Genomic DNA, 53,301 nt, shown 5'->3' with positions numbered 1-53,301 from the left:
AAATTCGTTGTATAGCACAAACAACATTTTCTAAAAGACCAGAAGAGTGAAAAAAGTATATTTTAACAAAACGCATTTGACTAACAAGTGAGATGTTTTGCTTTATCACAAAAGCGTGTATATCAAAGTGAGAGGTTTAGCTATATAAAACCAGGTTTAACTTCTACCAATATTCTAACTAGGGTCAACCGGAACAGATTTCCAAATAGCGATAAGCATAGAATTTCTTTTATACCTGGGAGTTAACAGCATATCTATATAGATCTATAATTATGTTCCACATTATATCGACAAAATGTGTGAGCAAAAACAGACATTATATACTAGATGTCAAATTTTGGGTACAGCAGTCAACATTGTAACATAATCGCAACTTACTTTTCACTTCAGTCAATTTAAAAAACGACAGGCGAATTATGGACCGGAATTATATCGATTCAGTATGGAGCTTGGTTTTAATTTTACAGCACTTGATTGGAAACCACCAAACAAAAAGTCAATCAAGGGCATTTAAATATGTTTAATCTGGACAGATAATCGCCTTAGGCTTTAGTCTGTAAATGACCTGAATGGCAATCAATATGGGGGATGAAGCAACCCTAAACAGTATCTTAAATGGATGCTTTGATGACCTACCAAAGCAGGAACACACTGCAGTCCGTGTGTTCTTCAGTTCTACATTTACTGGTAAAATGTCTTTAACATTGTATATGATTGAATAAATCTGGCAAATTTGTATGATTACCCCATTGAAAAAGTTATCAAGTATTTAAATCTAATTAGTATTTAAACTGTCAATGAATTGATCGAGACTGATCAAATTGTCTCCCTTGAACTTTGAAGAGGAGAGGGAATTTTTAAAACTGCTTAATTTATACTTCTGGTGTTTGAGTAAATTTTTGGTGGTATTGCAGTGGATCTGTTAAACATATAAGTCATCACTAATTCAGATAATTAAGTAAATTATATGTGCTTATAGCAAGGATTTGTGTAGTCTTACTATACAAATCCTTGCTTATAGATATACATGTGTAATATATTTAAGGGATCACTAGAACTAGAACAGGCACTGTACTGCAAACAATAGCATTTAGGTCACAAATTCAATATACACATATCATCCACAGCAGTGAGGGGGAATAATGATAGATATGGGCTGTCTGTTCTTCACACTATATTGCTTAAAATTGGTTTTAAATGTCAGACCTGATTCCAAAAAAGACTGAACATGTAAAATGTACAAATGTAAATTTGTCATTATTTTGGGAAATTGAAGTTTAAAAAAATATATTAATTCTTTTGTGACAAGATAAAAGAAGGAAAGATCATTGAAATTCTCATAAATTATCATTTTGAAGTTGAGATCATGAATATATTTTAAATGAATTCTTTGATGGAAATAATCAAACTGATAATCCTGCAAATATTTTGTTTTTAATTGAAAAATTAGAACATATTCTAAGATTTAAGTTGAGTTATGCAATAAATTGAGTAAAAATGAATGGACTGCTTTAATCCCAACATGAATAGATATAAAAAAGAAGATGTGATATGACCTGCTACAGAAGTCACCTACATGTACTTTAAAACCTTGATATGGTAACTAATCATTCATAATTATGATTTTAGATATGACTGTGGAAAAAAACTATCTGATGAAACATAGTGTACATAAAATAAGGGAGTACTGCTTTAAAAAAGGTCTTGATTTTCAGGTATGTATATTGTTTGATGTTCTCATATTTCAGTTTTTTTGAAGCATTTGGCATTTAATTAATTAATTAATTATTACAACACACCAGTTTGATACATTTTATTATGGTACATGTACATGTATGCACTTACCCAGATGTCCAATGGTAACATTTTGTAAATCATCTCCATGCAGTGAATTCAAGCAAGTGTTCACAGATCTTGGAGTTAATTCCATTATAGAAATAAGCTCTTAAATTCCAAAATTTGACATTCTTGTTCTTTGGTTTTTGAAATTGTATTTTTCAATGGCAATCATATTACCTCTTCTGATTGTTATAATGCTTACATTAGAAATACTGTAAATTCAGAAATTATTGCAAGGATTTTATGAATAATTCGACTGTGTATCACCAGAATAAGAACTCACATTCTGATATTTGATACATGCATTGTGTATATCTAAACACAGTTTATCCTGAAACCACAATAATAAAACAACTCACATTTTTGTCCATTCTTTAAAAATTACAATTATAATAAATACATGCATGACATGCAATAATTTCTGAATTAACAGTTATTTTTGTCGAGCCTGCAACTTAGTTGCAGAAAGCTCGACATAGGGATAGTGATCCGGCGGCGGCTACGGCGGCGGCGTTAGCTCACTTCTTAAAAGCTTTATATTTTAGAAGGTGGAAGACCTGGATGCTTCATACTTTGTATATAGATGCTTCATGTTACGAACTTTCCGTCAGTCACATGTCCAATGTCCTTGACCTCATTTTCATGGTTCAGTGACCACTTGAAAAAAAAGTTCAAATTTTTTGTACTGTTGAATTCTCTCTTATTATAAGTAATAGGATAACTATATTTGATATGTGCGTACCTTGCAAGTTCCTCGTGTCTGTCAGACAGTTTTTACTTGACCTCGACCTCATTTCATGGATCAGTGAACAAGGTTAAGTTTTGGTGGTCAAGTCCATATCTCAGATACTATAAGCAATAGGGCTAGTATATTCGGTGTATGGAAGGACTGTAAGGTGTACATGTCCAACTGGCAGGTGTCATCTGACCTTGACCTCATTTTCATGGTTCAGCGGTTATAGTTAAATTTTTGTGTTTTGGTCTGTTTTTCTCATACCATATGCAATAGGTCTACTATATTTGTTGTATGGAATGATTGTTAAGTGTACATGTCTAGCGGGCAGATGTCATGTGACCTTGACCTCATTTTCATGGTTCAGTGGTCAAAGTTAAGTTTTTGAGTTTTGGTCTTTTTATCTAATGCTATATGCCATAGGTCAACTATATTTGGTGTATGGAAATATTTTATGATCTTTATGTCAGTCGAGCAGGTTTTATTTAACCGTGACCTCATTTTCACGGTTCATTGCACAGTGTTAAGTTTTTGTGTTTTGGTCTATTTTTCTTAAACTATAAGTAATGTGTCAACTATATATGTTGTATAGAAGCATTGTTAGCTGTACCTGTCTGCCTGGCATGGTTCATCTGACCTGGACCTCTTTTTCAAGGTTCATTGGTCTTTGTTTAGTTATCTTGGTTAATGTTAAGTTTATGTGACAGTTGTAATAAAGCTTAGCTTTATACTTAGGACTATCAACATAATATCAATGATTAGTATAGAAGGCGAGACATTTCAGCGTGTGCACTCTTGTTATTATAGGTAGTAGACTATTGTTTGGGAGTGAAGGACGAGGCATCGGTAGATCATAGTACAACAGATCTTATTTTAGAAGAAGTGGAAGTATGTAAGAAAACATCCAGAGGACCATATTTTGTGGTAAGTTAATAGAAATTAATATAAAAAAAACGCCAAAAAAATAAGCACCATACATGTTTTTGACCAAAAGTATTTTCAGCTGTATATGCTCATGGATTTTAAAAATAGGCATTTTTTTCACCTGCTGATCTGCCATAGAAGCCACTTTCTTTAATGAACTGTAAACCAAATTTTATTTGTATTATACAGACAAGTTTATACCTTCTTGAACAGTCTGAAACTGCTACACTGTACTTAGGAATTAATTGAAAACCCTGATAAGATGATGATCATAGGGGCAAACAAAAACATTAAGGCAAAGCAAAGGCATACAACACCACACCAAAAATAAGTAAAAAAGACAACAGTCAAAAAAACACCTAAAACTGAGGATGAACTAATGTGCTCCTAAAGGATGAGATGTTCCAGCTTATGTAGTGGCATCAGTTGTGTTGTTGATGACAAGTAAACATTTGGTTATATGATACATTTTTAATCAGAATCCATGAAGTCACAATGATGGAGAGGAGGAGGGGACTGTGGTCTAAGACAAGTAGAACATATCATCATTTGATGTGATTACTTTAACTTAACTATCATTTTTCTGGGTTCAATAACTTCATTATGAACGATAACCTTCTATCCGGAAAATCCTTATAGGAATGACAACAATGGAAATCATGACATTTAAATACTTAATGAGGAAATATGTTTGTGGGATTTAAACAAATGGAGATTTAAAATGTTTATGATACAGCAACCCAACAAATATTTGGTAAAAAGACAGGAAGAAGTCATCACATGGCTTTGATTAAATCAACTCTCTTTATATTATGGAAAAATTCATATACAGAGTAAAACAGATAACAGTTTTATTTATATTAATAAGAATTATTCTATTTTAGTTCTTTCTTGGTGACAAGTATGGGCTTCGTTCATTACCAAGCAAGATTGAAGCTACAGAATACAAAACCTTATACCGTATAGCAGCAAAGCTTGATTATGATACAATCTTGCTGAGTAAATGGTACAAAAGGGATGATAATGCAGAACCTGCTGTTTTCTGCCTTCAACCAATCATAGATATCTTCCCTAATTATAACAATGAGGATCCTGGGAAATCCTCCCAGTCTCTTAGAGATAAGGTAATCTTCTGTTATAATGTTTCTCAACAAGTTGCTTTAAATTTATCATAAAAAAATATTTGCTATTTTGGCGCATATGTAATATGATATATCTTGCTAACATTTTTTTTTTCCAAAAGTGGCTTAATCTCATTGGCACTCATCATCTTGTATCTAATAACAATTAAAGTTAAAACATTTTTTGTGCCTGTCTCAAGTCGGGAGTGTTTGGGCTTAGTACACATTTCTATTGAGGGGCCAGCTAAGGATCACCTCAGGGTGCAGGATTGTCTTGTGCATTGAAGACCCATTGGAGGGCTTCGTCTGTTTTCTGCTCTTTGGTCGTATTGCAATCTCTTTGACATATTCCCAATTTCAATTCTTAATTTTATTCTTAACCTAAATTTAAGGCGCTTAAAATATTATAATGGAATTTAAAATTGTCGAAATTTATAAAAGATTGGAAAACACTTTGTGAAGATATCATTACAGTAATATACAGTGACAGTACTTTAATTCTTGGATACCAATTTTCGTGGTTTGATCAAGAGTTACATGTTCCTGGGTTTTTTAAATTTGTGGATTTTAGTTTTATATAAAAAAAAAAAGAGTCAAGAATTGAAGCCCTTAGAAACAAAGATTACAAATTGTCGTAATTGAAAAAAATTACAAAGTAAACATTTAAATTGTTGGACCTGTGTAAATCGTGATTAACCCAAGATCAAGTGATCAACAGATTAAAGACCATCAGAGGCCTTAACATGTCACAGAGAAAACAGTAACATTAACATATGCTATAAATGTACTTTGAATTGTAAAATAAATTCTTATCAAAAGCAAGCCCAGCATGAAATTATTATTTCCTTTACAAGAATTATGAGGACATAAAATGAACACTTCATCATAGCAGATCATCACCGGAAATCTGACTTTCTTTAAAAATCAAAACTTGTACAGTTTAGGTTTTTAAAGATTAAATTAATATAAAACCGCCTGCAGTTGTAGTTCATAGTGCATTTGCCCTGAGACTACTATTATAGTAGTCTAAGATTAGCCTATATTCAATGTATTCTATATCATATCAGTAGTCAAACCTATGTTCAATGTATTCTATATCAATGTATTCTATATCATATCCGTAGTCAAACCTAAATGGGGATCTTTCCATTCCATGTCTTGATTTGGATAACAATTGTTATATTTCTTTGGACACTTAATTTTGTGGATAAAGTCGTCCATGAAAACCACAAAAATTGATTCCCCACGAATAAAAGTACTTTCACAGTAATCTATGTCCAAAGAGTAATATAATCTTATGTTCTACATGCTGAAGGGAGATAATCACTTGATCAATTATCACTTATTCTCTTTTAAGGATCGCAAAGAATGGGATAAAGTTAGTGAAAAATTGATGACATGTTTACGAGGCAGTGCTGACAAGGCTTTAGAGGAGAATCGGATTTCAAAAGACCAACATTTAAAGTACTTTTACTCAGGTATATATACTTTATTTATTCAATATGCACATAAGTTATTTTTGAATAGTTTAAAGTTTTAATCTGAAGTTCATTAGTATTACATTTTCATAATTTCCATGTTATTCATTGAATTTTTGTTTCAACCAGAAGATATATGGAATATGGTTTTCACCTGATAGAATTATAATGGTATAAAACATTTCTATATTTCCAAAAAGGGACAGATATAATAGCATTGTTAATAACACAGTTTCGGAGAAATTCTGTTACAAGGAATAAATATATGCTTGAGCTGGCTGATTTATGTTTAATTATTTTTGCTAGTTGTTGTGTTCCTTTGTTATTGACTAATAAATTAGTACCAAAAAACTATCTTGACATACAGGGAATTCCCATGTGCATTTAAGGGGAGTTCATACAGTTTCACATTGTATCTTAATTTTTGTGATTTTGACATTTGTTATAAATGGAAAGGAGGTCATAGAAAAACAATGAAATAGAACATTAGGTTATTGTAGTTTTTTTCTAGAAAAATTAGCTTCAAAAAATGTGAAGTTAAGTGGATTTTTTTTTACCACTAAACCAATATTATAAGATTAACATTTTATTAAGAGAACCATGGTGTAGTGGTTATAGTGCATCAGACTACTAACACAAAGGTTCCTGGTTCGATTCCCGACGGGGATGAAAATTTCAGGGACTGAATTTTTGGCTCTCCCTTGACACCATTTGTGAGTATGGTCTTGAGGAAATGATTATAGTCCGTTGGGTGGGGACGATAAATGGCTAACTCGTATTAAGAAAGAGCCATATCTCTTGCAGGTTAAAGACACCCTTGTAGATTTCGAAAAAGAGCAGGCTAATGCCGCTACAAGGCAGCACTCGCACACGCAAAGTGGAAAGGGATTAATATAAGTTAAAAAACTTGTTTCTCAATCCACATATATGTTTAAATGAAATATTATAAGATTGAAAATAGCCAAATTTGATGAATAATTTATACCATTTTATATTTTTGTTCTGTTTTTAGAATTCAATATAACAACTTAAAAACATATAGTATTTAACAACGGGACATGAATTGTTCATTGTCTCAGTTATATCCCCTGAAAATGTATCAATTTTATTTACTCACCCCCTTTTTTTTTTTTTATCTTGAACGGGTATGGTAGTTAAAAAAACAACATATGAACAGTTCTCATTGTATATAATGACACTTCTTGCTCATTTGACAACAATAACATGTTGATGTTACAAAAGTAACCTTAGTTACAGTCTGTGAAACAATAACAACTAATCCATGACACTTATAAGCACTCAAGGATTTACTTTTCAGTTTATAGATATAAGAAGATGTGGTATTAGTGCCAAAGAGACAACTCCCTATCCGAGTCACAATTTGTAAGTGTAAACCATTAGTCCATTATAGGTCAAAAGATGGTCTTCAACAAGGAGCCTTGACTCACACCAAACAGCAAGCTGTAAAGGGCCCAATAAAATTACTAGTGTAAAACCATTCATACGGGAAAACCAACTAAATGGATGATTTTTTACACTGGGAAGTACATATATAATGATGAAAGATGTATTTACCTTCATTGTTAGAAGTATTTTACTGATAGATGTACATACTGAGGTTTTTTTTTACAGTTAACATTTAAATACAGTCTAGACTATTTCAGCATAAAAAAAAATTGTAAAGTATTTCATAGAACACAGTGCCTTCTTTGTAATTGATACATTAGATGATTATTCAGTGTTTAAGCTTTATGTTGACCTCAAAATGTCCATTCATCAGTAAAATATAGAAATATGATATAAAATTCTAACATTTTTTTCAGATACTATTCTTGCAGAAGCTAATATGTCTTTTTTTCATAACATTCTTTGATATATAATAAACATTTTGTCTTTGCTGTTTTTATTCAGTTTTCGAGGCAGAAGCATTGGCAGGAATTATAAAAAGTGATAATACCAGAAACAGGGTCTTGGTACATTTCAGAACATTTGGAGATTTAAATAAAGATGATGAAATAGCAGGTATGTTAACAGTATAGATGTATTGACATTCTTTAGTTCATAATGCAAGAGGAGTAAAAAGTTTTTATGGTGCTAGTAGTACCATCAAAAGCTTATAACCATTTAACCTTATTTTTATAGCGAACACGCCATGAAAGTAAGATTGCCTTTTTGGTCAAGCTTCAAACATCTATTTTTTACAACTTTAAGTGGCAAATGAGCCTTAATTATTCATCGTCTTTTGTCAAATTTCATTTTGTAGGTACCATTCTGATTACATGAAGTTAAATAATTATCCTTAATGTTATTTTGACAAAAATATATTTTTGCTTCATACATGAAGTGGGGTTCCCCAATCATACCTCCTTGTATTAAAGTACCCTGGTAAAACATATATATGCTTCAAACATCTAGGTTCATATTTAAATGCTTAATCCAAAGTACATTTATTGGAAATTCAACACCATACTTAAAGAAATATGTAAAAAAGATATATATAGATTTCTGTAAATATAGACAATGCAATTTCCCAAAGGAACTCCCTTTGCGGCTTAAACTTTGACACTTTTACTATGAAGTTTTGTGAAAAAAATATATCCAGGAATGGAAAGTTGATATGCATTACTATTTTATTCAAAGGTCACAACAGGGCTGGGTTGCATATTTTCACCATTTAAATGCCCTGAACTTGTTAGAGTTTAAACTTATACTAAAATTATGTACTACCCCTACCTATACTTTTTGCCTATTTCAGAATTCATTTTTCACCCAATTGTATGTTTCATATGGGTAACAGTCCCAATAATGTCTCTTTGAGATGAAACATAGAGAGCATATCTAGGAACATGTACGTTAACAAATTAACATGTTTATGAATATTATATATCTCCCAAAAAGAGGTATGGTTTGAGAAACAGCTGTATTTCCAAAGTGCAACCTATAAATAAGAAATCAATGCTTTTAAACAAAATTATAAAAATTAGTGCAACAATTAACAACAATTGATGAGTTAGTGAGACTTGAGATCACCATTTTATGTCATGTCTCTTTCAGGAAAATTTACGGATCTAGAGAAAAAAGATATGTATCCTGGTCAAATGGAAGTCAGCAACAAAATAGATCTAGAAGCTAAAATAATGAGGGAAAACCTTAAAAAGAAAGTAAAATCAGTTCTTCATCCAAATATGATGAGAAAAGACATTTTGTATTGGACACGCAATGGTATAGACCCAAACAATGAGGATCACAAGACGTACCTCATTAATCTTGATAAGCATTTTGAACGTACCATTATAAACATGATAGATAATACAATGAAACATACTAGTTCAAATGAAGATGATTTGCTAGTGGAGGAAATACTTCATCATTTGTTGTTTGGGCAGAAGGAAATAAAAAAATTCTGTGGACGAGAAGAAATTTTAGAAGAAATAAGGGAAAGAATGAGCTATTGTCATGGTAATGAAGATGATGAAAAGTCGATTCAAAATGAAAATAATAAAAACAACAATTGTCTGGAGGTAAAAAGCAAAGAAGATGAATATTTCGTAGCTGTTAAAGAAGGAATGAAAGAAAGTGCTGCGGAATGTAAGGATAAGGGTGTTATATATACATACGGAGATATAGATATGGATGAAGATTCTGATCCAGAGAAGAACCAGAAATTAGAACTTATAAAGTCATGTGACCTGATGGATTATTGTCGTCCTGTCATATTGTATGGAGAATCTGGCTCTGGCAAGACAGCAATAATGGCAAAAGTAGCTGAGTTATCAAAGTCATGGTTCCCAGGGTGTTCTACTATAATTAGGTTTCTCGGTTCTTCCGTTGGATCTTCCACATTACGTGGTGTCTTGTGTAGCATTATCAGACAAATATGTAAAATCAGTAACATAGCACTGCCATCATTCCTTGACCTCCACGGGGATTTCATGTATGTCACACGATTCTTTGAATCATTGCTCAATAGATTTAAAAGTTCACAGAAATTAGTTATCATACTTGATTCGATTAACCAGTTATCCAGGCATGACCATGCTTATCTCATGAACTGGCTTCCGCTTAAGCTGCCTAAAAACATCCATCTTGTCGTGTCTATGATGCCAAAAGCAAATGAATGTCTTCAAAATATCAAAAACAGATTCCCTTTTCAGCTGCAATTCATTGAAGTTCCAATTCTGCCATTAGATGCTGCTGATTCAGTTATTACGAAAATATGTCAGCAGAAGAATAGACGAGTGACAAAGCCCCAGAAACGTCATATCCTACAATTGTTTGGAAAATGTGGGAAACCTTTGTATTTAAAAATTTTGACAGTCAGAGCTCTCCAGTGGAGATCCTTTACAGATGTCCAAGACTTTAAGGTTGGGCCTACTCTGCAGGCAGCTATAAATCTATTCTTTGATGAACTGGAGAAGAAGCATGGTACAGTTGTTGTTGAAAAATGTTTTGGTAAGATTGTATGTTTATTTTTAAAATTTTACCTTGACTTCATAAATTGATTATTTAAACACTAGAGAGGTATTTTTTTTAGGTTTGCTTATGCTTGTAGCTCATGGCTGATGTCTATGACAGGACTCTATAAAAAACATACTGTGGATTATTTATTTTTCATTGGTGATGAATTCAAAAGTTCACTAAATTACAGATTTTCTAAAGGCTTAGTATGCAAAGATTGGCAAAACCAGGAAATCAAATATCCATGAAAAAAGTTTTCCCAAAAATTGATACCCACGAAAGTAAATGGATCCACAGTATATTTATACTAAAATATAATAAAGTAAGCAAAAATATTAAGAAGGCAATTACAAATCATAAGTTGAAATAAGGCAGACAGCACAAAAAAAAAAAGAAAAGACATAAAAAACAGTCATTGAAACCCAACAAAGAAAAAAATTAAGCACCAAAAATGCAGATTTTATTTGATAGTCAACTGTTTTTGCAATTGATTTTACTGTTTGATGCTGAAAAGAAATAAATTTGGTTAATTTAATTTTTCAGACAATGATGTTTTTTAAGATAAAGGCAAATCATGCTTACTGAAATTCAAAATCAATGTATTTGTTTATATTTTAGGCTTTTTAAGTGCTAGTAAGGAGGGTTTGAGTCATGCTGAGTTAGAAGATATATTATCATTGGATGACGAGACTCTACAGAACATCTATCTATCACACTTACCGCCTGACCCTGACAATATACGGATCCCGTCATCTCTAATGTCTCAACTCATCAAAGATACCAAGGAATATATGCTACCACTGAAATCTGGAGGAAAGAATGTCATCAAATGGTACCATAGACAGTTTGAGGAGGTCAGTCATATTAGACTCTATGCGCTAAAAATCACAAATAGCCATGCAAATTAGTTTTCCTTGGATGAAAACTAGTTCAATCTTAACAGATAGAGCAAAGCTCCAGAAAAGAAACAGTTTTAAAACAGTGCTACATAGATAATATATGAAATCCAATCATAACACTTGCTGTAGGGATTTTCTTGTCATAGCTTTATAAGGGCAAAGCAGCCTGAACACAGGATTTGCCAGTATTATCATCCTGACATACATTATGCAATTTTTCATAAATTAAATTTTTTTTTTTTTCAATCTTTTGTTTATTTTGTCCTTTACTGTTTTAAAACTTGTTGTCATGTGGTGAACTTTTGGAAAACATCCAATCAAATAACCTTTAAATACTAACTACTCCTTTTCACAGTGAAATTGAATTTGAATGTATGTTCCGGACAATATGAGTATTTGGACCATACGCGTATGGTCATGACCATATGCGTATACTCATATGGACCATACGCATATGGTCGGACCATATGAGTATAACACTCGTTTGGTTATTAACGGGCCGGACCATATGAGTATTTGGACCATATAGGTATGGTTTTTTTTTAAATTCATTATACAAGTTTCAATAATACAAAAACTTAATCTTAAAAAACAATGATGGTTACATGATAATGTATTATTTTTATAATTCAAATACTACGTAAAAATTAAATATTGATGCCATAGTTAGTTTACATCGCTAATTACATTCTTGCATGTAGACTTGGGGTGACATTTACTTCCAACCGGTATCATAGCTGTTTTGCATTTGCAAGTCTTGGTTGTACTTGATCCTTTTCATTTACACCTTTTGTTTGCGAGTGAAAAGCTAGCCTTTTTGTAGCTGTGTACAGTGATACTGAGGTCTTGGGCCAATCCGATATGTCGACGGTATTTTTAAGAAGCTCTAGATCTCAAATATCGTATGATGACTGCAATACACCATACTCACAAGATAACTTAAATAAACTATGTTACTTTCCAGTGACTTTTTGTGTAACAGTTCATTACGAAATTTTTGGAATTTATTTTTTTATTATAGTTTTGACAAGTAAGTAAAATTAACTTTGTGAAGATTCTTATTTTTATTTAGCTAATCGTTTTTATTATTATATAATAATAAAATAACCTATATGATCATAGCGTCTTTTTAATGATTGGTGATACCATATGAAGAGTTTAGAAGTATTAAAAGTAAACTGTAACAGAGTGTTAATTACCCCGACCATATGAGTATATACCCATATGGTCATGACCATACACGTATGGTCCAAATACTCATATGGTCCAGAACATATACATGTACTTTCATAACATTTTTTATGTTTAAAGAAGTAAACTTTGTGATCAAGGATTTGCAATGCTTTTATTTTCTAGATCTCAAAGAAAAGATACCTGAAGAACAAAGATGAAGCAAGTCTTCATATGACCCTGGTGGAATACTTTAGTGGAACATGGTTCAACAAACCCAAGCCTCTTGAAATCACACAGAAAAGGAAAGTTTGCTATTCATCATCAAAACGTGGGGTTCCAGACCAACCTCTTTACTTCAGTCCTTCCCAATGTAATGTGAGAAAGCTGATAGAATTACCCGACCATCTGATCAAATGTCACATGTTTAAATGTTTCCACGACGACATAGCCTGTAGTTTTAAGTGGCTGTATGCCAAGTGTAAGTTCGTTTCTGTTTCAAGTATGGTTGAAGATTTGAAAATGGTGCTGGCTGAAATGGACACAGCAGGGGATATTGATAACACTGTGATATATAATGACATCAAAACTGTTCATCAGATGTTATCTGCTGGTAGTGAAGATATCAGGAAAGACAACTCTCATTTGGCAATACAGGTAATAAATGGGAGCATATAGTTGGAACCCCCTCCCCCCCTTTACTCTGGGTTAGAAACACCCCCCCCCCCCTTTTTTACTCTGGGTTAGGAACACCACCCTCCCCCACCCACCCTTTTTAAATGGCTGGATCCACCCCTGCTTTGTAATTAGATATGTGTCCCATTTAAGCACTTTAATAGCTTTGTAACAGAGGCTCATTAAGTCCATTGTTTGTAAAAAAAAAAAAAAAATATTTTGACATGCATGGAATCTTCCAAAATTTAGGCATTTACTTACCCTTTTTTAAAAATCCTGGATGTGCCCCTACTTAGCAAAGTATGTATTATTATGACAGGGTCTCCAACCCAAACTTTATATTAGTAATAACAAAGAATTTTATTTAATTGTAATAGCAATATATTGTCATATAAAACCATATACTACATGTACTAGAAATTGTTGATTAAATAAATTGAGGATAGTATCAGACATGATTGTCTCCCCTCATCAGGTGTTTTCAAAAATCATTTTTACAGAAAAACAATCTTGATATGAAAGAATTGAAAGTGCAGCTGTAAACATCCAAGAATAATTCTCCATTACATATAAATTCAAAACTTAAGATATATATATCCAATATTTTAGAATATATATTTCAGAAGAATTGTTAATAATAAAGAGAATCTCAATTTGAAAACATAAAACTTTAGCTCAAAACTTATAAATCTTTTTGGGTTAATATTTTATGGTTTGAAAAAAAATTATCTGTTTTTAATTTTCTATAGCACTAGAATTCCTTCTTTTTCTTCAGATTCTTGGGCAATTTGGTTCATCATTTTATAGAAGTTCTAGTTTGAGGAAACTTGTAGAAGAAACAAAAGAATGGTCAGATAGCTGTAATATTGCCTTGTTTCTTCCCTTGGATCAATGTCTCAATTCTCCAGATGGTTACATGAACTTTTTAATCAGGGCTCAAGTATGGATGCCAACAGGAGGTAATAATAGCATTTGTAATCATGAAAATTTATTAATTTTAGAAAGAATTTTTTTTAGCTCCAACAATTTTCATTATTGCTTCAGCTAATTGAAAGAAGGTTAAATTTCATTGTAAGGTCCATGTTTGCAGATGTTCATATTAGTAGAATGTCCAGGTTCATTGAGCTGTTCAAATAGCTTAAGTGAGAAATCATGTTCCTTTTGAAAAAAACAGATAGTTTTCTTGATGCTTTGAAGCATTGTTATCATAAATTTCTTTAGACAAGAATTTGTTATTACCATTCAATATCTCCACACATTTGAGTATAATTTGGTCGTTTTCCATCTTTTTTCTTTAAAGCAATCTTATTTGAATATTTTAGTTGATGTTTGGAAACAATATGGTGAAATGGTCTATCTTAATGAAAGCAACGGCATGTTAACTGTCGTAGAGGTTCTCAAAGATGGGTCACATGACTATTTGTCCAGATTTGACACAAATGATGATTGGTCTACAGCATTTTCCAAAAAGTTGGAATATAAAAATACCACATCTATTCATCAACCAAGTAACAGCAGGTAATGATAAAACTAGAAACTTATTGTTTAGTCAGTTCAGGTCATCTCTAGTTGTCTCGCTTGACAGAGTCAAAAAACAAGACATAGGTATGCTGTTTCCGGTGTCAGTTTACATGTATTAGTTTGTGTTAAGGTTTGTTTAAAGGGAACTACTTATGATAAGTCAATGGTGTTTGGTATGCAGTTGTATTAGCATTGGCACATCTCATTTCAATGGAGATTGTTTAGCCATGCACCTTCAGTCATGGTTCATTGACTTTGAATATTTGCAAAACTTACATGTTAAAGTGTTGCATAATTTTAATTTCAACATTTGCATTATTGAAATTACAAAAAAAGAGAGACATATCTCTGCGATAACATAATATTTTAGATGGGATTTGTATTTTACACATTACTAACTTTAGTTTAATTTTGCATTTAAGTCCACTTTTAAGCAAACTAAATACATAGAGGGATTTCTTTAATTTCATATTAACTTAGTTTTCATACTCCTTTATCAGTACTTTCCCATAATTTTACCAATGAACAGAAAGAGACTAAAAGTAACTTAGACAGCAGTCCAACAACACATGGTTGCTAAAAATTACGAATCAAGTGTTCATATGTGTGACATAGTATGATGTTTTCATAACCTGATGTTAAATACCCATCAATCTGGTGATTTGTCTATTTTAAAGTATTTTTTTCTCTAAATATTGGAAGCACTGGTAATGAAATAAAATCAATGTTTTGAAAGTAGTGCTGAACATACAATCATGTAAAAGCTTGCACTCTTGACAATTCAGAAATAATTGTGTGCATTTAATATTGGGATTTTGTCTTTTTAGACTATGATAAAATGCTATTTTCACAAAAATTAAAATAGCATTTTACCGTAGTCTAAAAATGATGTTTAATTCATTTAAATGTATAATATTTCAAAATGCGAGTTCAAATTATTGTGATTATAAGTTAATCCTGTTGCATTTTTCGCAATAATTAAAACATCTTAATAGTTTCTGAATTAGAGTAGCAAAAAATCATCTGTAAATTTAATTTTCTGTTACAGATTCATGATTCTTAGACACTCAGAGAAGGATGGACATTATGACAAGTTAATTAGGTTTGATACACTTGCTGAAGTCAATATATCTGACCAGACCCAATGTATAACTGCATCTGATAAATATGTGGTGTACTCTACTAGTAAGATATATAATACAATAATGCAATAAAAGGGTTGGACATCTTTGTGCTATATTTTGATCAGCTATAAATATTGTAAATACACTTTGATTCTTTTTTTGTTTGTTTAGTTACTTTCCTAATTTGTGTTGCATTAAAAAGGCTGATAAGCATAATGTTTGAAGATGAAAAATAATCATGAATGCTTCACTTTCAAGTTAGTGATTTGAAATCCTCCATTGATTCATGATTATTTATTAGCCAGCATAAACTGTAATGAAATTTGATTATCTCTAAAATAGTGACATTATTTTTATTTTGGGGGGAGGGTTTTGTATTTTATTGTTCTTTTTATAGTCATGAATTTAATTGTGTACTATAGATTTGTTTCTTTTTTTTTCAGTGAACCAGGTCAATGTATGTATAATAGGAGAAAACTTGGTTGCTTTGTCTGTTATTAAATCTCTAGAATTGGATGGAGGTAAAAAAGTTCAACATTTACTGCTGTCCACTGATAGCAAATATCTTGTAGTATTTTTTACACTATGTGTATTTGTTTTATCATCTGAAACCCTTGAAATATTATACACGGATAAAGCAGAATCCAGTGACACGATATATATACAAACTCATCCTACCATTGCACATATTACGGAAAACAACATACTTTTCTACAAAGGTATTGGGGTTGGAAGACACAACAGCATTTGTATGTTTGACCTTGAAAACAGTAAAGAACTTCATGCCATATGTCATTCACAGAAATCTCCTCCAAAATTCATCTCGCATCATCCATCACACAAATATACAGCAATTGTCACAGATAAAAGATGGTTTATTCATGATTGTGAGAATGGAAAATTAGTGTCTGAATGTCCACAAGATCATTGTGGCGATGATGGGGTGGCCTGTATGCAGTTGTTTGGATCAGATAACATATTTGCTGTGACCACTCCTTCAAAGGTGAAAATTAATGATATAACGATATTTTATTGTGGAAATATTGCCAGTCCATTGCAAGAAGTTGTGCCTTTTCTGTCACTGAAGGGTCATAGTAAGGAAATAAACCAGCTGCTTTTAACAAAGGATGAGAATACTTTATACTCAGCATCCCAAGACTGTACCATCAGAGTTTGGAATTTTGAAAAAGTTATCACTGACTTCCATGCCAAATACTTGAAACAGGATGATGTGTTTGATTCAGAAAGAGCCCTTGAAGATTACAACAGTCAAAAACAAGTTTGTTCAACCAATGCTGTGAGGATCAGTTGGTAAGATTTCTTACTCAAACTTAAAGATCATCTGTCTTTAGAAGCAATGTGTAGATGCTTCTTGACATAACAATACAAGACTTATAAAGGCCAGAGGTTTCTGTCTTAGGACAGGTCAGACACATCAGACCAAAAATGTATAAATTAAGTTGCTTCCAGAGAAACAAATATTTGATATAAAAGGTACAACTTATTTACCATCAAACATGAGTGCTATATAAAAAAAGTTTTATCACAAATAAACTGCAAGGTAAATTCATAAAGAGTAATTACAGACAAAACAAAAATAGCCATGTTTGTCAAAAAAAAAATCGAAGTGTTAGGCAAAGCTGCATATTTGCATTATTTAAACAGGGAACTGTATATTTTTTTTCTTTTCAGTGACAGTAAGACAGTATTGTTAGGCAAGTCCAATGGACACTTTACTGTGAAGGATTTAAGTACTGGTGAATGTATACATGAGCAAGATTATCAGAAAAGCATCAAAATGTTGTTAACATCAAAAAGTGGTAAAGAGATTATTCTGATCCCAGAGACAGAGGATGACATAATCATTCTAAATTCTAGAACATGTAAGTACTGGAATCACTATTGTTTAAACATAATGTGTCCAGTTACTTGGTCATGTCAACTGGAGGACAACTTGCTAGAATGGCTGTTTTAGCTAGTTCTGCTTGCCTGGAGGGCTATTGAAGCTGGTTGTCTATAACACCTGTTAAAATATTTCTCTTTGCCCAAAACACCAGCGAAGCTAGTTTTTTTGCCGGGATGACCATTGAAGCTAGTTCAACTTGCCTGATGGCTAATAGAGCCTCACCTTGCATTGAGAGCCATTGGAGCCTTGCATTGTCTGAAGAGCCAGTGTATGCTCAACTTGCTTATAGAAATTGAAATGCATTCTATGGAAAAAATGTTTAATATGGACAGTTTTGTTTGATCATTTTTGTTTTTCGAGAAATTGATTATCAGATATTGTTATTTACCAAATTTATATATATGCAGGATTACAAGTATCCCTTTCATTGTGCATTTTATGATGAATACATAAAAAGTGTGTACCACTGCTTAACCAAATTCTCATTTTGTTCCTAGAAATGATTACCCTCATTTTTTTGTTTACCTCTTATAAGAAAAAACACTTTTGAAAGATTAGAAGTGTTTATGGACACTCCCACCAACTCTCATAGCAGTACAATTGAAACAAACAATTCTAATTAGATATAAATTTGTGTCCTTTTTTAACAACTGGGTCATAGATTCCGAAAAGGCTCTTTTGTCAAAAGTCAGAAAAATCTACTGCAATCTGCATTGGATTAACTTTAAATATCTCAGCATTGTTTTTCCATCGCATACAGAATTTTTTGAACTCCCACAAATTCAATTGATATATTTGAGTAATATGTCCTATTCAAAAGTCAATTTCTGAGAAAAGTTCAAGGTTGTTGTGATAAAGGTACTTGTAATTCTTGCAGTTTTCATTAAGTTGAGCTATATTAAGCCTATTTAGGTTAAAATTGACAAAAACAACTATTGAATTGTTTCAGATGAAGTAAAACAGAGACTGACAGTTGAATTTCCTGTTCATTCTGCTGCTGAGGCCAATGGTATATTGGTGGTTGGAAGACAAGGATTTTTATCATTTGAAACTGAAGGGAAAATATTCAACATTAAAGATGGTATGATGTTTTTTATGTTTCTTTGATATCAATAGACAATTTAGACATGTTTTCATCCTTGTGTGTCATTCAGTTATTCTGTCATTCCACAACAAACAGTTATACACATTTTTTTTTAACACCTTCATATATCGGGCTGTCTTTTGGTATGTGAGTTAACCATGACATGTTACAGATTGAATAAAAGTTTGATTTTGCTCTGCTTAATTTTGGTGAAATTATGGACATTGGACTTTGATAAAGTGTTGAAAGTCACAGTTATTCAAACAACTTATTGATCAAGGAAATTTTTCATTAAACTCATGTTTGTCTTGAGAGCGGGATACTATAATGCATTCCACATGTGTTGTTGAAATGGCTAATTTTTTAGACTGGCCGATTCATGTCGTTTGGACACATTTAGTTTTTAAATATAGAAAGCTGCTTTTGGAATTGGAATATGATATTATTGATGACTAATAATAATTTGACTAGATAGATGTATGAACTTTCATTTCTTATGAAACTTATACACAATACTTATCATACTAAACACAAATCAAGTTCAAATTTGGATGGGATCTCACTCTTACCATTCTGGAGTTATGTCCCTTTATATATGGAAGAATTGCAAGTTATGCATTATCTGTGTTCCACCAGGACACACTCTCTGTTTATTTCAATCATCAATAATTTTGTCCATGGAATTTTATGAAACTTTGAAAAGCAATACTTGTTTGTTGTTGTCATTTTTATTTAGATACTGATTCAGTATTTTGAGTTACTCTTAAGATAAAATTAAATTTTGATTTTATCTCTAATAGGTTCAATGATAAAAGGATACCAACAAAAGTGTTTTAACTCTCTCACTGAAGTGGCCATCAACTCAACTGGTTCAAAGGTAAGAGTTGTAGGAAATAACTCATTATTCAGAAGGTAAAATGATCTTTTTAGTTTTGAATTATGCCAGATAATTCATAAAATGTATTTGAATAGCATCTTAGATTTCATTTCTGTTGGTTAAAAATCATATAATTAATTTTCATGTAATTATGATGAATTTGCTGAAAGTAAAAATCATCTCTTTATGGTGAATCCTGTATAATACTGAATGATCATAAAGTATTGCAATGTAAATATCATGTAAGTTTCATGTACAATGATGTATGGGTATTCATTTCGTTGTCAAATGACTGGTGAAGTTTGATGAATTATTACCAAAAATTATTAACAAAGGCAGGTCAAATAGATCAAATATTATAGGTGTATGTATTGTGACAAATGATTTGAAACCTTAAAATTCCAAACCAAGCTTTATATTTTGATGGCTTCCTGGATATTTTTATCTGAAATTTATTTTTAGTTAAACATCACAGTATATTTTGAATGGAAGGTATATATTACTACGGTGTATGAATTCCAACATAGCACTTCTCCAAACACAATTACTACTTAATAGTGCTATGATTTTTGAAAACCTTTAATGAGTACAAAGTTTTATGCAAATCCAAAGACAAGTGATTTAGGCTAAAAATCTTTTTTTTCCAAGTACTGCTAGTGAAGTTTCTTTTTTTCAGTAGCATATGAGTCAAGTTTAATATTCAGCTTTTTCATCACTTTATGGTTTATTTTTACATAGCATCCCAGATGATCATACTAACTTATAAACACTGCTTTACATTCTTTTAAAAGAGTTTGATCATAAGCAGATTTCATTCATTTCCAGGTTTTAACCATTGGGTGATATGACAGATCATATAGACACAGGACATTCTTTCCCTTTTCTATTTAGTACTGATTGAGATTGTTTTTCCTAAAGATTCACTGTTCCTATGCATGTACCAAAATCAGTTTGTGATTGTGTATACCTTGTCTTTTCTATGTATTTTTGAGTTTTGATTCCTCTTTTATTGTTTCAATATCTTCTACCTGGAACGAAATCAAGAATATCTGTTTTATATTGCAGGTTGTGTCTCACATTGATGCTTTCCCATTTGTCATACCTGTTCAAGGAGATGGTACTCAATACAAGAATCTAGCATTACAACACTCAGATGAATGTATGACCATATGTTCAGGTGTCGATGTCAGCCCTGATGATAAGTATGCCTTCTCAATATCACCGGACGGTGCTGTCCGTGTCATTAAAATGTCGGGAGAATATGCAATGAAGTTAGACACCAAATCATCTGTAACTGCAGCTACTTTCTCTCCAGATAGCAAGTATATTGTGTCATGTGGTTTTAAAACGATCTATGTGTGGAATCTACCACAAGGAACATTAAGCTTTAAATTGAAAAAGCACAATGATTTTGTCAACACAGTCAAATTTGATCATTCTGGACGATACATCTTGACCGCATCAACAGACAAACATCTAATACTATGGGATTTGAGAAGACGAGTTACAGTATCTTCCTTTGTAGCTGATTGTCAGTTAGACGCTGTTGATCTGTCACAAGATGCTAAGAATGTTGTGTTTGTTCCAAAAGATATTGCAGAAGTTGCCATTTTGAGGTCAAACAAATTGTTGTCCAGTATGATTGAAGGAAAGCGTCGTTTACCAATTACACAAAAACTTGTAGATGCTCAGGCAGTGGCTTTATCATTCTCAAGTCAGAAACTGAGGCAAAGGGAGGCTACAAGAATAGGTTGTCAAGTCATGTAATATCGAAAGTGTCCAAAGGTTGAATTAGAAATCGACTATAAATATTTTCATTTTGGTTTCTTTTTTGGATCTTTTTTTATGATATAACTTTTCAGTTGTTTCGCTTCTTAAACATTCTTGGCTTTCAAATTTATGACTTTGAGCTTTCCTGATGAAGGTCAATCCAGAATTAGCACTTGTGACATATGAAATTTATATAGTGTTGTTTTTTTATTATTGATCTGAAGTTAAGTTTTCAAGAATAACTGTAAGAATCATTTTGACTGTCTTGCAGTCTGTTGACTCTGTATGTTAATGGATCTTTAGAGGACAACTCTTTCTAACTTGATTCTAACTTCTTTTAGAGATGGCATGAGGCAAAATAGTTCAGATTAGATATATTAAGGGGGAGATAACCACCTTACAGCTTTACGTAAATTATAGAATTCTTTTCGTTTTATAATGTAATATATGTATGTTTGTTTTTTGTTTACATATTTTAAATCAATACTGTTTTCTGTTATGTTGATTGCGTATGAATAAGTTAAACTTGTAAAATTACTTTTTATGTAAAATTGTTTGTTAGTGTTTAGCATTATTGTATACGTTAACCATAGCATTTTAAATGCAAAAATATTTTTGAAACAAACTGTGTGAAAAAGATACCCTAGAGCTATAAATAAAAGTGAACTTAAGCTTTACCTGATCGAGTTTAAGTCAAACTGAGAGAGAAAAAGCAGATCACCTGATTTATCAATAAATGTAAACTTTAGCTTTTAACTGAGCGTTATATAAACTGAATAAAAAAGATGACTTTAGTTATCAATAGATGTGGACTCAAGCCCTAGCTGATTGTAAATCATTCTGAGAGAAAAACCTAGATAACTTGAACTGTGAAGGTGTTCTGTTGACTCATTGACATGATGTATATATATAAGAAATGATACTTTACTGATCAATGTTATTTTTTGTGCTACTTATTGATAACAAATTTGCTTGGCTGTTTTTGCAATAAATATGTAATATAACCTGTTGACATTCAGTTTTTTATATACAACCAGCATTGTTATATGCTTATAGTATCAGCCTGACCACGAATTACTGTTTTCTGTTGACATTACGTTTTTATGTTCTATTAACAATCAGCATTGTTATTGTTATGCACCTACAGTGTCAGCCTGACCATGAATTACTGTTTTGAGCTTCCGTTTATATTTCTTAAAAGTAGATCATGTAACAAAATAGCTTTGTAAGCTTTATGTAGAAAACAATCTAAAATTAATATTTTTGAATTTTGTACGTTTTGATGTTGTTGGGTTTTTTTTTTGTGCTTTTGTTTGATTTCAGAAATTGGGTTTGTTTGGTTGGTATTTGTCTGAAATATATATATATATAAATATTATTTGAGAGTTTGTACACTGTCCACCAGTCAAAGACAGCAAATACAATGTTTTCTTTTTCCATTTGATCTTTATGGTTTTTAATTTGATGTATTTTACTGGTTTAGTAATTAAAGCTTTATATTTTAGCGTATATATGTTTTATTATAAATATTTTATATTTTTGTTAATTAATTGTTCTATTATATTTTTTTATATTTGATTTATTACTGATGTGCAACAAGTTAATTATTCTTTTTTTTTATTAAAAGAAGGACAGATTTACTTATTATAAGGCAAATAATCTAGGCTTGATGGAGCCTCTAGTTCATATACATGTATTATAAAGATCATTTGTTATTTTTATACAAGAGATATATTTTATAGGTAGAAGAAGGGAGATGTGGGTGGTAAAAAAAAAGAACAAATAATGAAAGGTGAAAAGGGGCAGAGTGAAGGAGAACACCTCCACAATTTCAACTCCCTTAATTATGTGTATTTTATTTTAAAAGAGATTATGTCTAGTATTGTAGAGGAAGTAGAAAATGGTGCGATGAGGGGAACAACTTTTTAGAGGGATTTGTTATTTTATATAGTTTATATTACTACTTTTGACTGTATAGAGGCGATGGAGAAAGCAAAATTGGGTTGTCATATGGGAGAAATCCTACCCAATTCCACCCCCTTGATTATGTGTTTAGTTTTTTAAAGTGATTTTGCTTAGTATATTGTAGAGGAAGCAGGTTAATTTGTTCCGTATATTAACTTAAATAGGTTATATTATTTTTTTTTACTGTACTAGAGGCAAGGGAGGAAACTCTCTCAATTCTAACCCACCCCCTTAATTATGTGTTATATAGATTTTATTTTTAAGTAATGTAGAGGAAGCAGGTTTTACTTTATATAGCTTATTTTTGACTGTGATATTGTGTTTATCTGTGATACTTAAGAATTGTTAACGTCTTTCAGTGCCACAGTGCCAAAATTGTAATAGGTTTTATATTCATTTTACATAATCAGTATTTATACTGTTATAGGCTTACAAGGGCAATAAAATTATTCTCATTATGATAATATACTTAGCAATACATTAAATGCACCACCAAGTTTACTTTCATTATCACACAAGTAAGCATACTTTTTACCTTTCATCTTTTAAAATAATTTAAAGAAAGTCTAGCTTTTTAGCTTTGAAATTAATTTGTATGTCTCATGAACAAAAAATTATGAAGATAATGAACTGGAAAGTCTACAAAACTAAGAAAGGATAATCATTAGTCCCTTTTTTCCTATTACCCTTAAAATGGATGAAAATTACATTAAAATTCAAGGTCATTAAAAACTTCTGTAGTAGTAGTCATAGAGGTGGTAGAATAAATTGATGTGGATCAACACTATAAATTTCCTCAGATAGAATTTACTCAAACCATGGAAGTATTATATTGACAGGAACTACTACGACCCGACTTCAAACGGTTCATCTGCGATGCCGCGTACCATTTAATGACATGTTAATTAACTTGAAACATGGCACTATATTAATACACCAGCGTGTGGCACATTGCGATGAAGTCATGTGTCGGTTGTTTCCGGGGTACGGAAATACATGAAGAAAGCGGATGTTGTCATAAATCCTAAGGAAACACACGTGTATAGATGAATGTGAATGAGACAAACAATCATTAATTCCAAACAAACACTTTGACAATGGATGAATTTGAGACAGATAATATACCCGATGATTTTTTTTCCTCACATTTTGAAAGTGAGATATATTGTTCGTGTAAATCGGATGATTCGTCACATCTTATCGAATATAAAGGCAAAGAGTGCAAAATAAAATTTTATCACATACAATGTGTTGGATTACAAATTGGCACCGATGGTAGAAAAAGCACATCATAAGTTGTGATTGAAAGTTGTTTGTCTTACGTCCAGTGGCATGTATTTCATTCATATTCGGGACAGTACATATTGAAAATTGAGCCGATTTAATCAAGATTTTAAAAAAGATAATTTGATTATAGAGCAATTATAAGACTTGCTCCAAATCCAGAGTTGGTATAACACCATATTAAATAAGGCTTTACGTATATAATTATATATGAATTATCCTGACTGCCAAGTATACATCCCTGAATTCTGATTTCATGGACTTGTATATGTTAAGTGCACTGTAAAACAGTTTCAGTTTACGTTTTTGATATAGATATTAAACCTTGTTTTTTAAGTGTATATATCAAGTATTAGATTTACAGTAGAAGTTGATAACTAAGATTTGTCCTTGTGAGAAAACAATACTCGGGTCATAAGACTTTTTTTAAATCGTGGCTAGTATTGGCATAGTCATACATGTTCAAATGATAAAATACTGACCATGGCTTTATATGATCGGAAAGGTCTTTCAATTGCGGGTAGACATGAAGTTTTTATATTCACAATTAAAAAGATATTAACCAACATTACATAAATAGCTACACAACGTAGTGAGATCTCTGTTTTCTTCTGCTGTATTTTGTTGATTGGAACTTGTTCGATAAAGTTTCGTATTTTAAACTGGAAATTTCTACTTTCCAGGATTATCCAGTAACTTAACTACATAGATTACTCAAAATTTCACAGTATTTATTTTTATCAAATATATTTATTTTTAACCGGCCGTAACCGGAACACACCTTAATTACGATTTAAACTTAACCCACAAACTAATGAAATATTGTCACTCACCATTTCAAAACGTTGTAGTATTCAAAGTTCTCGTCCGATTTTCTTGTTTTGTACATCAGTCGATTTGTTTTTAAAAATTGAATAATTTTGAAAGACCACAGACGAGATTGAAATAAACAAAGGGGTTTTCCGACAGGTATTAGAGATAACCTTTCGCAATAAAAACCACGTGATGATAAGAAGTATGTCTGGTCAGTTTATGACGGCGGCATTGCACATGGTCACAAAGGGCTATTAACGATAACATACTAATTAGTCAGTTTCCATATCTTTTCTACAGAGCTCCCAGGGCTATAAATAAGTGCTAATAAATCGTTGTAGTTCCTGTCAATATAATACTTCCATGCTCAAACTTAAACTTTGCCTAATTTAGTATTGTTTATTCATGAAAAAATACTTTTTAGTGAATAAAAGAAAAATATGAGATTATTGATGTAAAATACGAGAAGATAGGTGTAACATTGTTCTTTAATAAAATATTAAAAAGGAAAAAAATATTATTTCACTAAACTTCTTTTCTTGCTATTAGTAAAATAGTTCAACAAATTATTCTTTCTTAAGATTTCAATAAGTTATCTCCCCTTATATAGCTGAGGTTAAAAAATAATATTTTTTTTATTATTTAAAGTTTTTAGAGTGCAATTGCTCATTATTTAAATAAACAGTCTTCCATATCAATTGCCAGTAGTCTCAAAACTTAGAGATTTAAGCAAAGAATTTGACCAATTGTGTACTACATGTACAATTTTACAATCTAAAGATGGAGGTATACAGCAAATCTAACGGTCTACCACTGAAGCTCCTGGCTTTGATAGGTAAAGAGTAATTATTAATTGATTATTAATTCTCATAGAAACTGACATATATTAAAATATACAAATAAAGTTCAAAGAAGAGAAGGTTAAGTAAGAGCCCCCTTTTGGTCTTAAATATTTATTAAGTCCATTATTTTCAAGATGAAAAAGTTTCAAGTTGATGCCTATATGTGGAACAAATTTTTATTTTTTTTAGTTTTTCATACATTGTTTTGTCATTTACATCCCAGATAGGTCATCAATAATGATTTTATAAATGTTTACCAAATCTTCTGGATTCAGGGTCTTCAAGTAAGTAAGTTCATTAGTTCAAAAAAATAACGTTAAAGAATAAATTTTGGTGACGCATGGGCTTTAATGTCCCAAATTATTTGAAATTTCAATGAATTTGGTCTGTAATTAAGATTTTGGCTACTTATGACATCATGAAAGGATGCCTATATATAACATACATAAATATTAATCTCCTTTCAAGTTATTGTTAATGCAGTCATATTGTGATAATGGCTATTAAATCTTAATTCCAAAATTCAGCAAAAAATATGGGCAATTTTTGGGCCTTCAAGAATGATCTCCTTTAATTTTGATACACTAGTATTATAATTGTGATATAACTGATGTGCCACAGCAATTTAATTTTTATAGATTTTTTTATTCTTGTTATTGTTACTATATACAATGTATTGTTTATTTTATATATATTTAGATAGAAATAAATACAATTTAAATAAATCTGTGTGTTTATTTTAACAATCGATCAAAAAAGAGTGCAATTTTTCCAATCACTTTGCAATTTTCCCTTTAAGTAACCTTATCATTACATAAGGCAGGGGCGTAGCTACCCGGAGGCACGACAGCACGTGCATCCACGTCGTTTTCACAAAAAAAAAAAAAAAAGCAGAAGAGAGAGAGATGAGTTGGTCAATCGGATTCGGAGACTGTTGGTGTCTTTTCCGTCTATCCCGGATATTAGTTTGACAACCTAGTTACAAGTGTTGATGAAGCTGTTCATTCAGAAAAAGATCGTAGCTCCGAAGTTGCGTGCACATTGATTCGGCATGCAAAAAAAGAAATGGCAAAATAAAAATTTATAAATTGAATGTTAAAGGAAACACCTATGTTGTCACTTTTTTTAATTGATGAAATATCATTAGATAACGACTTTTGGTTTCAAAATGAATTTTTTTTTTTTGAGATTATGACAAAACCGGAAGGTTACTTGTATTTCGCGTCAAGTTATCAGAAAATCGCTTCTTTGTGCTGTATCTCACGGCTTCATCGTGTTGTAGGAAATATCACAAACGAACAAATCTCAATATTGTCTGAAACATACGAAACTGACCTAGCATGTAATTTTGACGAATTCAATTGGGAGGTCGCTCGATGTCAAACACGTACGCTGGTTTATAACATCTCGCGAGTGCTACCATGCCATGATGGCCCTGAGATCAAATGTACAAATGTACGATCAACAATGAACAACGAAAGTTACATAGCATTACCATGATTACTGCATGTTCATCGGCATTTCAGTGTGAATGTTGACAAACTAATAGAGAAGTTTGTTTATGCCCAGACCCAAAGAGCATGCAGATTTTGGACAATTTTGAGTAAATTCTGTATCACAAATATTTGTTGTTTATGTATTACTATATTCAGAAGATTTATCAATAGTTTTACATTCATAAATTTTTATCTACATATAGCTCCTCTCTTAACTGTCCTATGACCGAAAACCGAAAAAAAATAATTCTGCATAATAGGGTCCCAATTTAGTTTATTTACAGCGTATTCGAAAACAACAATAAAAAATATAGGTCACTGATGAGTTAAAAAAGATATTTCAATTTTAATGCCAAAAAATGGCATTTTTGCACCAAAGGGAGATAATTTCAATGATATCTACACCTGGGGCCAACACAATTTATTTTTTAGAATGATTTTTGTACCATATGATAAATGTAACAACTACTAAAGGTCAAAAATAAAATTTGTAATGAAAAAAAAATGTTTAATTTTTTTCTGAAAATCGTATACCCGCGAGCCTCCTTAACAGATTTATTGTTAATGTACTGTTGTTTAATCAGTCTTTGTTGAATTGCTAAAAATAATTCCTGTTTTAGGCATTTTATTCTGCAAACATCTTATTATTCAATGTTATGTTTAGCAACGCTTCTTTGTTTCTCTAACTTGTCATCATAACTTAAAAAACAAGAATGTGTCCACAGTACACAGATGCCCTACTCGCACTATCAGTGGACCGGGAAATTGGGGTTAAAATCTAATTTGACATTTAAATTTAGAAAGATCATATCATAGGGAACATGTGTAATAAGTTTCAAGTTGATTAGACTTCAACTTCATTAAAAAATTACCTTGACCAAATCTTTAACCTGAAACGGGATGAACGGACCAGAAAACATAATGCCCCTCTACTACATGTATCATTGGTGGGACATAAAAATACTTCATACATTGGAAAAAAACAAACTTTGTCTAAATGTCTTTTCATATTATTTATACCCAACTAAAACAAGAGTGCACACGCTGAAATGTCTTGCCTTCTATACTAATCATTGATATTATGTTGATAGTCCTAAGTATAAAGCTAAGCTTTATTACAACTGTCACATAAACTTAACATTAACCAAGATAACTAAACAAAGACCAATCAACCTTGAAAATGAGGTCAAGGTCAGATGAACCATGCCAGGCAGACATGTACAGCTAACAATGCTTCTATACAACATATATAGTTGACCCATTACTTATAGTTTAAGAAAAATAGACCAAAAACACAAAAACTTAACACTGTGCAATGAACCGTGAAAATGAGGTCACAGTCAAATAAAACCTGCGCGACTGACATAAAGATCATAAAATATTTCCATACACCAAATATAGTTGACCTAAGGCATATATTATTAGAAAAAAAGACCAAAACTCAAAAACTTAACTTTGACCACTGAACTATGAAAATGAGGTCAAGGTCACATGACATCTGCCCGCTAGACATGTACACCTTACAATCATTCCATACAACAAATATAGTAGACCTATTGCATATAGTATGAGAAAAACAGACCAAAACACAAAAATTTAACTATAACCACTGAACCATGAAAATGAGGTCAAGGTCACATGTACACCTTACAGTCCTTCCATACACTGAATATACTAGCCCTATTGCTTATAGTATCTGAGATATGGACTTGACCACCAAAACTTAACCTTGTTCACTACTTAACCTTGTTCAGTGATCCATGAAATGAGGTCAATATCAAGTTAAAACTGTCTGACAGACATGAGGACCTTGCAAGGTATGCACATATCAAATATAGTTATCCTATTACTTATAATAAGAGAGAATTCAACATTACAAAAAAATAACTTTTTTTTCAAGTGGTCACTGAACCATGAAAATGAGGTCAAGGACATTGGACCTGTGACTGACGGAAACTTCGTAACATGAAGCATCTATATACAAAGTATGAAGCATTCAGGTCTTCCACCTTCTAAAATATAAAGCTTTTAAGAAGTAAGCTAACACCTCCGCCGCCGGATCCCTATCCCTATGTCGAGCTTTCTGCAACAAAAGTTGCAGGCTCGACAAAAACTGCTGTTTTTCCTGGTAAGAATAAAGGATACTTGTAAGCCCAATCTGATCAACTGACAATGTAAAAATTCTTCTGTTTTCGTTGTATTTTTATGAACTACTGCGAATTCAGTTATTATCGTGGATACCAATTTTTGTGGATTGAGGAAAACTTGCATATTCCTGGATATTTAAATTCATTGTTTTGTCTGCATGCATTCCTATAAATTTGTGGTTCTCCTGTACCCATGAAATCAATGAAAATTAGTATTAAAGTTATTAATGAATCCACAGTATATGGTATGTTTTTTTCTCATTGTTGAAGGGTAGTATGTTGAACTATACTTGCTTATATCAGTCAATTCAACTCTGGTGGATAGTAGTTTCATTGGCAACCATACAACATCTCCTTATGTACATGTGTTGAGTTAAGTTTTTTTTCAAATAAAAAGCGATAAATATCTGAAATGTTTGTAAAAGAAGATGTTGACATATACAATTATAGAGTTGGTGAGTTGTTCTTGATGAGAAGTATATGTGGATCATTGAACAGAGCCACTGAATCAATTAGTACAAGTTAAGAACCATTGATTCAATTGACTATTAGTACAACTTGAAATTCTGGAAAAAAGCCTTTACTGACATTCTCCAATTATTGGGTACAATGTAAATTTGTCAAATATATTTATTTGATTCCTTTAAATTGAGGTGGCACAATTTTTGGCTACAGAAAAATAAATGAAAGATTATAAACAAATTCTCACGTTTTAATTTTTTCAATCTACTGTACATGTTTAGAAATCAGTCAAACATAACAAAAGTTGCGAAATTGTTCATATTACTAATGCTTTTTACGCTGATCTTCACCATGTACTGTCCAGGCACCTGGTATATAGTATCCAATTATACATCCCTTACCAAGGATTTCTCCAATGAAGAAAAGGAACAAGATTTCCAAACATACCAATGTGTTCAGCCATACTTCCTACAAAAGACAAAATTCACTTTTAATTTGATGTATACAGACAATTTCCATGTGATGAAAAATTTAATATGCAATTTTAATCTATAAATCACAAATATAAATATCAAAATGTAATGCTTCATTACAAATTTCTTCTTCTTTTCAAAGCATTGCATAACAAAACTACATCTGTTATTTGTTCGGATATGATGCTTCAAACTACTATAGGTGTTTTGATTTAGCTATTAAATGGTCCTTATGCATAAATCTCACAAACATATCATAAAATTCTGCATGTCTATCTGTTCAAGAATGGCTTAAGTTTATATATCAATAAATTCTTTTAAAAAGTCGTTCAATTTCTTTAGAGACAGCCAGAGCCATTTACATGCCTGAAATTGATTCAAATATTTTAAACATGTTAAAATCAAATATATAACATACAAATTGGTTACCAGTAAATCAGAATAGGGTGTATGGGACATAAATATAGCCTAGGTGTAGCCTAAAAGTCAGTTGAAATAATAATTTAAGTATGACAACAAGTCAAGAAAAGACACCAGAAAAAGAAAATTATTGACAACAGAGCAATTAATGATATGATCCTACATCATTATTTTCAAGACATGCGAGACAAAGGTCTTAAATTCAATAGTATAGACTTACTCTGACTGGCATAGTGAGGAATTTCTTTGTCTGTACTCCTCTGATTATGTTATTTATACTTTCTTGAATCACTGGGAATTCTGTCAACATTGGTGGTCTCAGTTCTACTTTGGCATAGTGCCAGAATCTTCCACCTCGTACCTTAGCAAATTCAGATGTAACTGAAAAAAAATCATGATTCTATTATAGCAAACTATAATTGTATTATTATAAAATACATAAAATGTGAGTGATAAGAAAATTAACTTGGGAAAGGTACATCCTGATTTGCCTGTCTGAAACTTCAGAGTTTTTTTGGGCCATACATGAACTTAATGCTTTCGTTTTTTATGTGAAGACAGATCTTTAAAAGTCACAGTTAAATCTACAATGTATGACAACTGTTAGCAGTTCATATAGGTCTACTTTCCGCTATATAAACAGGGCTCACACTACTTCAGAATTATAGGGAGAAGTGACTTCTCTTTTTGAAACTGATAGGGAGAAGTGGTGAGATTTGAAAGAGAAGTGCTCATTCGCGCGGTACGCTACAATGTTTGGATTTTACAATTGTATAAAGGGCCATATGTAAATAATGTTCTTTTTATATTGTTCAATTCATACCTGAGTAAAAAAATTACAATTAAAGTAACATTTGAAATTAAAAGTTGTTTAAGTTTTACTAAGGTTCCTGTGAGAAACTACCAACTAAAAATCTAGCACTAAAAAAAATTAATTTTAATTAAAAAATGTAAAGAAATTATAATTTATCAATTACAATTTAATTAAAAATTATCTTGTGTATGAAATTCAGTGTTTCTCATAAAAAAATATAAAAGTTATTAAGCTGGGCCATAATATATTAATATTAGTATAATAGTCTCAGAGTTAAGCAACTTTAATCAATAGTTTGAAACTAAAAAATTTAGGGATCAATTAGATGTAACCAAAAGTCTCTTAATGCATGTGGAATGCGTAATTTTTCCATCTGTGCGTCCGTAGTAATTATTGTAAAAGTACGGATTTCGGTCATAGCTGGTCTGGTTCAGATCCGTAGTTTAGAAATCAGGCAATGGCGGACGATTGCAAGAAAATTTACAAAAATAAACGATGTTTGACAAGTTATTTGGAAAGGAACATGACGTTTTTAATGCAATAAAAGGATTAAACATTTACTGGATGCAACTTTTATCACGTTTAAATGAAGGAACAAACTTATTTTGCCGCCGAAATTTAGGTTGAAGTACGTTTTCGAGTAACAAGCACCGGAACTTGCGGAAATGCACGAAGTGATAAAAAGTTGTATTTTTATCAAATAACCTGCTACACATTGCGAAGACAATGCTTCAACCTCTTTTCTAAAGATAATGAATCGATAAAAAATTGATGTTTCATCAACTTGGTAAAAATTGAAAATGTCCGATGACGGAAGCGACTGAAAGCGAGTATCATCAAGAACAGGGCGACTTGTTTTCGCTTTTGGGGGTCGGGAAAGCGAAGTGACAGTCGGGAAGGCGACTTCTTCGCCCAAGTCGCCTGGTAGCGTGAGCCCTGTATAAATGACGTTCTTTCACTAAATAATTCAAAATTTTGTGACTATGTTGAACGCTTTTATCCCAGACCCATCAAACTAGAGATAAAGGATACAACAGATACAACTAAGTTGGCCTCATATCTTGACTTACATCTAGAAAATGACAACGAGGGTCGATTGAAAACAGAATTTTACAACAAAAGAGATGATTTCAGCTTTCCGATTGTGAACTTTCCATTTCTAAGTAGCAACATTCCAGCAGCACCTGCATACAGCGTATATGTCTCCCAATTGATACAATATTCCCGTGCTTGCATTTCCTATCATGATTTCTTGATAGAGGGTTGCTATTAAACCAAGAGTTCCAAATGGTGAAGTTGAAATCATCCCTTCCTAAATTTTACGGACGCCATCACGAGTTGGTTGACCGTTATGGAATAACCGTTTCACAAATGATATCAGATATGTTCCTTACGTCGTAACTACAATCCCCAGACATTATCCCCTTCCCTTTCATGAATGTGACCTGCTGAATTAGACTATTTACCGGATTTGTTATAACATAAGCAACACGACGGGTGCCACATGTAGAGCAGGATCTGATTACCCTTCCGGAGCACCTGAGATCACCCCTAGTTTTTCGTGGGGTTAGTGTTGCTTATTCTTTAGTTTTCTGTGTGGTGTCATGTGTTCTATTGTTTGTCTGTTTGTCTTTTTTCATTTTTAGCCAGGTTTATTTTCGATTTATGAGTTTGACTGTCCCTCTGGTATCTTTCGTCCTTCTCTTTAAGAGTATATGTGTGAATGTTGTTGTGTTCTCGTATTGGATTGTGTCAGTAGGTTTGTCAGTTACACAGGTTGGGAACAAACCCCCTGTATGGTGATTATACCTGTATAGAGGGATGATCCTTCTTTAGAGGGATAAAATTACCCCTCTACAGAGGGGTATTTTTGCTTACACTAGATTTAAAGTAAATTAGGGCAGAATGGCATTTTCTAGTTATATTGGATATAATCTCTAGCATTATCTGGGTCAACATATGCACTTTACTAAAAATTGGGATGACCAGTTTTCTGCTAAAGTGACAAAACTTGCAATCTATTGTATACCTATCTGAACACCTGATCAACAACAAAGGAATAGTTGACCTTTAAATTTCATGTTAAATCTAACAATAGAAATTCTGTTCAGTGAGGCAAAAGTGAGTAGAATTTACCTGATCATCACAGCTTTCAATCATGGTGAACAATAGATTGTATATTTAGTAAGATAAGCAGCAAACTGGGCATGTGTATATTATGGGGACGTAGTCCCCAATTACGGTAGAAAAATCAATAAAAAAAACAAAACTCAAATCATTAACTTTTTTTTCAGATCTACTCATACATGTCAAGTGACATGATATTCGCGTGTAATACACGCTTTTTCAACGGTTTACACGCGAGGATTTTGTCACATGGCGTGTACACGCTTTTCACCACTTTACACGCAATTACACGCTTTTTCGTTCTTTTCATTTTTTGGTCGTTAGTGATATCGCTATTCTCGGGTTATTTTTCCTTATTCGATAAATACCGAAAAATTCGAAGTAATTGTTTGGCTGCTATATTGTTTATTTTTCTATATGGACAAACAGTAAAAGGTAAGTAGTTTGTGATTAGTTTTAACGATTTTGTGACTTTCTTTCAAATTCGCTTTATAGGGGAAATGTGCACAGAAAGAGGTCACTTTCAGGGCCTGTACCGTCGTCTAAAGTGCCGATTGTTAAGCCAAAACGATGTGTACGGCAAGATTCAAGATTTATAAATTATATTTTGGAGTTAGAGTTTAAATGATCGAGTGACAAGTAACGCATAAATTGTGCATTCTATGTTTCAATGATAAAAAAACCAATACATGTGAGAGGAGAAATACAATGTAGCTATTTGAATAAGCATTTAACATGTTTATCTAATGAAAATCAAATTTATAAAACATTTTTCTTCTTCAATTTCAGTTTCAAATCTAGCCAACACGGCAAATATTTCTACAGGCCATGGGGATAAAAATATCACAGAACTGTTGGATCAGCTCTCATAGTACCAGCTTTCTTCTGATGAACTACCCAGTTTTAACCAGGCAATAGCAATGGGAGCAATGGCAGAGATAATAGATGATATTTTACATTGCCAAAATAAACCAACCATTATGACATTCTTTCAAATCTTGATGATGCTAATTCAGTCAAATATCAATTCCTACTGTGGGAGAGCCTTTTCAATTATAAAGAAATTGACACTGAATTCTGATCAGAACTTGACTATGTTACATTTGTATTGTGTGCTGTTATCAAATAAATGTAACTAAACTTGAAACTGGCAGTTGTTTTGAATATGTGCCTAGTGGTGGTGCTTTAAAAGCAACATAACAGATCACTGTTTAATACAATAAAAGTTCACAGTAGAATATATATTGTTTTTTTATATTCACAAATTTGTATAAAATTATGTATTAACAAGTCCGCATCTACGTCACGCGTTTTCACACGCTTTTTGACATAGCATGTCATGTCATGACATGATTTCCCATTGTCAGAGGTTGACATGTATGGATCTACTTCCTTTTCCGGTCTTGTTTGCATGAGACTTTGAATAAAATGTATATTTATCAACATATCAACGAATATAGTAAGGAATTCAACACCCAATCATTTTTAATAATTGTTTGATATGAAAAAAACGTTACCTGAACAACAGCGTTTCTTTGTTTACATTGAATATGACGTCATAACTTAAATAACGTCACAACTAAATCCCTAACAACAGAACCAATATCGGAAACGTTATACGGTATTTCCGTTTCTTTTATCAACATGCTTGCATTAAAAAAAAAATACAAACTTCGTCCCCATTCACAGGTAATGCCTGCCTCATATTAAATTGAGTACACAAATTGGTGCACCAATTGTTGCAGGTTACTACCATAATAAGTAGAAAATGCCATTCTGCCCTATTTTGATTTAAATCCAGTCTAAACAAAAATGGCACTGGCTACGGTTACATGGAAATGTAACAATAATAAAAATATTATTGTTACATAGGAGACTAAATGCCGGAATGCAAAGTCGGGTAAGGAACCGATTAATTACGAATGTAACAATAATTACTGAGGCTACTGTTACATGGCGTTATTGTTACATGAAAAACAGCAATCATTAAACTTAAATCTTGTATAGTTACAACTTTTGTTGCCTTAATTTTGCATATGTACGAAATAATACTTGAAATAATGATAAATAATAAATATTATCGTTAACAAATGGTGTTTAAATTGTTTTTTCTAACGTATAAATGGTTTTGGTGTTTTAAAGATACTCTTCCTCTTTTTGTACTTATGTCTGTTGATGGAAACGGCGAGAGCGAGGTTATAGCATTCTGGATAGTTTCTGACGAATCTCGAGAAACTATAAAAGAAATAACGCAACTCTTCAAAAAGTACAAAGAAAACTGGTCCAAAATTCGATGTGTAATGAGTGACAAAGACATGATCGAGAGAGACGTCATTAGGGAAGAAATACCAAATGTACCCTTACTAATATGTCTTTTCCATGTACTAAGAACTTTCAAGAGAGAAGTGACTACTGAGAAGCTTGGAATTTCAAAAGACGAACGTATTTTGGCTCTTGAATTGCTTCAAAAGATGGCATATGCTAGGACCGAAGACAGCTACTCAGAATTTTATCGTGAACTTAAAGACACTAATCTTGAGTCAGTTATTAGGTACTTTGACAAGAAGTTTGTATAGCTGAATGAAATTTGTGTCTTGATATTGTTTCAGTTTTGTTTCAAACGAATCCTAAGTATTAAATTTTTCACCCACAACAAAATTGGTCACAAGAATCTCTTCATCCATTGTGCATTGTATAATGACAGTAATACGAGTAGGTGTGCAGTTAAATACTTAAAGTGAACACTTTTCTCAGCCCGAGTTCTCAACAACAAACCATTGGTCTATATTTTCGCCTTTGGCACTACTTATCTAAAGTAGTTAGATATAGGAAGATGTGGTGTGAGTGCCAATGAGACAACTCTCCATCCAAATAACAATTTAAAAAGTAGTAGCTATAAAACACCAAAACCATTTATACGTTAGAAAAAAAAATTTAAACACCATTTGTTAACGATGATATTTATTATTTATCGTTATTACAAGTATTATTTCGTACATATGCAAGATTAAGGCAACAAAAGTTGTAACTATACAAGATTTAAGTTTAATGATTGCTGTTTTTCATGTACATGTAACAATAACGCCATGTAACCGTAGCCTCAGTAATTATTGTTACATTCGTAATTAATCAGTTCCTTATCCGCCTTTGCATTCCGGCATTTAGTCTCCTATGTAACAATAATATTTTTATTATTGTTACATTTCCATGTAACCGTAGCCAGTGCCAACAAAAATACCCCTCTAAAGAGGGATAATTTTATCCCTCTATAGAAGGATTATTTCTCTATACAGGTATAATCACCATATAGAGGGTTTGTTCCCAACCTGTTATATGGGTACAAGATGGTGTATGATTTTATAGAAGATGATTTGTGTTCTTAATCGCCTTTTCTCAAGAGTTGTTCAATTGCAGAATTGGCCTTCAAAAACCAGCAAACTGCATACCACAAACAAACATTTGTATTTATTCGTCTCTACCAAAGGACCTGTTTTTAATCCCGAATAGCCAATTTTAAGAATTTCTTATACCTGCTTAAACAAATTGATTTCTCATGACATAAAAATATCTTTCACTAGCCCGAAATTTTTTTACTGGTCTTGGGCAAAGGGCTGGTGGTCTAAAACTAAGGTGCAAAATGCATTGGAAGGTAGGGGTTTACAAAAGTTAAATTAAGTAAAAACCTCTGATTGCTTTTGGTGCAACTTCGGTGGCTAAACGACTGCCAAATTTGACCAATTTTTGAGCCATGGTGCCCTTGAAATGTGAAATGTAGATTGAAAACCGGATGTTACTTGCGGTACTTGACTTCCGGCAGAATTCATCCTTGAGATTTCTCTCCCTGAGAACTAATCAAGATACAACTAAATACTAAAGCGTTTACAATACCAAAGCACCATAACGATAAGTTTGAATTTATTTTTAAACAGCTCGTTCAAAGTCTAACCACGTTTTAGGTAGCACTCCACGGTTAGAAAATAAAATTAAAAATGAGCCACAAAATGTTTTATCATCTCCTATTCCTGGATTTCTAATACATTAACCTAACTGTTTGTGTTGTACATGTGCACATGTATGTAATCAGTATATTCCATAGATTTGATTTTCAAAAGTTAAAAGAGTGAAAATTAATTCCTTTTATGTGTATCCATGGCAACATTCTGCATTTATTTACCATAAAATATTGCAAAAAGGGGGGTTGACATGTCACATATCACCCCAAAATTTTGATCAAACTAGAATTTCAATGCCTTTGAGTGATACCTTTTTAGAAACTGTTTTCATAAATCTTCCTAATGATCAAATAAAAAATGGGTGTCTTTCGCCTCATTTTTTCGTAAAATCCAATCACAAAGTTCGTGCGATAAAAAGTTGGAAAAAAACATTGCAATAATTGCCGGACCAATGTATGGTAGGGACATGCAAATACGGACTGTCATACAGAAAACAGCCTATATTACATACATTACATAATCTTGATGTTCATATAAACCCAATACAAAGGCTATTTTAATACTCAGCTATCCAAAAATGAATTTTATTGCACACTAGCTCTTATATTTGAAAAATCCACAGGGGCCAAAATGCGAAACTACACACCTAACTGTGGAGTGCTACCTTAAGGTGAAATTTTTCCCCTCCTGCCTCAATTTTTATTATATTTTCTGTGTTCTACTGGCTGTTACGATGAAAATGGTACCTTAGTTTTTAAAATTGGTTCAGTAATAAAGATTTTATGAAGGTTAGCAGTTGATGTTGAAACGCGACAAAAAGTGATTTAAAAATAAATGCTGGATCATAGTGAAAAACTTCAATTCTGTCTCATTTTTGGGGTAAATTTCTAAAACTTTTCCCATTATCTTATTTAAAATCATAAAATTACCTTCAAAGAGGACAAATTGTACAATTTTTAGGTATTTGAAAGCACTTATAGGTCAATTTTGCTGTAAATAGCATACCTAACCTTGGTTTAGAAGCTCTCAAGCAGGGTATAAATTTCTAGCAGTACTGGCATCATTAAATTTAATTAATGCCAAATTATAATATAAAATCCTGCTAAAAATGTTTATTTGACTTATTCGCATTCAAAAATATAAAGCGATACATTCTGAGGATATCATATAAAGCGCATTCTTTGGTTACAATGGTGAAGCTAATTGAGTACAAATTTAAGACCGCAACATGTCTAAGTGTCAAAATGTGTATATTTGGTTGCTAAGGACAGTAAACAATAAAATAAACATAAATTGCATTCCTAGCAGATTTTTTACCTTCAGAACTAAATCAAGAACATAAAAGACTTAAGATTTGTGGTAAATTTTATCTTAAAAAGTGCATTTCTGTACTTTCTGATGTGCCATAAGGTAGCACTCCACAGTTAGAAAATAAAATTAAAAATGAGCCACAAAATGTTTTATCATCTCCTATTCCTGGATTTCTAATACATTAACCTAACTGTTTGTGTTGTACATGTGCACATGTATGTAATCAGTATATTCCATAGATTTGATTTTCAAAAGTAAAAAGAGTGAAAATTAATTCCTTTTATGTGTATCCATGGCAACATTCTGCATTTATTTACCATAAAATATTGCAAAAAGGGGGGTTGACATGTCACATATCACCCCAAAATTTTGATCAAACTAGAATTTCAATGCCTTTGAGTGATACCTTTTTAGAAACTGTTTTCATAAATCTTCCTAATGATCAAATAAAAAATGGGTGTCTTTCGCCTCATTTTTTCGTAAAATCCAATCACAAAGTTCGTGCGATAAAAAGTTGGAAAAAAACATTGCAATAATTGCCGGACCAATGTATGGTAGGGACATGCAAATACGGACTGTCATACAGAAAACAGCCTATATTACATACATTACATAATCTTGATGTTCATATAAACCCAATACAAAGGCTATTTTAATACTCAGCTATCCAAAAATGAATTTTATTGCACACTAGCTCTTATATTTGAAAAATCCACAGGGGCCAAAATGCGAAACTACACACCTAACTGTGGAGTGCTACCTTAAGGTGAAATTTTTCCCCTCCTGCCTCAATTTTTATTATATTTTCTGTGTTCTACTGGCTGTTACGATGAAAATGGTACCTTAGTTTTTAAAATTGGTTCAGTAATAAAGATTTTATGAAGGTTAGCAGTTGATGTTGAAACGCGACAAAAAGTGATTTAAAAATAAATGCTGGATCATAGTGAAAAACTTCAATTCTGTCTCATTTTTGGGGTAAATTTCTAAAACTTTTCCCATTATCTTATTTAAAATCATAAAATTACCTTCAAAGAGGACAAATTGTACAATTTTTAGGTATTTGAAAGCACTTATAGGTCAATTTTGCTGTAAATAGCATACCTAACCTTGGTTTAGAAGCTCTCAAGCAGGGTATAAATTTCTAGCAGTACTGGCATCATTAAATTTAATTAATGCCAAATTATAATATAAAATCCTGCTAAAAATGTTTATTTGACTTATTCGCATTCAAAAATATAAAGCGATACATTCTGAGGATATCATATAAAGCGCATTCTTTGGTTACAATGGTGAAGCTAATTGAGTACAAATTTAAGACCGCAACATGTCTAAGTGTCAAAATGTGTATATTTGGTTGCTAAGGACAGTAAACAATAAAATAAACATAAATTGCATTCCTAGCAGATTTTTTACCTTCAGAACTAAATCAAGAACATAAAAGACTTAAGATTTGTGGTAAATTTTATCTTAAAAAGTGCATTTCTGTACTTTCTGATGTGCCATAAGGTAGCACTCCACAGTTAGAAAATAAAATTAAAAATGAGCCACAAAATGTTTTATCATCTCCTATTCCTGGATTTCTAATACATTAACCTAACTGTTTGTGTTGTACATGTGCACATGTATGTAATCAGTATATTCCATAGATTTGATTTTCAAAAGTTAAAAGAGTGAAAATTAATTCCTTTTATGTGTATCCATGGCAACATTCTGCATTTATTTACCATAAAATATTGCAAAAAGGGGGGTTGACATGTCACATATCACCCCAAAATTTTGATCAAACTAGAATTTCAATGCCTTTGAGTGATACCTTTTTAGAAACTGTTTTCATAAATCTTCCTAATGATCAAATAAAAAATGGGTGTCTTTCGCCTCATTTTTTCGTAAAATCCAATCACAAAGTTCGTGCGATAAAAAGTTGGAAAAAAACATTGCAATAATTGCCGGACCAATGTATGGTAGGGACATGCAAATACGGACTGTCATACAGAAAACAGCCTATATTACATACATTACATAATCTTGATGTTCATATAAACCCAATACAAAGGCTATTTTAATACTCAGCTATCCAAAAATGAATTTTATTGCACACTAGCTCTTATATTTGAAAAATCCACAGGGGCCAAAATGCGAAACTACACACCTAACTGTGGAGTGCTACCTTAAGGTGAAATTTTTCCCCTCCTGCCTCAATTTTTATTATATTTTCTGTGTTCTACTGGCTGTTACGATGAAAATGGTACCTTAGTTTTTAAAATTGGTTCAGTAATAAAGATTTTATGAAGGTTAGCAGTTGATGTTGAAACGCGACAAAAAGTGATTTAAAAATAAATGCTGGATCATAGTGAAAAACTTCAATTCTGTCTCATTTTTGGGGTAAATTTCTAAAACTTTTCCCATTCTCTTATTTAAAATCATAAAATTACCTTCAAAGAGGACAAATTGTACAATTTTTAGGTATTTGAAAGCACTTATAGGTCAATTTTGCTGTAAATAGCATACCTAACCTTGGTTTAGAAGCTCTCAAGCAGGGTATAAATTTCTAGCAGTACTGGCATCATTAAATTTAATTAATGCCAAATTATAATATAAAATCCTGCTAAAAATGTTTATTTGACTTATTCGCATTCAAAAATATAAAGCGATACATTCTGAGGATATCATATAAAGCGCATTCTTTGGTTACAATGGTGAAGCTAATTGAGTACAAATTTAAGACCGCAACATGTCTAAGTGTCAAAATGTGTATATTTGGTTGCTAAGGACAGTAAACAATAAAATAAACATAAATTGCATTCCTAGCAGATTTTTTACCTTCAGAACTAAATCAAGAACATAAAAGACTTAAGATTTGTGGTAAATTTTATCTTAAAAAGTGCATTTCTGTACTTTCTGATGTGCCATAAGGTAGCACTCCACAGTTAGAAAATAAAATAAAAAATGAGCCACAAAATGTTTTATCATCTCCTATTCCTGGATTTCTAATACATTAACCTAACTGTTTGTGTTGTACATGTGCACATGTATGTAATCAGTATATTCCATAGATTTGATTTTCAAAAGTTAAAAGAGTGAAAATTAATTCCTTTTATGTGTATCCATGGCAACATTCTGCATTTATTTACCATAAAATATTGCAAAAAGGGGGGGTTGACATGTCACATATCACCCCAAAATTTTGATCAAACTAGAATTTCAATGCCTTTGAGTGATACCTTTTTAGAAACTGTTTTCATAAATCTTCCTAATGATCAAATAAAAAATGGGTGTCTTTCGCCTCATTTTTTCGTAAAATCCAATCACAAAGTTCGTGCGATAAAAAGTTGGAAAAAAACATTGCAATAATTGCCGGACCAATGTATGGTAGGGACATGCAAATACGGACTGTCATACAGAAAACAGCCTATATTACATACATTACATAATCTTGATGTTCATATAAACCCAATACAAAGGCTATTTTAATACTCAGCTATCCAAAAATGAATTTTATTGCACACTAGCTCTTATATTTGAAAAATCCACAGGGGCCAAAATGCGAAACTACACACCTAACTGTGGAGTGCTACCTTAAGGTGAAATTTTTCCCCTCCTGCCTCAATTTTTATTATATTTTCTGTGTTCTACTGGCTGTTACGATGAAAATGGTACCTTAGTTTTTAAAATTGGTTCAGTAATAAAGATTTTATGAAGGTTAGCAGTTGATGTTGAAACGCGACAAAAAGTGATTTAAAAATAAATGCTGGATCATAGTGAAAAACTTCAATTCTGTCTCATTTTTGGGGTAAATTTCTAAAACTTTTCCCATTCTCTTATTTAAAATCATAAAATTACCTTCAAAGAGGACAAATTGTACAATTTTTAGGTATTTGAAAGCACTTATAGGTCAATTTTGCTGTAAATAGCATACCTAACCTTGGTTTAGAAGCTCTCAAGCAGGGTATAAATTTCTAGCAGTACTGGCATCATTAAATTTAATTAATGCCAAATTATAATATAAAATCCTGCTAAAAATGTTTATTTGACTTATTCGCATTCAAAAATATAAAGCGATACATTCTGAGGATATCATATAAAGCGCATTCTTTGGTTACAATGGTGAAGCTAATTGAGTACAAATTTAAGACCGCAACATGTCTAAGTGTCAAAATGTGTATATTTGGTTGCTAAGGACAGTAAACAATAAAATAAACATAAATTGCATTCCTAGCAGATTTTTTACCTTCAGAACTAAATCAAGAACATAAAAGACTTAAGATTTGTGGTAAATTTTATCTTAAAAAGTGCATTTCTGTACTTTCTGATGTGCCATAAGGTAGCACTCCACAGTTAGAAAATAAAATTAAAAATGAGCCACAAAATGTTTTATCATCTCCTATTCCTGGATTTCTAATACATTAACCTAACTGTTTGTGTTGTACATGTGCACATGTATGTAATCAGTATATTCCATAGATTTGATTTTCAAAAGTTAAAAGAGTGAAAATTAATTCCTTTTATGTGTATCCATGGCAACATTCTGCATTTATTTACCATAAAATATTGCAAAAAGGGGGGGTTGACATGTCACATATCACCCCAAAATTTTGATCAAACTAGAATTTCAATGCCTTTGAGTGATACCTTTTTAGAAACTGTTTTCATAAATCTTCCTAATGATCAAATAAAAAATGGGTGTCTTTCGCCTCATTTTTTCGTAAAATCCAATCACAAAGTTCGTGCGATAAAAAGTTGGAAAAAAACATTGCAATAATTGCCGGACCAATGTATGGTAGGGACATGCAAATACGGACTGTCATACAGAAAACAGCCTATATTACATACATTACATAATCTTGATGTTCATATAAACCCAATACAAAGGCTATTTTAATACTCAGCTATCCAAAAATGAATTTTATTGCACACTAGCTCTTATATTTGAAAAATCCACAGGGGCCAAAATGCGAAACTACACACCTAACTGTGGAGTGCTACCTTAAGGTGAAATTTTTCCCCTCCTGCCTCAATTTTTATTATATTTTCTGTGTTCTACTGGCTGTTACGATGAAAATGGTACCTTAGTTTTTAAAATTGGTTCAGTAATAAAGATTTTATGAAGGTTAGCAGTTGATGTTGAAACGCGACAAAAAGTGATTTAAAAATAAATGCTGGATCATAGTGAAAAACTTCAATTCTGTCTCATTTTTGGGGTAAATTTCTAAAACTTTTCCCATTATCTTATTTAAAATCATAAAATTACCTTCAAAGAGGACAAATTGTACAATTTTTAGGTATTTGAAAGCACTTATAGGTCAATTTTGCTGTAAATAGCATACCTAACCTTGGTTTAGAAGCTCTCAAGCAGGGTATAAATTTCTAGCAGTACTGGCATCATTAAATTTAATTAATGCCAAATTATAATATAAAATCCTGCTAAAAATGTTTATTTGACTTATTCGCATTCAAAAATATAAAGCGATACATTCTGAGGATATCATATAAAGCGCATTCTTTGGTTACAATGGTGAAGCTAATTGAGTACAAATTTAAGACCGCAACATGTCTAAGTGTCAAAATGTGTATATTTGGTTGCTAAGGACAGTAAACAATAAAATAAACATAAATTGCATTCCTAGCAGATTTTTTACCTTCAGAACTAAATCAAGAACATAAAAGACTTAAGATTTGTGGTAAATTTTATCTTAAAAAGTGCATTTCTGTACTTTCTGATGTGCCATAAGGTAGCACTCCACAGTTAGAAAATAAAATTAAAAATGAGCCACAAAATGTTTTATCATCTCCTATTCCTGGATTTCTAATACATTAACCTAACTGTTTGTGTTGTACATGTGCACATGTATGTAATCAGTATATTCCATAGATTTGATTTTCAAAAGTTAAAAGAGTGAAAATTAATTCCTTTTATGTGTATCCATGGCAACATTCTGCATTTATTTACCATAAAATATTGCAAAAAGGGGGGTTGACATGTCACATATCACCCCAAAATTTTGATCAAACTAGAATTTCAATGCCTTTGAGTGATACCTTTTTAGAAACTGTTTTCATAAATCTTCCTAATGATCAAATAAAAAATGGGTGTCTTTCGCCTCATTTTTTCGTAAAATCCAATCACAAAGTTCGTGCGATAAAAAGTTGGAAAAAAACATTGCAATAATTGCCGGACCAATGTATGGTAGGGACATGCAAATACGGACTGTCATACAGAAAACAGCCTATATTACATACATTACATAATCTTGATGTTCATATAAACCCAATACAAAGGCTATTTTAATACTCAGCTATCCAAAAATGAATTTTATTGCACACTAGCTCTTATATTTGAAAAATCCACAGGGGCCAAAATGCGAAACTACACACCTAACTGTGGAGTGCTACCTTAAGGTGAAATTTTTCCCCTCCTGCCTCAATTTTTATTATATTTTCTGTGTTCTACTGGCTGTTACGATGAAAATGGTACCTTAGTTTTTAAAATTGGTTCAGTAATAAAGATTTTATGAAGGTTAGCAGTTGATGTTGAAACGCGACAAAAAGTGATTTAAAAATAAATGCTGGATCATAGTGAAAAACTTCAATTCTGTCTCATTTTTGGGGTAAATTTCTAAAACTTTTCCCATTATCTTATTTAAAATCATAAAATTACCTTCAAAGAGGACAAATTGTACAATTTTTAGGTATTTGAAAGCACTTATAGGTCAATTTTGCTGTAAATAGCATACCTAACCTTGGTTTAGAAGCTCTCAAGCAGGGTATAAATTTCTAGCAGTACTGGCATCATTAAATTTAATTAATGCCAAATTATAATATAAAATCCTGCTAAAAATGTTTATTTGACTTATTCGCATTCAAAAATATAAAGCGATACATTCTGAGGATATCATATAAAGCGCATTCTTTGGTTACAATGGTGAAGCTAATTGAGTACAAATTTAAGACCGCAACATGTCTAAGTGTCAAAATGTGTATATTTGGTTGCTAAGGACAGTAAACAATAAAATAAACATAAATTGCATTCCTAGCAGATTTTTTACCTTCAGAACTAAATCAAGAACATAAAAGACTTAAGATTTGTGGTAAATTTTATCTTAAAAAGTGCATTTCTGTACTTTCTGATGTGCCATAAGGTAGCACTCCACAGTTAGAAAATAAAATTAAAAATGAGCCACAAAATGTTTTATCATCTCCTATTCCTGGATTTCTAATACATTAACCTAACTGTTTGTGTTGTACATGTGCACATGTATGTAATCAGTATATTCCATAGATTTGATTTTCAAAAGTTAAAAGAGTGAAAATTAATTCCTTTTATGTGTATCCATGGCAACATTCTGCATTTATTTACCATAAAATATTGCAAAAAGGGGGGTTGACATGTCACATATCACCCCAAAATTTTGATCAAACTAGAATTTCAATGCCTTTGAGTGATACCTTTTTAGAAACTGTTTTCATAAATCTTCCTAATGATCAAATAAAAAATGGGTGTCTTTCGCCTCATTTTTTCGTAAAATCCAATCACAAAGTTCGTGCGATAAAAAGTTGGAAAAAAACATTGCAATAATTGCCGGACCAATGTATGGTAGGGACATGCAAATACGGACTGTCATACAGAAAACAGCCTATATTACATACATTACATAATCTTGATGTTCATATAAACCCAATACAAAGGCTATTTTAATACTCAGCTATCCAAAAATGAATTTTATTGCACACTAGCTCTTATATTTGAAAAATCCACAGGGGCCAAAATGCGAAACTACACACCTAACTGTGGAGTGCTACCTTAAGGTGAAATTTTTCCCCTCCTGCCTCAATTTTTATTATATTTTCTGTGTTCTACTGGCTGTTACGATGAAAATGGTACCTTAGTTTTTAAAATTGGTTCAGTAATAAAGATTTTATGAAGGTTAGCAGTTGATGTTGAAACGCGACAAAAAGTGATTTAAAAATAAATGCTGGATCATAGTGAAAAACTTCAATTCTGTCTCATTTTTGGGGTAAATTTCTAAAACTTTTCCCATTATCTTATTTAAAATCATAAAATTACCTTCAAAGAGGACAAATTGTACAATTTTTAGGTATTTGAAAGCACTTATAGGTCAATTTTGCTGTAAATAGCATACCTAACCTTGGTTTAGAAGCTCTCAAGCAGGGTATAAATTTCTAGCAGTACTGGCATCATTAAATTTAATTAATGCCAAATTATAATATAAAATCCTGCTAAAAATGTTTATTTGACTTATTCGCATTCAAAAATATAAAGCGATACATTCTGAGGATATCATATAAAGCGCATTCTTTGGTTACAATGGTGAAGCTAATTGAGTACAAATTTAAGACCGCAACATGTCTAAGTGTCAAAATGTGTATATTTGGTTGCTAAGGACAGTAAACAATAAAATAAACATAAATTGCATTCCTAGCAGATTTTTTACCTTCAGAACTAAATCAAGAACATAAAAGACTTAAGATTTGTGGTAAATTTTATCTTAAAAAGTGCATTTCTGTACTTTCTGATGTGCCATAAGGTAGCACTCCACAGTTAGAAAATAAAATTAAAAATGAGCCACAAAATGTTTTATCATCTCCTATTCCTGGATTTCTAATACATTAACCTAACTGTTTGTGTTGTACATGTGCACATGTATGTAATCAGTATATTCCATAGATTTGATTTTCAAAAGTTAAAAGAGTGAAAATTAATTCCTTTTATGTGTATCCATGGCAACATTCTGCATTTATTTACCATAAAATATTGCAAAAAGGGGGGTTGACATGTCACATATCACCCCAAAATTTTGATCAAACTAGAATTTCAATGCCTTTGAGTGATACCTTTTTAGAAACTGTTTTCATAAATCTTCCTAATGATCAAATAAAAAATGGGTGTCTTTCGCCTCATTTTTTCGTAAAATCCAATCACAAAGTTCGTGCGATAAAAAGTTGGAAAAAAACATTGCAATAATTGCCGGACCAATGTATGGTAGGGACATGCAAATACGGACTGTCATACAGAAAACAGCCTATATTACATACATTACATAATCTTGATGTTCATATAAACCCAATACAAAGGCTATTTTAATACTCAGCTATCCAAAAATGAATTTTATTGCACACTAGCTCTTATATTTGAAAAATCCACAGGGGCCAAAATGCGAAACTACACACCTAACTGTGGAGTGCTACCTTAAGGTGAAATTTTTCCCCTCCTGCCTCAATTTTATTATATTTTCTGTGTTCTACTGGCTGTTACGATGAAAATGGTACCTTAGTTTTTAAAATTGGTTCAGTAATAAAGATTTTATGAAGGTTAGCAGTTGATGTTGAAACGCGACAAAAAGTGATTTAAAAATAAATGCTGGATCATAGTGAAAAACTTCAATTCTGTCTCATTTTTGGGGTAAATTTCTAAAACTTTTCCCATTATCTTATTTAAAATCATAAAATTACCTTCAAAGAGGACAAATTGTACAATTTTTAGGTATTTGAAAGCACTTATAGGTCAATTTTGCTGTAAATAGCATACCTAACCTTGGTTTAGAAGCTCTCAAGCAGGGTATAAATTTCTAGCAGTACTGGCATCATTAAATTTAATTAATGCCAAATTATAATATAAAATCCTGCTAAAAATGTTTATTTGACTTATTCGCATTAAAAAATATAAAGCGATACATTCTGAGGATATCATATAAAGCGCATTCTTTGGTTACAATGGTGAAGCTAATTGAGTACAAATTTAAGACCGCAACATGTCTAAGTGTCAAAATGTGTATATTTGGTTGCTAAGGACAGTAAACATAAAATAAACATAAATTGCATTCCTAGCAGATTTTTACCTTCAGAACTAAATCAAGAACATAAAAGACTTAAGATTTGTGGTAAATTTTATCTTAAAAAGTGCATTTCTGTATTTTCTGATGTGCCATAAGGTAGCACTCCACAGTTAGAAAATAAAATTAAAAATGAGCCACAAAATGTTTTATCATCTCCTATTCCTGGATTTCTAATACATTAACCTAACTGTTTGTGTTGTACATGTGCACATGTATGTAATCAGTATATTCCATAGATTTGATTTTCAAAAGTTAAAAGAGTGAAAATTAATTCCTTTTATGTGTATCCATGGCAACATTCTGCATTTATTTACCATAAAATATTGCAAAAAGGGGGGTTGACATGTCACATATCACCCCAAAATTTTGATCAAACTAGAATTTCAATGCCTTTGAGTGATACCTTTTTAGAAACTGTTTTCATAAATCTTCCTAATGATCAAATAAAAAATGGGTGTCTTTCGCCTCATTTTTTCGTAAAATCCAATCACAAAGTTCGTGCGATAAAAAGTTGGAAAAAAACATTGCAATAATTGCCGGACCAATGTATGGTAGGGACATGCAAATACGGACTGTCATACAGAAAACAGCCTATATTACATACATTACATAATCTTGATGTTCATATAAACCCAATACAAAGGCTATTTTAATACTCAGCTATCCAAAAATGAATTTTATTGCACACTAGCTCTTATATTTGAAAAATCCACAGGGGCCAAAATGCGAAACTACACACCTAACTGTGGAGTGCTACCTTAAGGTGAAATTTTTCCCCTCCTGCCTCAATTTTTATTATATTTTCTGTGTTCTACTGGCTGTTACGATGAAAATGGTACCTTAGTTTTTAAAATTGGTTCAGTAATAAAGATTTTATGAAGGTTAGCAGTTGATGTTGAAACGCGACAAAAAGTGATTTAAAAATAAATGCTGGATCATAGTGAAAAACTTCAATTCTGTCTCATTTTTGGGGTAAATTTCTAAAACTTTTCCCATTATCTTATTTAAAATCATAAAATTACCTTCAAAGAGGACAAATTGTACAATTTTTAGGTATTTGAAAGCACTTATAGGTCAATTTTGCTGTAAATAGCATACCTAACCTTGGTTTAGAAGCTCTCAAGCAGGGTATAAATTTCTAGCAGTACTGGCATCATTAAATTTAATTAATGCCAAATTATAATATAAAATCCTGCTAAAAATGTTTATTTGACTTATTCGCATTCAAAAATATAAAGCGATACATTCTGAGGATATCATATAAAGCGCATTCTTTGGTTACAATGGTGAAGCTAATTGAGTACAAATTTAAGACCGCAACATGTCTAAGTGTCAAAATGTGTATATTTGGTTGCTAAGGACAGTAAACAATAAAATAAACATAAATTGCATTCCTAGCAGATTTTTTACCTTCAGAACTAAATCAAGAACATAAAAGACTTAAGATTTGTGGTAAATTTTATCTTAAAAAGTGCATTTCTGTACTTTCTGATGTGCCATAAGGTGAAATTTTTCCCCTCCTGCCTCAATTTTTATTATATTTTCTGTGTTCTACTGGCTGTTACGATGAAAATGGTACCTTAGTTTTTAAAATTGGTTCAGTAATAAAGATTTTATGAAGGTTAGCAGTTGATGTTGAAACGCGACAAAAAGTGATTTAAAAATAAATGCTGGATCATAGTGAAAAACTTCAATTCTGTCTCATTTTTGGGGTAAATTTCTAAAACTTTTCCCATTATCTTATTTAAAATCATAAAATTACCTTCAAAGAGGACAAATTGTACAATTTTTAGGTATTTGAAAGCACTTATAGGTCAATTTTGCTGTAAATAGCATACCTAACCTTGGTTTAGAAGCTCTCAAGCAGGGTATAAATTTCTAGCAGTACTGGCATCATTAAATTTAATTAATGCCAAATTATAATATAAAATCCTGCTAAAAATGTTTATTTGACTTATTCGCATTCAAAAATATAAAGCGATACATTCTGAGGATATCATATAAAGCGCATTCTTTGGTTACAATGGTGAAGCTAATTGAGTACAAATTTAAGACCGCAACATGTCTAAGTGTCAAAATGTGTATATTTGGTTGCTAAGGACAGTAAACAATAAAATAAACATAAATTGCATTCCTAGCAGATTTTTTACCTTCAGAACTAAATCAAGAACATAAAAGACTTAAGATTTGTGGTAAATTTTATCTTAAAAAGTGCATTTCTGTACTTTCTGATGTGCCATAAGGTAGCACTCCACAGTTAGAAAATAAAATTAAAAATGAGCCACAAAATGTTTTATCATCTCCTATTCCTGGATTTCTAATACATTAACCTAACTGTTTGTGTTGTACATGTGCACATGTATGTAATCAGTATATTCCATAGATTTGATTTTCAAAAGTTAAAAGAGTGAAAATTAATTCCTTTTATGTGTATCCATGGCAACATTCTGCATTTATTTACCATAAAATATTGCAAAAAGGGGGGTTGACATGTCACATATCACCCCAAAATTTTGATCAAACTAGAATTTCAATGCCTTTGAGTGATACCTTTTTAGAAACTGTTTTCATAAATCTTCCTAATGATCAAATAAAAAATGGGTGTCTTTCGCCTCATTTTTTCGTAAAATCCAATCACAAAGTTCGTGCGATAAAAAGTTGGAAAAAAACATTGCAATAATTGCCGGACCAATGTATGGTAGGGACATGCAAATACGGACTGTCATACAGAAAACAGCCTATATTACATACATTACATAATCTTGATGTTCATATAAACCCAATACAAAGGCTATTTTAATACTCAGCTATCCAAAAATGAATTTTATTGCACACTAGCTCTTATATTTGAAAAATCCACAGGGGCCAAAATGCGAAACTACACACCTAACTGTGGAGTGCTACCTTAAGGTGAAATTTTTCCCCTCCTGCCTCAATTTTTATTATATTTTCTGTGTTCTACTGGCTGTTACGATGAAAATGGTACCTTAGTTTTTAAAATTGGTTCAGTAATAAAGATTTTATGAAGGTTAGCAGTTGATGTTGAAACGCGACAAAAAGTGATTTAAAAATAAATGCTGGATCATAGTGAAAAACTTCAATTCTGTCTCATTTTTGGGGTAAATTTCTAAAACTTTTCCCATTATCTTATTTAAAATCATAAAATTACCTTCAAAGAGGACAAATTGTACAATTTTTAGGTATTTGAAAGCACTTATAGGTCAATTTTGCTGTAAATAGCATACCTAACCTTGGTTTAGAAGCTCTCAAGCAGGGTATAAATTTCTAGCAGTACTGGCATCATTAAATTTAATTAATGCCAAATTATAATATAAAATCCTGCTAAAAATGTTTATTTGACTTATTCGCATTCAAAAATATAAAGCGATACATTCTGAGGATATCATATAAAGCGCATTCTTTGGTTACAATGGTGAAGCTAATTGAGTACAAATTTAAGACCGCAACATGTCTAAGTGTCAAAATGTGTATATTTGGTTGCTAAGGACAGTAAACAATAAAATAAACATAAATTGCATTCCTAGCAGATTTTTTACCTTCAGAACTAAATCAAGAACATAAAAGACTTAAGATTTGTGGTAAATTTTATCTTAAAAAGTGCATTTCTGTACTTTCTGATGTGCCATAAGGTAGCACTCCACAGTTAGAAAATAAAATTAAAAATGAGCCACAAAATGTTTTATCATCTCCTATTCCTGGATTTCTAATACATTAACCTAACTGTTTGTGTTGTACATGTGCAC

The 53,301-nt window shown here is 31.7% G+C and overlaps 2 protein-coding genes across 2 annotated transcripts; one reads left to right on the top strand and one right to left on the bottom strand.

Annotated features, from left to right (window-relative positions):
- Positions 1-444: 444 nt before the first annotated feature.
- LOC139525480 (protein qui-1-like) lies at positions 445-26,778 on the top strand. The gene is made up of 17 exons (XM_071320853.1): positions 445-687; positions 1,630-1,715; positions 3,380-3,496; positions 4,381-4,620; positions 5,975-6,095; positions 8,007-8,117; positions 9,150-10,547; positions 11,172-11,407; positions 12,809-13,279; positions 14,073-14,256; positions 14,620-14,815; positions 15,867-16,003; positions 16,386-17,253; positions 17,635-17,825; positions 18,798-18,929; positions 19,733-19,809; positions 20,875-26,778. The coding sequence occupies exons 1-17, from the start codon at positions 570-572 to the stop codon at positions 21,574-21,576; spliced, it is 5,385 nt and encodes a 1,794-aa protein (XP_071176954.1). The 5' UTR covers positions 445-569; the 3' UTR covers positions 21,577-26,778.
- Positions 26,779-30,824: 4,046 nt separating this feature from the next.
- Positions 30,825-38,254, bottom strand: LOC139524531 (ATP synthase subunit g, mitochondrial-like). Its single transcript, XM_071319368.1, has 3 exons — positions 38,106-38,254; positions 31,702-31,862; positions 30,825-31,056 (listed from the first exon to the last, which is right to left on the bottom strand). Exons 1-3 carry the CDS (start codon positions 38,170-38,172, stop codon positions 30,913-30,915), a joined length of 372 nt encoding a protein of 123 aa, XP_071175469.1. The 5' UTR covers positions 38,173-38,254; the 3' UTR covers positions 30,825-30,912.
- Positions 38,255-53,301: the final 15,047 nt, after the last annotated feature.

This window comes from Mytilus edulis, chromosome 5 (genome assembly GCF_963676685.1).
Source record: "Mytilus edulis chromosome 5, xbMytEdul2.2, whole genome shotgun sequence".
Classification (NCBI taxonomy): domain Eukaryota; kingdom Metazoa; phylum Mollusca; class Bivalvia; order Mytilida; family Mytilidae; genus Mytilus; species Mytilus edulis.
The sequence above is the reverse complement of the archived record's forward strand: the minus strand, read 5'-3'. Positions and strand labels throughout refer to the sequence as shown.

Bases quoted from the DNA above. Each gene is read 5' to 3' on its own strand.
- LOC139525480 (XM_071320853.1), top strand. From the start codon at position 570: ATGGCAATCAATATGGGGGATGAAGCAACCCTAAACAGTATCTTAAAT. The intron at 14,816-15,866 runs GTAATGATAAAA...TTTCTGTTACAG, and splicing joins CATCAACCAAGTAACAGCAG to ATTCATGATTCTTAGACACT. The intron at 18,930-19,732 runs GTATGATGTTTT...TATCTCTAATAG, and splicing joins AATATTCAACATTAAAGATG to GTTCAATGATAAAAGGATAC.
- LOC139524531 (XM_071319368.1), bottom strand. From the start codon at position 38,172: ATGGCTCAAAAATTGGTCAAATTTGGCAGTCGTTTAGCCACCGAAGTT. The intron at 31,863-38,105 runs GTTTTTACTTAA...ATTTTTTTTCAG, and splicing joins TGCACCAAAAGCAATCAGAG to TTACATCTGAATTTGCTAAG. The intron at 31,057-31,701 runs GTAAGTCTATAC...TGTCTTTTGTAG, and splicing joins TCCTCACTATGCCAGTCAGA to GAAGTATGGCTGAACACATT.